Below are 63090 nucleotides of genomic sequence, written 5' to 3' on the forward strand. Positions count from 1 at the left end.
TTAAAAATAGCTTTCCTGAACGTTTAAAAGAGCTGCTTTTTACATTCTCAAGGAGTCAGGCCGTCTCGGTTGTTAATAAAACAGTGGAAATTTGAAATAGGTCCCTCACCAATACCCCTTCCCATGACGCCTTAGGTGCTTTTTGCATGCTTGTTTTACTTTATTTTAATCAGTTGTAAAACCCGCTAGGAATGACTCTCGAGACAAGCAATTCGTAAAACGTTCTGGTACTTGAAAGATACAGTAATTGCAGAAATGTTCTTTCGTTGTAAAGTTTTATTTATTACATACCGTATTTATTCGAAATAAGCACCCAAGCCCGATTTATCGCCCATGCACCCGGCTCGAATAAGCGCCCATCCTAATGGCAGAAAAGTTAATAAGCGCGTGATTTCCCGCTTGTTAATATCTCAAAAGAGTTAAGAGTGTTTACGATAAAATTGAATAAGTACTGATCACTAGCGATGGTGTTTTCTTCAGAGCATTTTACAGCAACCTTCCTTTGTTACATCTTCGCGTTTTGTTATTACCATTTATTGTTTTGTTGCAAAATAAACTGGACATACTACACTTGCTGAAAGTGGTGAAAATTTAACAAGCGCCCAACCTCGAATAAGCGCCCACCCTCAAGGTCCAAAAATTGGGCTTGGGATCGCAACAACAGCTATGTCTTCAAGAGCGGTCGCCTCGGCGATCACTGGCGTTGGAATCGTTGTAAGCGTGCCTCTCGGTGTCGTGGGTGCTGTGTGTGGCCTGGTTTCAACCGTTTTGTCGGCTGTCAACAAAAGGATTGAAAAGAAAGTGAACAAGCACAGCCGCCTCTCCGCTCTGGCCGCTGCAAAGCATGACACAATCCGCTCCTTTGTTTCCCAAGCCCTGGATGACAACAGGATTTCGGACGCGGAGTTCAAACACATCACACAAGAAATGAAAAGCTACAACCAAATGAAAGTGACTTTACGCGAAAAATACGTTAAAAAACAAGCCGCTTCGCCCACGCGGGATCTCGAAAAAAGTAAAAGAAGAGATTCGAGAAGAATTTCGGAAAAAAATTGCGGCGACCAGCGCCACTTTAAACTGAAATTTGAGGGAAACAGTGCTCGGTTTCATCTCAGTTTCTCAAAAAAATGAATTATTTTCCTCTTTTGCGGCTTTTTGGCACTCTTAACAGGCACAAAAGAAATAGTGAAATGGTGACAAGTGCTACAGTAGAGCGGAACATCATGTTCTATCGCATATTCTGGCGCCAATTCTTCAATGGCTTCTTCTTGGCGCTGCACTTCTATTTGAAAAGCTTCAAGCTCGTCTTCTTCCAAAGCTTCTTCTGCAAGAGCCTGAAAGAACTCAAAGAAACCGAGAAGATCCCGATGCACTACAACCCAAACGAGGGCCCTCTTCTCTCTTTTCTTTACGGCAATCACTTCCTTGAGGATCCTCTCTTGAACTAGGAGAGGCATGGACTGAAACAATTTGTCAAGCGGACAGTTCTCTTCCATGGAAGGCACAGGAGCTGTCATTGCTCGAGGGGCGCCTTCTTCTAAGAGGGGTGTTGCCCTGCCTCGGCTCTAGGATGGGAGGGGGAGGACGGTCCGGTCTGGTTTGAACCGGTTTACCCCTCGCCACCCCCTACCCCCACTGTACCCGTTGCGCCAGAACCCCCAGTTTACATGTGTGTATCTCCTATCTCTGGTAATAATCTTTTTACAAAGGAGGTAAGTAGTTTCTCTGAGCTACCACCGGAAGACAATCGACACCCAGGTTTTCAGCTTGTAAAGGTCAATCAAGATTTCTTGAGCTGCGTAAACTACTGTGTCTACACTTTAGAGAATCCAACTGTGACTTCATTCTCGTCTGCTCTGCTGTAGGAATAGTGCCCTTAACATTTTAAGAGATGAAAAGAAATATGCTGTTGACAACAGGAAATGTCAGCAGGGCCTCTCCAAGTTCAAGTGTTTCCATGTACCTCCGCAAATGTCATTTATTGTAAAACCTGTACGTTATACGATAAGTTATACATTGCCGAGATATGAAGTCGTCTTCCGCAACACAGATTCCGCAACACCTTCGCGATATTGAGTAGAATGACAAGGACGCATCTAAGCCAGTCGCTCGTCATTTTAATCTCCATAACCACTCCAAACAACACATGGCGATCTGCGGCCTTTTCCTAGATCACGCAAAGCCGCAAGAATCTAGAACAAAAATTCATCTTCCAAATCGGCACATTCAATAATCCCCACGGTATTAACGGACGCTTTTCATTCAATTAATGTATTTCTATGTTTCACGCGGTCGTGTTACCTCCAATGGCGTAGCTCCTTCTCCTCTATATAAACTACACACAACCCATAATTCCTCGATTCTCTATGACGAAGGGCTTACGCTCGAAACGTCAGCTTTTAGAATCCCTTTACGGTGGATAATTTAAATTATCAACTCCGTTGATAAAACCAAATCTTTCCAAGTTCGCATTTCCACGGATGTACATTTTTGCGGGTGTTTGTACTTTTTCGACACCATTTGGACACGTACCATTAACCTTTGCACTAATTCTGCTCTGTGCTTACAAAAATCAAGTTGTTACTGAAGTAGACGATAAAAATTGAAATGCCTGGGGGACTGCAACAGTTTTGCCGCACAACAGCACTTGGGAAAAGTATAGTGTTATACCAATTGCGACTAAACGCCAGTTATCAATCCCAGGAGAGTTGGCAGTAAGATATGAAAGTAGAAATGTATGAAATATTGAACCACTAAAGAGACTGATATAAATACATAAAGACCCTCACGATGATGTGTGAGCAGGTGTAAAAGAAATGCCAGGAGGAAATTCAAAGATGAAAGCCAGTTTTGCCTTCGTGAGAACAAATATCGAATATCACACACCATCCGCGTTTTCATGATACTAACCTTATTAAGATCTGTAGGGTGGAAACTTATAATTCCTAGACAGAGCTGGCATTTAAGGGGATTTGACAAAAAGCTAAACAAAGGAGAAATAACAGACCTTGATTTTAAAAACCGCAAAAAGATTTCTTCGAAAAGTAGAATATGCTAACCAAGATACCAACTGTAAAGCCTGCAATGTTTTGTGTCACATTTACTTTTCTTTACTACTCGCATTTTGTTGTGAAGCATCTCTTGCGAAGCATATGTTGATTTATTTGTTACAATAGCTAGTTTACAAACTGTTTATGATGAAGTTCAATACTAGTTAATCGCTCTTTTTTCATTATTTCTAGTAGTCTTATGAATGACTACGGTTATTATAAGCAAGTTTCAGTGGTCATTAGTTCTCGGTCCATGAACTCGTTTGCGTGTTTTGTTTTCAGCACATCGTAAAAACCACTGCTCGCCTCGAATAGCTGTAGCTAACTGCGAGCAGTACTTATCTTACTTTGTATGTTTTTAAGTCTTAAATAAACTTAAAAGTTGAACTTGAATCATGACTATGGACATCTTACAACTCCTAGTTAGAGGTTTGTGGAACTGGACGAAAAAATGGATTTACATTGGTAACAAATCTATAGCAATGCTGACTCAAATACCACATTTGCACATATCTGCCTCCGTTTGCCAACGAGCACAGATCGATTTTACACCACATTTGTTACCCATAGCAATGGTGGTAAATGCCACATCTGTTTAAGATTTTCGCTCTATGTGCAAAAGAATTGTGCAGCTATGAATTTTCTTCGCATTTGTACACAGAGCAAATGCGGATGCAAATGTTCTCAGGTTCTGATTATTCCTATTAGAACAGACTCAAGCAATGTAAAGCAGAACTTTACTGATAAGGAACTCCTCCCATCACGCAGAATGCCGCCACTCATCCGGGAGTTTAGATATGCCGACGGTAAATGAAAGCTCCTCCGAGAAAAGTGGGCAGAACAATAAAGAAAATGATTACTCCCAAAACCATTTGTTAACATTTTGCAGAAGAGGGATCAAGAAAAGAAAATACACCAAAATTTGTTTTTTAAGGTTTCTATAACTGTTATAAAATATGCTTTGCAAAATGAGTGGCAATTAATTTTATTTCTTGCGAATAGTTTAAGCCAAGTTCAAAATTTGACTCAAAACCATGTGGTCCCCCCTTTGGGTTTTGGTCAAAATTTCAACTTTGCTAAAATCGTGCACACAGCTCAAATAAGAATAGAAATCAAGTTGTCGGAGTTCTTGGAAGCATTTGCACATGATTTCTAGACTCCTTTTTCAAATAGGCAGAGTTTAAGCCAAATTCAAAATTTGACTCAAAACCATGTGGTCCCCCCTTTGGGTTTTGGTCAAAATTTCAACTTTGCTAAAATCGTGCACACAGCTCAAATAAGAATAGAAATCAAGTTGTCGGAGTTCTTGGAAGCATTTGCACATGATTTCTAGACTCCTTTTTCAAATAGGCAGAGTTTAAGCCAAATTCAAAATTTGACTCAAAACCATGTGGTCCCCCCTTTGGGTTTTGGTCAAAATTTCAACTTTGCTAAAATCGTGCAGACAGCTGAAATAAGAATAGAAATCAAGTTGTCGGAGTTCTTGGAAGCATTTGCACATGATTTCTAGACTCCGTTTTCAAATAGGCAGAGTTTAAGCCAAGTTCAAAATTTGACTCAAAACCATGTGGTCCCCCCTTTGGGTTTTGGTCAAAATTTCAACTTTGCTAAAATCGTGCACACAGCTCAAATAAGAAGAGAAATCAAGTTGTCGGAGTTCTTGGAAGCATTTGCACATGATTTCTAGACTCCTTTTTCAAATAGGCAGAGTTTAAGCCAAATTCAAAATTTGACTCAAAACCATGTGGTCCCCCCTTTGGGTTTTGGTCAAAATTTCAACTTTGCTAAAATCGTGCACACAGCTCAAATAAGAATAGAAATCAAGTTGTCGGAGTTCTTGGAAGCATTTGCACATGATTTCTAGACTCCTTTTTCAAATAGGCAGAGTTTAAGCCAAATTCAAAATTTGACTCAAAACCATGTGGTCCCCCCTTTGGGTTTTGGTCAAAATTTCAACTTTGCTAAAATCGTGCACACAGCTCAAATAAGAAGAGAAATCAAGTTGTCGGAGTTCTTGGAAGCATTTGCACATGATTTCTAGACTCCTTTTTCAAATAGGCAGAGTTTAAGCCAAATTCAAAATTTGACTCAAAACCATGTGGTCCCCCCTTTGGGTTTTGGTCAAAATTTCAACTTTGCTAAAATCGTGCACACAGCTCAAATAAGAAGAGAAATCAAGTTGTCGGAGTTCTTGGAAGCATTTGCACATGATTTCTAGACTCCTTTTTCAAATAGGCAGAGTTTAAGCCAAATTCAAAATTTGACTCAAAACCATGTGGTCCCCCCTTTGGGTTTTGGTCAAAATTTCAACTTTGCTAAAATCGTGCACACAGCTCAAATAAGAATAGAAATCAAGTTGTCGGAGTTCTTGGAAGCATTTGCACATGATTTCTAGACTCCTTTTTCAAATAGGCAGAGTTTAAGCCAAATTCAAAATTTGACTCAAAACCATGTGGTCCCCCCTTTGGGTTTTGGTCAAAATTTCAACTTTGCTAAAATCGTGCACACAGCTCAAATAAGAACAGAAATCAAGTTGTCGGAGTTCTTGGAAGCATTTGCACATGATTTCTAGACTCCTTTTTCAAATAGGCAGAGTTTAAGCCAAATTCAAAATTTGACTCAAAACCATGTGGTCCCCCCTTTGGGTTTTGGTCAAAATTTCAACTTTGCTAAAATCGTGCACACAGCTCAAATAAGAAGAGAAATCAAGTTGTCGGAGTTCTTGGAAGCATTTGCACATGATTTCTAGACTCCGTTTTCAAATAGGCAGAGTTTAAGCCAAGTTCAAAATTTGACTCAAAACCATGTGGTCCCCCCTTTGGGTTTTGGTCAAAATTTCAACTTTGCTAAAATCGTGCAGACAGCTGAAATAAGAATAGAAACCAAGTTGTCGGAGTTCTTGGAAGCATTTGCACATGATTTCTAGACTCCTTTTTCAAATAGGCAGAGTTTAAGCCAAATTCAAAATTTGACTCAAAACCATGTGGTCCCCCCTTTGGGTTTTGGTCAAAATTTCAACTTTGCTAAAATCGTGCACACAGCTCAAATAAGAAGAGAAATCAAGTTGTCGGAGTTCTTGGAAGCATTTGCACATGATTTCTAGACTCCTTTTTCAAATAGGCAGAGTTTAAGCCAAATTCAAAATTTGACTCAAAACCATGTGGTCCCCCCTTTGGGTTTTGGTCAAAATTTCAACTTTGCTAAAATCGTGCACACAGCTCAAATAAGAAGAGAAATCAAGTTGTCGGAGTTCTTGGAAGCATTTGCACATGATTTCTAGACTCCTTTTTCAAATAGGCAGAGTTTAAGCCAAATTCAAAATTTGACTCAAAACCATGTGGTCCCCCCTTTGGGTTTTGGTCAAAATTTCAACTTTGCTAAAATCGTGCACACAGCTCAAATAAGAATAGAAATCAAGTTGTCGGAGTTCTTGGAAGCATTTGCACATGATTTCTAGACTCCTTTTTCAAATAGGCAGAGTTTAAGCCAAATTCAAAATTTGACTCAAAACCATGTGGTCCCCCCTTTGGGTTTTGGTCAAAATTTCAACTTTGCTAAAATCGTGCACACAGCTCAAATAAGAACAGAAATCAAGTTGTCGGAGTTCTTGGAAGCATTTGCACATGATTTCTAGACTCCTTTTTCAAATAGGCAGAGTTTAAGCCAAATTCAAAATTTGACTCAAAACCATGTGGTCCCCCCTTTGGGTTTTGGTCAAAATTTCAACTTTGCTAAAATCGTGCACACAGCTCAAATAAGAAGAGAAATCAAGTTGTCGGAGTTCTTGGAAGCATTTGCACATGATTTCTAGACTCCGTTTTCAAATAGGCAGAGTTTAAGCCAAGTTCAAAATTTGACTCAAAACCATGTGGTCCCCCCTTTGGGTTTTGGTCAAAATTTCAACTTTGCTAAAATCGTGCACACAGCTCAAATAACAAGACAAATCAAGTTGTCGGAGTTCTTGGAAGCATTTGCACATGATTTCTAGACTCCTTTTTCAAATAGGCAGAGTTTAAGCCAAATTCAAAATTTGACTCAAAACCATTCAATCTAATCTTTTCATTTTTATCATCCAATCCAATGCCTTGAGTTTTTATTCAATGCAAACCTTGAAATTTTTATGTAAACCTGTTTCCGATTTTATTCAATATTCCTGGGCCGAGCACGGCCGGGAGAGTAACCACGTGATAATGTTTTACCGGCTTGACGCCATTTTGTTGAAGTCAAGGAGAGGGAGGAAGATAAAATTAAACATGTTGCTCAAATGTTGGAATATGCCTCAAATATTCTTCGGGGAACAGCATCGATGGAAAATTGCCAGATGCAACAGGCTGCAGTCAGAGAGGTAGCAAGCTACTGCTCGAGCATTGATGTTTTCTTTTGACACACTTAAACGAATTCGAAGTCATTTGCTCGTATGATGGGAAGTCTTGCCTACAGATTCTTTGACAGCATTTCTGACAGACACTTCATCATCTTCCTCGTCCAACATTATTATACCATTGGCAATGACTGATTCCCATTTTAAGTGATGCTCTTCGATGAGATCTTCATCACTCGAATCACACCGAAGCACTTTAATAAAGCAAATCCTAGTGCCTTCTTCTTTCTAGCAACTGGTTTTGCCTGAGTCTAAATACGATTGTTAAACGGGACAGTAGCTCACTGCAGCCTCTCTGACCGATTCAGACGACGATAGGTCCCACTAACTGTGCTGTTTCTCATAATGTTTCTTGCATGGTCTAGTGCTCTCCATACATTGGAACTTGAAACCTGAGTAGTATTGGAACCTGAAGCCTGTCGCATCTGGCAATTTTCCATCGATGCTGTTCCCCGAAGAATATTAGAGGCACATTCCAACATCTGAGCAACACGTTTAATTTTATTCGAATAGAGAACCTTTCGGGAAAATGTTGACTCTAATAGATTTTGCCTTTAAAAAAATTATTGTTGTTATTGGAGAAGCATTTGTCAAATAATAATTATAATTAAGAATTTTTTCCAGTAGAATTTTTTCCAGTAGTTTTTACATTTTTTTAACAGTATTTTAAAAATTGTTATTATTATTATTATTATTATTATTATTAGCGTGAGATTAACAAACTGATAATAATGAGATAACGGTTTTCAGGAACACACGCTTTATTACTTTATTTAATTTTCATATCTCTTCTCTACCCATATATTAGCTTTTAACATGCATTGGCAATAACATTAGAACGGAGCATCTAATTCTGAGCACATGTTATGCAGTAGAACTAGGCCCAACGTTAATAAAGTTTGTGTGACGGTCGATTGTCTAGTATATTGTAGTAGTATATTGCAAACTGTTTGTGATTCAGAAGAAGAAAGGTTTTGTGATTTTAAACAGCGCATAAGACGCTATTGAATCCAGAAGTATTATAAATCCGATCTTCACGTATCGTCCAATGATATGGGCGATTGAACATCGCATCGCAGCCTTGACAGCGTCTGGCATGACTTCATCTCGAGGTGGGGTCACATTGTGTTCCCTCACAGTCCTCAAATTCACCATTCTCTCCATTTCAGCTAGTTTCCCTAAAATTTGTCCTTGTATTTCGGATTTCATTCTCGCAATTTCACATTGCCGGTCAGCTCTAGATTGAAACCGCTTCAAGTCTTCTTGCGTCTCCTCAAAGACATCTTTCGCACGGCGGAACTGTTCGTTAAATAGTTTCACTCGGTTCTGCAACTCTAGAAGGTGTTCCTGTAATCTTTGGGATGCAATATCCTTCTCGCAAACGTTTTCTCCTTCTACTCGGTGTTTGACAGTCATTGCCCTCGAACTCATTTTTTCACGTGTAACAATTTTTTTCCGGCTTTCAAAGCTACCAACGAGACCAAGTTAAAGATTTTTTAACAACTGTTGAAAGTTGACGTAATAATCGAGTATAAGCTCGTGCTCCTGTCCATAGATACAGACAGGCTGCGCGCGCATATGGTCCCCCAAAACCTATCCACTGTGCAAGGCTTTCGAGGCACCCCGCCCCACTAAGTTACGTGCGACAGTTGTTTTATATAACTGAGTCACTTTTATTGGCGAGATAAGAGCTGTTTTAGGGTGAAAATAAAAGAAGGCTGTAAACAGGTTTTCTCGTTTCGTAAGTTTATCCGCTAGCTGAGTCGAGCATATCCTGTAGATTTGGTTTACCACATAACTGTCCCAAGTATTACCCCCTCCTCCTTCCTTCGCAAACTGTGTGCTAATAAACTCCAAAAGCTACAAAACCATGCTGGTAGAGTCCTGACCTCTGCTGCTTTTGACACCAATACTGAATACCTTTTTCAAGTGTTGAACTGGAGAAAGCTTGAAGCTCAGCGCCAGATACGAAAAGCTTGCATGATGTATAAATCTCTAAATGGGCTCGCTCCTGATTATCCTCGACCTAGATTTGTCGAGCGTGGCACGATAACTGGCTATTCTCTTCGCAACACTGAAGATAAACTTGCCGTCCCTCTTCCCCGCATCAATTTTCTTAAGAACAGTTTCAGATATATATAGTGGTGCGGTGTTATGGAACAGCCTGTTCCATAGGTTTACCAACTCACTTGAGACAGGTAAGATCTCATGATCTAGTATCTTTCCATGCTGGCAGCAGCAGCTTCTTTTAATGTAATTGCTTGTTAAACACGGCTCTCATGTAAAGCAGTTTACCTAATTTATTGTAGTTTTAGATAGTTTATAATACGAATTTTGTGAGTAGTATTTTTATGGTAGTACCTGTAATGTAACTGATGAGAATACCGTGGATAAATTTTGATTTGATTTGATTTCATTTGTGCCAATGAGGGATGGACCATTACAAAAATGTGGGGGATCTTTTTTTGCAGGTGCATGACATTTTTTTTTCTTTGTACGATTTGTTTCTTGTCCTTTTACTTTGTATGAATTTTTTTTGGCGTCCCCTCCCTCACCTTTTTCTGATTTGTCCATTTCGATCCAATTTAGTTTTTTGAGGGTTTTCTCGTACAAAAACGGCCGGATGAGGCAGTTTGCCGTTAGGCGAGTGTTCCTGAACAAACGAAAAATGATCCATTTCTAGATCCACTTCTAGCCATTTCAGAAGACTTAAATTTCACATTTTCCCGGCGGAGTATGCCCCCGGACCCCCCGAGTTGGCTCAAACTTACGCGTTCGCATTAGTCTCCTTCCCCACCCCGACTCAAAAATCCGCTCCGCGGTCCCTGCTGGAGCTCCTGAGGTTGTCGTGTTATTTCGGAAAAAAAAAACAAACAAAAAGACAACTAAGTACTAACATTAGTTTTCACTTCCATATTCCTTCTCCCTAATAACCAACAAAACTTGCTTTAATTTAGTGTACAATGTTCTGAAGAAAGAAGACGAAGGAAATTGAAATGGAAAAAAGAAAACGAAGAAAAGAAAAGGATTGACAAATGTGCAAAGCATTGTGGGTTATCTTTTGGGGGTGTATTTGAATGCGGTGGCCACTGGCTGCGTATCGTGCTGGCTTTGTTTATAACTGCACATTGTACTCGCAAAGGTGCACCAAATTTGTCCTCAGCTGGAATTTTTAACCTTCACAGTACCAATGGGTATGTAAGCTTTGAAATCGAAGTCAGACATTATTTTTAACATCGCTATAACACATCTTGCTCATAAGTCAAGCGAGATGTACATTTTGAATCTTCTCTTTTATCAAATAAGTCTTATCTTTAAATTTTTCAGATTGGGAAACGGCGAATCGCTGCGTTCGATGTAAGAACGTTTGCAGTGGGGAAACTCTACGATTCAACGACAAGCTTTTTCACGCAAACTGCCTGGTTTGCTTAGGTATGTGGGCGACAAATGTAGTCATATTTTCTCATCGTTGACTCGCGTCCGCCGCCATCAACTTGCGTGCCATTCGTTCACGGTTATTCGGCACAGAAATTCACATGTTTGAGATACATGACATTTTTGTCTGCAATTGATACGCCACTGTCCGCGAAAATCCATTTACGGGATGTGGGTATTTTGTGGCATTAAGTTATCGTATTTAAATTCCTTGTATGAATTTTGGAAATTAATCCAATCTGCTATAAGCTTATTCAAGCTTCAAAAGGTTAAGCTTATATTTTACTTTTTTTGGCGGTCACAAGTGCCCTTGCACGTCATGTCGTTAAAAGTCTCGCCAAACGATATTTTAATAAATAGAGCACCGAGAAAATGGTGAAGGACAAACACTTGTTTATCTCAATACAAACAAGGACTGGTTAGCCTTTTTTGTGGATGTAACATGGGCTAGATAAGCGTTCTTTTTGTTAAATTTCCATTTGAGAAAAGTTCAAACACGACTGAATTAATTTATAAGCTGCCTTTTCAGTCTTTATTTGTACTACGCTTGAAAGCTTAACCAAGCTTGTCATAGTTACATTATAATTAAATAGTTGTGCAAGCAAGTTATTGTTTATATTTTACAGACATAAAGGTGTTAAAATATGCTTTGCCATTTAATGTTGTTAAAGTGAAAATGGCTATATGCTATTCCGAGTTGAAGATGTGAGGCTGACTTCACTCCTTCGATCCTGTTTAACATTTTGTGAATCCGATGACCAGTAACCAACACTTGGCATATCTTGAGCATGAAGCCATTTTTTTCCCCATAATTAGACTTTAGAATTAGTGCGTTTATTGTTGGACGTCATGATGGATTAGGATAAATGCGAAAGACTTTGATCTCAGCAGGTAGCAGTTTTATGCATATTTATTTATTATTTTTTTTATTATATCTTTGATACATGTTTAGGTCCAAATATTTTTGTACAGTTTTTAAAACATTGTTTCAGGTTATGAAAAAAAATAGGAAATGTGCATATATTTTTTAGAGGGAAAACTTGTATGTGTTACAGGGTAATTTGTGTAAATTTAGTATTTTAGAAACATTTTTATGTAGAATTTTGTCCCTTTTTAACATGGAGAAGCATTTGTTAAGTAGAAAAATGTTTGTTTTTATCACTCGAACTGGTTACATTTAGTATCTTTTTTTACCTCGCGTTCAATTTTTACCTTGAATTTTGCACTTTTGTATATCTCCTGTTCATTCTTTTTGAAATCATTAATAAAGTCTATTACATAAAATAAATAATAACAATAATTTAATACTTATAGCGCGCAAACTACATGTACCTATGATCATATGCGCATAATAGGATATAAAAATTACAACTAATACTAAATTAAAACCCATATTTAAATATACAAGAACTCTTAAAACCCTATCTAATTGTAAAAATTATTAAACCCATAAAACGGAAGAATCAAAAGTACGATCACGAAAACGGCCGAATGAAATAAAGCAAATTTCATCCGAATACTACAGAAGATTAATGAAAGATATAAAGACGAGGGGGAACTTGCTTTTGATATAACAGAACAGATACCAAGAAAATAGTTGTTTTGAAGAGGCCTGTTATCAAGACTTAATCAAGTGTAAAATGAAACACGTGTCACACTTCTCTTCTCGAGCTTTCAATGATGTTTCCTAACAAAGGAATCAAAACCATATATCCCCTTGTTCTTGTGGTTTATAATTCATTTTCCGAGTTCAGTGGCTCATAACCACTTTGATTCATATTATTGTGGCCAATAATGAGAGCTGCACTACAAACTAAGCACGGTTTAACTTAGTTTAACGCCTACATGATTACGAAGGTTCCCCGTATGGTCACTGAGGAGACGCAGCCATTTTTAATGGTGAACACTGAACATGAGTTCTTTTCACACCAACACAAACTCAATTTCCTGCACCTAAAAACTTTAATCCTTTCCTGGGTCAGCATTATCCATCACTGTGGTACGTGATTGCGAAGATCCCTAAGCAGGTTAGTCGCCTTCGCAGCTGTCTTTCGGGATGTCACGCAACGCTCCTCTTTTCGGGGGAGCGTTGCGTGACATCCCGAAAGACGGCTGCGAAGGAGACTATAAGCAGGTGCACTTACTATTGTTATGACCATTACTTAGTAAGAGTTCACGTACTTTTGCAAGCATTGGACGAAATCTCTGGCAATGATTTCTTCAAACGAATCTTCTTTTGTCTTCGCACTGTTATGGTTTTTTTCTGGTTTTGTTCAATTGATTCACTGAAAATAAAACCTGAAGACGAGAGTAACAATGAAAAGCACATACACATGTAACACTATAATATCTGCATAAAAGCTGCTTATAAAGCTGAAAACACTTTATGGTCAGCTACCCCGAACACACAAAAGCTCCGATCCGATTTAGCCCACACTAATTAAGCAGGGACGTGTAGTCGTGAGTTGGCTGTTTCCAGATGGCTAGAAATGTTGAAAGCTGCTCCGAGTGCCATTATGGCGAAATTCAGTGCTGGTGAGCTGAAAAATAGAAAGACAAAACTATTTTTGAGTCTCCCGGAAAGTTGGAACACCCTCCCGATTTTTTCAGTGACATTCTTGTAAAAGTATCAAACTTCGCTTTTTCTTTTACTGCAGTATCCCAGAACTATTTCATATTTCCCAGAAAAAAATGTCTCCGGATTCCCAACAAAATCTCTAGATTTACAGAAGAACTTGTTTTTCTCCCGAAACAGGCCTTGTTAGAGTTGTCACCCCTCGGGACAATGGCTTGGAAACTACAGGGTTCCCTGTTGCAATGCCTGTTACAATGGCAATGATAACAAAACAAGTGAGGGAGTGACTATATGTAAAAATGGACTCCTTTTGCGCTTTTTGAAGCTGACTTAACCTGGCACAGATTTGACATCGGAGCTTGATGTTGTATTGGAGCCCACATGAACAGGAAACGCCCAAGGTAGAGGCCTGCAAGTAGATGGGTCAGACTGACAGGTAGATGAAGCAGGTTTACAGGCTACAGAAGCGTCTCCCGCTGAAAAAGGTGTCAAAGTGGCTTTTCCATCACCCTGATTAACATTCTTGTATTCGTAGTCTTGAAAACGCAACTCCTAGAAGAAGTGCAACAGCAATATCAACAAGCTGTACTCGACGACAGAAAGTCATGAGTATGACAAACATAAAATAAGCTAATTTCAAATTCATCAAAAATACACATAAGAAGAGCACAATGGAAAAGAAGAGTTAGAGAATTAAACCTACAACAGTAAAACAAAAGCTATCCAATGATATGTTGTTTTTGTTCTCACGACATTTTGACGTCATCTGTGATCTTTTACTGAACAGACGCACGGCAACATGGAATCTGTTTGTTAAACAAGAGGTATAAGCGATCTATTGTCCTCTTACAAGGGCACCCCTCTTCTGAGCTCTAACATAGGTTTCCTTCGAGACACCGCGGCGCTACTCTGGGGCAACAGGCTCTGACTTCCGTGCCACTCAAGCTTTGCTAGTTTTTATTGCGTTGACCCAGCACAGATGAGGGTCTCGGTTCAATTCAAGCATGGAAGATACGTTTTCTTGAGATCAAGTGTTCCAAAGCGTCATTTTTCGAATTGAAACACTTTAGCAAAAGGCTAATATGTCGGTACTTTGTTCGTCCGTTGACGTTTTCGGAGAGCTATTGAAGCGATGAGGGGATATATCGATTCGCGAATAAAAGGTTTGGCATTTGGTACGTTAAGCTTGTTTTTTGCTGATATAATTCCTTCTTTGCGAAAAGTTCGTCTCATCGATCGCTTCAAGGCATGTGTTGGAAGCTAATTACATTTGCAGGGTGGCCGAGGAGAGAGACAAGACAAGACAACTGAAGACAACTTTATTATAGTTTTGAACGGAATAAAGTAAAGCCAGCTAATCGAGGCGGGCCAGGAAAAATAAATATAAATGAAATCTGCTAGCCTTTGTTTAAAGGAAAAAGAAACGTATTACAGAAAAGGCAAAAGAAGAACTACTGCGAGTTCAGTAAGATGTTTCCGTCTCAACAGATGGTGTGGGAAACAGAGCAGACATGTTTAATGAAACTACTGTAAAGTAAATATGACAGCAGCACGAAGGAAAGCCATTACTAGAAGCGCAATACATAGTGCACAGGAACTCACGTAGAAACCTGTGACATGAAACTAAAGAATGGCGGCGCACAGCCACACCCACCAATCAATCAGGTACAAATGTCTATCGTTTTAATACCCTTGGGGAAAGGTTTGAAACGATACATGTCTGGGAAAATTCACGTGGGCGGAAGAAGGGTATCACTTTCTAGCGCACGGCTTAATAAAATCGAGAACATATTGCATATACAATTCGAGAAGACTCAGTCCACTGTTTCCTTTGAAAGGAAAGACGGGTGGCTGATCACTCATAAACACTTGGACCCAGACCATTTTTAGAGGGGACTCCAAGACAGGGACCTTATTTAAAAACGTAGCAACTGAAGCGATTTCAGTCTCATGGGCAGGCTTGTTTATGGATTGAAAAAAGATCAACTGTTAAAATCTTAAAAATAATGATAAAAATAAAGAACTCCTAGCTCGAGTCCTGGCCCGAATCTCAGCTCGAATTCTAGCTCGAATCCCGACTTGAGTCCAGACTCGGATTTAATTTAGGTACTCTCCAACAATAATAGCTTGTATAAGCCTTCATTTTCTTTTACTTCATTGGCGTCCCCAGGCTAAAATGAACAAGACAACCGAAGTCTTGACCTGTTCTTATGTGAACGCTGGACTAAGTGATGCGTCGGTGGCGACAAATAATTGGAAAGAAGGTCAGTCACTTACATCAATACTTTTGTCAGCATAAATTCCCATTACAGTTATAGTCTGATGTCTTCCTTCAATAGTGCAATTTATTCCATTTTTTACCATGCTCTCTTCCTCTGTTGTAACCTGCATTGTAACAGAGGAAAATATTCGCATTAGATCCGGAACAAATAAAGCGTACGTCAAAGTAACATGGATTTAAAACATAGTTTTTATTTTTTATTTCTTTGAGTATCTTCTTCGGAAAGGCAAAAACATCTGATAAGTTGGGGAAGGGGGGGGAGGGGGGGAAGGCCCTAACCACTCCAAAAAAACCCTTGTAAACTGCCACCTTTCCCTTCCACCCCTGTACCTCTCAAAATGGCCACCTATCTACGGCGGCCACTTTCCTCTGTCCCCAAGATGGCCGTTATGGAGAGGTTCGACTGTATTAAGAAAATAAGTGGAAATTATCACCCAAGATAATGTTCCATGTCCAAGCAAATTCTCCCAAGTAGTACCATTGTCACAATACTAAATTATACATAGCACTATGGCGGAAATGCTTTACTGTTAATTTTCAGCATAAAAGAGTTAAACATGCACAGCATATTGATAGAAAATTATATGATCGCAAATGACCGAAGAAAAACAAAAAAATCATTTGTCATACTGCAGTAACTTAAGCTTTGGGTTTTTTCACGCACATTCTCGTGACTTTTTAAGACGATTGTTAATACCGTAAGTCTTTGCAATGCGCTGGATTACCGTCGGATGAACAGGAGACGCAAAAAAACAGGAACAAACGGAATACCATTGAAATAATTGGCTAGTAAAAGCAAGCCTGAGACTGAACCACCAAGGTTTGGGAGGGGTAGGGGGGCATGATAGCCTAGGGAGCAGACGGAGCAGTATAGGGAGGAATTATGGGGGAGTGGCTATTCAGCACAAAACTGCACGCGCAAGAATGGAATCACGCAAACGCAACTGAAGAGCACGACTAAGGATAAAATGGGAAAAAAAATAAAGTAATGACCTTCGGTGGAATATGAATGGGAGCTAGTCAATACCCAAGTAATAATTTATTTTGAATGGAGAAAGATCAAATTCCCTACACAACAAGAAGGGGATAAAAACAGAGATGGTGATGTACGAGCAGAGTTAGTTGAAGTCCCAGTAATAATTGGCAATCAATATAATTATTTACTTGTCTAAACTGGAAGTTCCTTCTTTCTGGCCCTATCCTCTGCCAGACGCAATTATGGTCTTTTCGCCAATGTCAACCGCCGCTGACGATCCGCAGTTCTCTAGTACTGTATGCTGATTACACCTGTACAGTTCACTACTCTCTTCCGATTGCTTTCTCATCTACTGCACGGGGAAATGTGACCGTAACTGCGCGCACGAATTTCCCAGTTACTCAAGAATCGCATTTTCCGCCGAAGATGAAAATGACGACTTTACCCGCAATATGATTCTAATTTTATTTTATGATGCGGTTACGTTTTCTTAAATAAGTCTACGAAGTCTGGTGAGTTACTTATTACACAAGCATTTTATGAAAACTGACTTGAAATGGTGTGGGAGTTCCCATGGATTTGACAGTAATGGGCTGATAACCTGAAAAGAATTAAAACAAACATAACAATTTACATGTAGTTGGAAGCTAATTTTTACGACAACATCGTGCGCATGAGCAAAAAATTATCAACCACTCCTCTAAGCTTGGATAGACAATTGCTGGGCTTCATTGTTTGACCACAGAAGTCGTTGAGAACGTTTGTAGAAGTAGGGAAGAAAACTCTTAATCAGAAATTACGCAAATTAGCTTGTCAAGTCGGATTTGTAGTACCAGAAAATTTGGTTTTATCGAGGAGCTGATAATATAAATTGGCCACCGTTCGGGGATTCTAAAAGCTGACGTTTCCGGCGAGCGTTAGCCCTAGCTTCGTATCCGTTGATAAGACCAAACAGATTCTTGTACAAAACTCCCCCACCGACGCAGCAAAGGTATTAAACTACAGCAGAAGAGCACACACAACTTACAGGGACACTGTCACATCATTTGGATACCTCACTGATTTTTTTACTATAATTATATTATTATAACCCAGGGTTTCAAGAGACTTTGGGAGGATGGTGTTACTTGGTCACTTAATACACATACCTTTCCCCCTTACATGTATACATGTACTTAATGAAACAAACTTTTCCATTTTGGAGCTATTTAGGTGTGACTATTCAAAATGCACTATAATTCAACATTGAAATGTCAACATGCAGTACATGTTCATTGAGACAAATAGGAGATGTTAAATGTTGAGCATATTAAAAAAAGTGAAAGATGCAAAATTTTATTTTCTAAGCTGTCACACATATACTGCAAAAACACCCAAGTCCTCTTGTCACAAAGTTGAACATAGAGTGTACAAGATTCCAATAACAGGTTCAGATACTCCACAGTATTCAGTGTACTGTATGAGTGAGCTACAGGTGTAGGGGAAGTTTACAAGAATTAGACCATTAAATTACAGTGTAACTTCATGTGACAAACAACACACATACTGACTTGGGATCTGAATGTCAGTATGCAACATATTTACATGCACCAAGAAAACACATGAGTGAGCTACAGTTGTACCAGAGGTTTACAAGAACTAGACCATTAAACTACAGTGTAACTTCATGTGAAAAACAACACACATACTGACTTGAGATCTGAATGTCAGTATGTGGCATATTTACATGCACCAAGAAAACACATGTATGACTGTCGCAGTTAAAAATTAAATTCAGGTAAACATTTTTTAACCTGGGTTGAAAATCAATTTCCTTTGTCTCCTGAGTTAGGCTTAGGAGATTTGAGAATAATTATTAATTATTATTTAAATATTTTTTTTACCTGCAACATACATGTATAGGTGTAATCAAATGGCAGACCTTTTTAGCCTGTGGATTTTGTATTCCCAATGTAGACCATGTGATCTTCCCAAGGGAATTTGCTTTTTGTCTTTTCATAAATTATGCGTACATATACATGTGAATATGGCAAAATTTCAAAGAAACAGTTCTCTGAGGTAACATCACGTGGTCTACAATGGGAAAACAAAATCTACAAGCTAAAAAGGTCTATTAGGAACTAATTTCACGCATGTTTTTTCCAAATTCTAATAATTTCATGAGCCTTTAGGAAAGGGAAATTGTTAGAATTTGGACAAAATGCAAGTGAAATTATTCCCTGATTTCATTAGTATACCATTTGATTATGTTTTCATGATATCATGGGTGACAAATTACGCTCACAATCGTGGGTTTTTGACGTGTTTATTATATCGAGAACTCCACGCATTGAAATGTTTAACCCATTGATTCCCATGCTGGCCAAAACCGGCCGAAAAAGACTCCCATGCTTCAAAACGTTGCAACTTTACAATATTGGCTCAACTGTCAGTTGTTAGCATGAAATGGGATGCCCTTTAAATTTGGATATCCAATAAACGCAAGAAACGTAGCACTTTTGACCAAATATGACCTTTTGAGTTTGGACAATTTTGACCATTTTTAGCGTTAAACAGAAACGACGAAAATGCCCCTTTTTACTGTTATGTTTCTCAAAGAAATTATCGTCGAAAAACAAAACTTCGACCATCATAGTAAAATTCAATCCTTGTTCTAGCTTAGAAATGACTTTTTTTGTTCATATTCTTTTCCTGAGCGTAGAGACAGCCTTTTGTTCCAGTGCAATCCAGCCTTCCCGCTATTTTCAATATCTCGACCGCATTACATGCTGGGAAATAACGAGAATTTTTGACAGCACACGTCCCTTCCCCCAATTTTTTCACATAGAAGTCTACAGCCACTCCGACCTACCGCCAAAAATTGGTGCTTGTGGGGATTTTCAGTGCTTGCAAATTCCAAAATATGCGGCGGTAGGTCGAGAAATTCATCCAAAGTCGAGTCCCAAAGGTACTAAGTGTCTGACGATCCGAATTCCCAGTTTGTGGAGAAACAAGCCAAATTTGACAACAAAGTACATCACCTTGCTTGCTTCTTTGAGAAAGTGGACTCTTAGCAACCATCACGCTTAATGATGCTCATCAGGCTGCCACTAAAGATGAAAAATGGCTGCAAACTTAGCAAAATTCGCAAACAAACCGAACTTGGGCTGTTCTTGAGTTCCACGATTGAAAAATAGCTGCGTCACAATGACATTTTCAGAAACCTTGAGCCTTCCGTACTTTAGGGCAGCACCACTTTCCGTGGTAGTTTCAAATATATATAGTCATGAAATGCTATGGATCGTTTTTGCTGGAAAATCACTCCGAAAGGTAGTCAATGGGTTAAAGCATACTTTTGGCTAAAGTTCACAATGTTTTAATTTTTCGACAAAAAGCCCTTTGAAATCCTTCTTGCTGTTTACAAAATGTTTCAAAGTTGAGTCAACATGATTTGCTATGATTCGTTATGGATGAACTGAAAACGGTGCCCATGTAAAATGCGCCTAAAATCCAATAGCGGCCATTTGTGCATTTGTCTTTGTGTTAACCCGTTTTGAAGTATAAATTGTCACTAAAAGTTTATCATATGGCCAAAGCAAACTGCTGTATGAAATTCAAGCGAAAATGTGCAGAGTTAAAACTGTAACAGCTCATAAGCACATCCATAACATCTTTGAACCTCATCAGCGCCATCTTGGCACAAAATGTTGCCATAGCAATTTTGTAATTTCACAGATGAAATTATAAATTAACTCTGAAATTTCACACCAAAATTAAGGAGTAATTTGTCACTCATGATATTAGTATATAAACATAATGTAATTTACATATCATGTCATGCCATGAAAATTACACTGTAACTCAGTATTGAAACATCAAAGTACGTACGACCAAGTCCTATATGGAACAAATGAAGAGGTCGGAGCATAACCATTCTATGTCGAAGTTTTGTCGGGTTTTTATTTTTTTCGTCCAAATGAGCTGAATGTTTCCATGTTGTCTCTAATTTAATAGAAAACTACATCCCTGCTCCTTCTTCCGCTGGTTTGCGCTTCGTTTTCGATTTAACACTATATAGAAAAAACCTGGCGGCGCTTTTTGAGATCTTGTGCTCAACGAGAAACAAAAGATTTCTTTTGTTTCTTGATGAACGCAAGATCTCAAAAAGCACCGCCGAGTTTTTTCCATCCATTTTTACTCTAATACAAAGCGCAAACCAACAGAAAAAAGTGCAGGGCTGTAGTTTTCAATTAAATTAGAGACCACATGGAAACATTCAGCTCATTTGGATGAAAAAAAAAAAAAAGAACAAAATTCGACATAGAATGGTTATGCCCCAACGCCTTCAAATGATATACACTGTAGCCCTTTGATCCAAAACAGCTCTGGTCATAACTGCATGCCTTGACAAAAGCTTGATGTTATTAGCTATAATAGCATGTACCAGGGCCACCCAATCATTAATCAATAAATCACTGGTCACATTCACAACAAAGGAATCTGAATTATTTCGATAGTTCATTGGCCAGTCCAAAATGATAACATCTCTAAAATTCAAAGGGATGATGACCCTGGTTGAGTTGTAAATAATAGAAATTCTGGCATTGAACTTTCTGCATACCAATCTTTTGTTTATTACTTCCTCATTCCTGATGCCCAAATCGTTGCTATTAGACCTCAGTGAACAAAACATATCCGCCAAAGACATAACTTATGTACATGTATGTGTACTGAGTAAGATAACCACAAGTTTAAGCCAACCTATTCCAAGCCTATTATGGACCACATGTAAACCAGCTGCTGGCAATATGAACCTACAATATGCAACATTATTACAGTGTATAAAATGTCAGATAAAAGACTTGAATTATTATACAGTGTACATAATTACACAAACCAAACTAACCGAAACAAAAAGATACTATTTAGTAAACTGCTTGATGTTTTCTCACTTGTCTTTTTGTAAACACAGCCGCAGGCTATGTATACCTACATGTAATAATAACAGGAAATTTAAAAGAAAAGGCTTATCCAGCTTGGGTTGATAATACAATACATACATACATTGTAATTGCCAGGGGTTGCATTAGAATCTGGCAACCGGCGAAAACTGCCGCCCACTTTGTCAGACTTTACTTTTCACTGCTGCCTAGTCGTTGTCAAAAATTTTCAGTCAAATGATTAAAAAAAAATCATCAGGTTGCTACCCACTTTTGTTGGCTCAGACAGCTACTTCAAGAATGAATGAAAACCCTGAATTAAGAACACGAAAATGATGGAAACAAAAACAAGCATGAATCAATTTGAATTTTAACAAACTGTCTGTATTCAGTGAGTACTTCCATGACGAAACAGCAGTGATGCACAAGAATTCAGAAAATTTAATATAAAGTTTTTTAACTCCACAGCCTGTTAACTCCACAAGTTTCATGGGCGACTAACACTTAATACACACAATATACACATTACCTTGCAAATTCCAATAACCTTCCAAGAGTATTTTGAAATATAGTTTACATATAGTAGTGTCACATGAGCACTTATAATACAGTTTGTTGTCACTGTGGTACCTTTATGTATTTCGGAAACATTTCCGCACAGCCCCATAGACATTAATTACACATGCGTCACTGTCATACTAACCCTGTTCCAGAAACAAGTAGAGTTTGAGTCACAAAATGCATGTACAGGGTGTATAATTAATGTATGGGGCTGTGTGGAAATCTTGCCCATATTTTTAACCCTTAGGTCATTTCAGACAACCAGAGCCATAGACACTACAATAAAATACATATATATATTTATTATAAATTACATAGTTATGAAAATTATGTTGATTGATAAGTAATGTCATTGTTTGTGGAAACACAAAATATGAACAACATTGCAGGGTGACTCAAGGAAAATGAAAAATGCCTAAATATAACTATTTTGAATATAACAATATCACTTAACTTCCTTCATGATGTATTGTGTAAATTTCTTTACTCTATGTTGCATACAAGCTGAAACTTTGACACTAAGTTTTTAAACTACAGTCATGAAAGCCACAAGAAGTTTTATCTACGGTATATTTATAAACTATCAATTCTGAGATCAATTTTTTGGTTTTTTCCTGCAAATGAAGGAAAACTAGCTAAAAAAAGGTCTGAGGGCAAAGTGTAACTCAATAGGAGATCACACTACAAATCGTCGCAACGTTCTGTTGTACCTGCCACATGGATATGTATTGCAAAAGCTGGTAAAACATTACAAATGACTTCCACATTAGCACTTAACCTGCAATTGAGGAAGCCGCTCTTAAATCGGAAGGGAATATAGTCAAGGACACACCGGGATTCGAAATGAAGAGAAACAATTTAATTAACAGCTTTGCTACCAAATACATGAATGTCTGATTTACCGTAGGTCTCCATTCCAGTTAGCTTTTTAGGCTTGATGATAAAGGAACAATCTCAGATCAGTTGAGGCGATCCAGTGATCAAAGTGATCAAAGCTTAATGGCTTAATGGCTGAAGGAAACTTTAGACCAGACTTTCGGAAGAATTCATTAATTAATTCTAATGGTCTGGCTGCGGAAGTTGTCCAAAATATTTGCAGCTCTCGCATGAATTGTAGTTTGCGTCCGTTTTATCAAACAACTTGAGCACACTGCTACCAAGGAGCATAAAATCTTACTCTATTAAGCTTGTAGAAATCAAGAGATTTCCTTCATGATCATAAGGGAAACGTGTTTTGACTCCAACTACTGAAAAACAGTTTTGCGGTTAGCAACGACGCCAAGAGACCGTCGAGCGAGAAGAATTGTGACGATTTCGAGGACGTTTAGCAGGTATAATCGAGGGAACGTACTGGCCAAATACACACATTATTACCTCAAATTAGGTTGCACCAAAACGGCTAAAAGCGAGGTTAAGAAGTGAGTAAAAGCGTGTTTTTCTCTGACAAGCCGTCTTGTCAATCGAGCTTTCATTCCGATACATAAGTTATTACATTTTCGTTCCTTGCTCATTTCATGCTGATGTACTCACCGAGCGAAGATTACGCAATTTGCTCTCTGGTGGCGACTTCAGAAGGTAGCCTGACATGATTACTTCTCCGCTTTCAATCCACACAAAACTTTGCTTCGTGCCGCAAGTCGAATCTCTCTTAAGCCTTCGTAACACGAAGTCTGTATTGCTTAGACGAGACGCTCTCATTGGGCAGTTGCAATCACGTGGTCCCTGATTACGGAGAAACGTTGCCTTCAGTGGAGGAATGGACTCAATCGGGATTGCATCAAGTCGTAATCCCGAAGGGTCAAAACAAAACTCGTGTTTCCTTTTCCCTTTTCCTAAATTGGACGAGGGATCGTATTATTAGTTAGGCCTCGTAATTCGCAAGACTTTTGTGAATTGAAGGCGTTTTTAAGTAGATCAGTAAATCACTGTTGTGTCACAAGTTACATCCTTAATTTGGAATTTCACAATTTTCTTCGTGGGCGTTACGAAAAGCATTTATATTAAGACAGGTCCCAGGCAGGCTGGTTTGCGTCATTGAAAAATGTGAAACACACATTGCATTGTCTGATTTGTCAGGGGGATACTGAGACCCTGTAAACTGAGATGTTAAAACATGGACTGTATTTACGGAGCACGAAACCTGGCTCAGTTTATTCTGTTCATCCAGGTTTCTGGAAATCCTCAGATAGAAACGAAAGAATCAACTCAACATTTGTCGATAAGGTTCGTTTGAAACGAGAGGACAAAAATATTTCACTTTCAAGCTTACTGCTGCTAATACGTGTATCGTCGGAGTTAGTGTCACTCGTCCGGCGCAGCGCACAATTTCGCAGAACGCTGCCACTTCAGTGGTATTACTTCTATTTATATGATCTGCTTCATTTTCCTGTTTATAACAGCAGAGACGGTCTTTACTTCACTTTCTAATTGTTTACTTCCGAAAATAAAGTAAAAGCACATTCACAAAATATATTTAACTATTAAACAAAGTACCCAAAGAATCAAAATCCCTAAAATGTTCAAAGAGAACCTTTCGTGCGTCGGGCATGTCGGGGCATGCCATTTGACAGACGCTACAGTGATTCTTCAAAACGAACCGCAAAAACCAATGTTTTTACCACAATGATCTTGCTACCTTGCGCTTATCACTCCTTATACTGAGGATTCTTCGTCTTACCGAATTTCTCACTAACGTTTGGCATACTAAGTTCATGGATTCTGTTTTAATTTTTCTTACTTTTAAACTGAATGTTAGTACGTATGCTCATGCCGTTTGACGATTCCTTTTCTTCGACATAATTTCCGGAAGAAGGGTCCTGACCTCTGCCTCGTTGTTTTTGTTGCATTTCGGTCAGGTCACGCTTCATGGAATAAATTTCTAAAATTCGCTTTCCGGACAAGCTGAATCCCCGCTGAAAGTCTCGCGGTGTAACTATAAGTGCTTGATAATATCATCGCTGTATCAGTCGCTAGACTAAAAACGAACAATTTGCCAAACAGTAAGCGATATTCAATATTATTGACGTTAAACGTCGTCAATGTCCTGACTTCTAGCATGGTCGAACAGTGAAGCCGATGAAAGCTGCAACCAACAAGCAGAACGTGCGCGCAACCTCAGCCTTTGATGGGTTACTATATTTTCATAGGATTGAGAAACATTTGTCGTCTTTAGTCAGTTAACTGGAACAACTTTCTTTTTGTCCTCTGTAATATTCAATGCGATGCGTGCAAGTTTACATTGATTTTATGACTTTTATGACATCCGAGAAAATTGTTTTACCTTTCGTATTTGTGTTTTTATAGGGCCGTCAATGTAAATGTGCTTCCTGTTTACCCTGATGGATTGTCAAAACAGCAATAGATCGAGGACTCGGTGAAAGGGGAACTGTTTCCTAATCAGAAAAAAGCAAAAGTCGTCATGCATTACTTCACAAGTCTTTTATAAGTCTTTTGACGGTTACCAGGGGTAACACAATTCTCGTCCCCAAAGCCTCCGACATTATGCTTTAGATTGATGTTATGAGTTCTTCTCAGAAGGGAACAGAGTTGGTTGTGAACAGTCTTTTAAAGACTTCAAGGCCAGGAAACTTCTCTTCTGTAATTACCTGAGAATGAGAAGCTGCGTGTCCATTCTCCATTGTCGCATTATGTGTGGGCTTATGTCGACAAAACGTCTACTATTAGACAGTAAGCTGGTACATCAAAACTTCATATTTCATATGGTAAACCTAACAAGGCTGTTTCCTCGTTAACTATTTCGGGATGGCAGAAAGATGTCTTGTCCATGGCAGGCATTGATACGAGTATATTTAAAGGTCATAGTTTCAGGGCATCTATCAGGGCGTTTCCTTAGCTGATATTTTAAAGACAGGAGATTGGCAGAATGCTGACAGCTTTGCTAGATTTTATAGAAGTTCTTCCGAAAGCTCTTTTGCCAGGGCTGTTCTTTCCGCTGTAGTTGTAACCGGATTTAAATTTACACAGGCAGCTACTACCGTATTTCTTGTGCGATTAAAGTATTCAGTGCACAAACATTTCATGGTGTCATATCTGTTATCGCGCTCAGGTGTCTGCTTTGATTTATGTAATCTGATCCCGCAGGGCGGAGCAGTATACGAAGGAGAATATAAAATTAGACAAAGGTTGCTTACCTGCAGGATAATTGTGATTCTCCTAGTACACTCTTTTTTTTTTAATAAGAACCAGTAAAATTTAGCTCAGGCTCGATGTTCTTATTTTTTCGGCCATTTCAGCCTCAAAATGTTCTTATTTTGTTCTTAAAATTCTGTGTTCTCTAATGGCCCCAAATGTGGTTATACTGTACTTTACAGTACTTCACTGTGGGGACCCTGACCTACAGGGTGCCTAAACCATAGATAAACATTAAACAGTTGGATTTAATAATTGTAAAGAAAATCATTAGCACTACACTGTCGTCGCGGACTGATGTTTGTTTGTTGAAAAAAAATTTCAGCCTCAGATTGTTCTTAAATTGTTCTTATTTTTTTAGCGATTTCAGCCTCAATGTTCTCATTAAGTTTGTTCTTATTAAAAAAAAGAGTGTATAATGCGCAGCACCAGGGATTCAGATCCCTCCCATTTTGGTTGTATGTTTTACTCTCGTATCGACCCTCCCTTTATAATCTTTCGTGCCGGGTCCTGATGCAGACGTTGCCCGCTCAAAAAGACAACAGGCAAAGGGCACATGGAGATCTTATACAGTACTTTATTTGCATAACAAAGATCTTTGCACCGTGGTGACCTGGTGGCAAGCCGTGGAAAAATGCAATTTGAATCCCCCAGGGCGGATCATAGACCTTTTCGCCGTAAAATCCGCCATTTTGAAAATGGGGCAAACAGCGCGCATAATGAAGTGTTTGTATGGGGATTGCGATGTGAAATAACTTTGTAATATTGAGTATCTGTAGAAACTTTGAATGGTGAAGGCAAATTAGAGGGCTAAACATTACTCCTTTTAAAGCTGAGGGATACAGCTGAGCTAGAAAGCGAAGTGAAACGGGTTTTTAATTTTCCATACATTTGCCTGTAAAATTTTCCCGCCTGTCTTCGCCTGTCTTCAGTCGAATTTCCCGCACTTTCACTGTTAGTCAACAGTGACGTCACGAGATTAATCCTCCGACAACTTTCCGACAACTTTGCCGAGGGCTTCACGATCATTAAGGCCCAAAGAGTGCAGTTTTTAACGTTCAATATCTCAGCAAGACTATGCTCGATTACTCTGAAACTTCAGAGAATGTCTGTTTAGCCTTTAATCAACACATCGGACTGAAAGACAAAAAATTCGAAAATTTGGTTCATTTGACCTTTAAATGGCGCAATACTGTCACGTATGTAAATCACAAACAACGTCTGGGCCGCCTGTGATTTAAGAATGGAAAGTAGCACTTTTGGTAGGTCGAATGAAATAGCATTTTTTTAATCTTCTTTTCTTCAGATCTCCCCAACCCAAAATATCGTGCTGATATACAGGAAAGTTCGCAAAAGCAGTTTTTCGTGTTTCGGCGAGAACTCGTGCCCAGTAGATATTGTGTTGAATAAAATTGAACGTGGTCGGTTGAAGAGGCGATGTTTGTCGTGATGTTTTGAAGCCATCGAGCCCACATTTTATTGGCAACAGATAGAGGTCCTTTGGCGAATAAATTACACTGATTATCGTCTGAATCCTAAAACTAAGATATCCGAGGGTACAACGGAAACAACTTGACATACTTTAGTTCCCGTGAATAAACGGATTATCGAGCAAACTAGCAACGCGGACTACGCGTTCAACCCGTACCTGTAATTTGTGCGAGTTGTGAGTTGTGCCTCGACGGGAAGCTTCAGAGCCATCAGGGAATTTTTTTTCCACTTCGCATACACAGCCTTGAATTGATCGTGGCCTTAAACTCGCAATGAGGGTTCACAGTATTCAATTTACACATAAAATGTAGCTGCCAATGTTAGATGATTAAAAATGTCAAAATCATTTTGTCGTATTGAAACTCTCCAGTAAAGCCTGGTTCACACGTGCGACGCAAATGCATATGGGGCGCCGTTTGTAAAAAAAATTATTTAGCTTAATTTAGTCAATTTTTTCGTTATTTACTAAATAACGTTTTGTGGTATGATATCATTCGTTAATGATTTGATATAATAAATCCTGATTTCAAATCATGCGTTTATGATTTGATATAATAAATTATTATTTCAAATCATGCGTTTGTGATTTGATATAATAAATTATTATTTCAAATCATGCGTTTGTGATTTGATATAATAAATCCTGATTTCAAATCATGCGTTTGTGATTTGATATAATAAATTATTATTTCAAATCATGCGTTTGTGATTTGATATAATAAATTATTATTTCAAATCATGTGTTGGTGATTTGATATAATAAATCCTGATTTCAAATCATACTGTTTATGATTTGATATAATAAATCCTGATTTCAAATCATACTGTTTTTATTTCAAATCACGGACTTACTGATTTCAAATAATAAATCTGTATTTGATATCAGTAAAACCATGATTTAATTTAATAAGTAATAAGTAACCGCAGCGCGTCCATGTGACCTGACACGTGGATTTACTAGCGTGGGAATAATCGCAAAGATGGAGACGCAACCAGATCAGCTGTCGAGGTCAATCGCTTCTGCGGTGTCTAGAGCCGTCGAGAGGCAGTAACTGCAGTTACAGAGCGCAGCGAAACGATGACAAACACACAGCCGTAATTAAAGCGGATTTTAGCGCTCAATTTCACGTGTTGCATAGCTCTCTAAGAAGCTACAACGCTGAAGAAAGGATAAAGAGACGAATAGTCGCAAAAGAAACACAACGTCTTTCTACAATACCAAATAACCGGGCCCGGTAATGTACAAACACTGCAAGATAAAGATGATCATATTACGCGGCTCAAAATTCCTATCCTTGATAACAAGAGAGAGGCTGTTCTGTCACTGAACGCACTGAAACGAGCCAAACCAAAGCTAGACAAAATGCTTCAGATGGCATATAAAGGACCGCAGTCGCTAAACAGAAAAAAACAAGAGTCAAAACAAACGAACGATAAATGCAGAATATAATCCCAGAAATGACCTTTGGTATCAAAATACATAACATGCGACATTTAAACACATGGCTGTTTCAATCACCATCACCATCATGCTATCCTCTAAACCACCGTGTTGCCCCACTTAAAACAAGCAAGAAGCTAAATCGGTCAATAGAACCGAGATAGAAGCGGTAAACACGCGAACAGGAATCGTGTAGGCCTTCCAACCCCATTTCACCTCGACAGCTGATCTGGTTGCGTCTCCATCTTTGCGATTATTCCCACGCTAGTAAACCCACGTGTCAGGTCACATGGACGCGCTGCGGTTACTTATTACTTATTAAATTAAATCATGGTTTTACTGATATCAAATACAGATTTATTATTTGAAATCAGTAAGTCCGTGATTTGAAATAAAAACAGTATGATTTGAAATCAGGATTTATTATATCAAATCATAAACAGTATGATTTGAAATCAGGATTTATTATATCAAATCACCAACACATGATTTGAAATAATAATTTATTATATCAAATCACAAACGCATGATTTGAAATAATAATTTATTATATCAAATCACAAACGCATGATTTGAAATCAGGATTTATTATATCAAATCACAAACGCATGATTTGAAATAATAATTTATTATATCAAATCACAAACGCATGATTTGAAATAATAATTTATTATATCAAATCATAAACGCATGATTTGAAATCAGGATTTATTATATCAAATCATTAACGAATGATATCATATCACAAAACGTTATTTAGTAAATAACGAAAAAATTGACTAAATTAAGCTAAATAATTTTTTTTACAAACGGCGCCCCATAAATGCAAACACAAGGAAATATACGTGTGAACTACCGTAACACAAATGCAAATGCAAGCGCAAGCGCCAACGCAAGGAATAGACAATTCTTCATTTTCTTGCACATTCATTTGCGCTCGCGTTTGCACTTCACACGTGTGAACCGGGGCAAGGCAAACGCAAACGCAAGGTATATACGTCAGCCTTGTTCGCCATCTTGAATTAAGACTGCACTTGCGTATCTTACCTTGCGCTTGCATTTGCGTCGCACGTGTAAACCAGGCTTAAAATGTCCGTTATTCGTAAAGGCTTCCGCAAACTTAACATTACATTCCGGCCGGCAGGCAGCAAGAGTAAAAAACCTTTTCAGAAAGCTTTGTATTGTGATGGCTTCACAATAATAAAACAATTACTCGAGAGATTCAAGGGTCCCGTTTACAAAAAAGTATATAAAGGAGTCTCATTTTTTTGTAAATGGCAATCCTATATTTCTTTACCGACCAACTAGACGCTAGGGAAACTTAAATATTTAAATATTTTTTGGGCGGTAATTTCAACCTGAATTTCACTTTGATCTACGGAATAAATATTCTGGCGCGCTGATTGTATGAGGGAAAAACGTCAGTGTATGCTGAAACATAATTGGCTAAGGTCTTAACAAAAGAGAAACATATAAATGCTAACTATGACTACAATGGAAGAGATTGTTCCTGTTTGGGCCTGACCTACCGGCGTGAGAACGTTCGATCAAGTCCTGACGCCCATGAAACGCATAATTTAGTAAAGTTCCTTCATAGCTCGGTAAAAGTCAAGCTATTCTGCTCCTGGCCAACGTATGTAATCGGAACTTAATATAGACTTTACCAGTGCAAGTTGCTGTCTTTTTTCCGACTAACGGAATCTCATTTTTAACTTCGTTAAGTTATATATTTAACCTCTAATCATCCAATCCCTAATTGCATAAATGGGTGTGGTTAGCTGTGGCCAACATGCATTTCCCGGAACTTCCGGTCAACGACCTCAGTTTTGGAGAACTGAAATTGAAAACAGGAAGCGTTCAGTGACAACTAGATTTCACTTTTCGTTTTATTTTAGCAATGTGGCTGATCCACTTCCACGATATTATAACCACCGATATTAAAACAACACCAGTTTTCAGGACTGAAATGGATTGCAACTTGAAAAAAATTGGGCCAACTTTTTCAAGTTCTCCTCTTGTGCTGTGGAAAAAGTCGCTAAATACAGATTATAGTTTGCTTCCCCTTTGAGAAAATAGCTTGATACGTCATTCTTTTGGTTTTGGTTATGAGTAATGGTACTTGGGAGTACTTGGTTGTAATTTGACCATCATCGATCATGACATAGCCACAGTAACGAATGTCTTTACGGTTCCTACTGCGTTGGGATAGAAATACAGCGAGTTAAAACGAAGTCTTTGTCTGAATTACTACCTCATTCACCTTTGATGTACACACACCCATGCATAGGCTTCTAGCAAACACTATTTAATCACGCAGAGCGACTTTCTTTCTTCCTTACCTGTCACATAACGTATCGTAACACGTCACAGCGCCGTCACGCAACACAGCCATGACAAGACAAGGTGTCTTTGAGAGCTGCCCAGCCTGGAAAACAAACGCTCGTAGTTAACCAAAGCTTCCAATATTTGAATAAAGTAGAACGTTTAACTCATGTATTTGACTTCTGACTATCGTCCAGCTATGTTTACCCCAATATCAAATCAAACACGACGAATTGACTAAATTCATCGGGCAAGAAACAAAAATTATTAACAACTAACGAACGATGATGTCAATATTTATAATCCTGCTTTCCATGAATGCCGTGAATTATGAGCATTATTGCTCGTACTTTAGAAGAAAACACTGCAGAGAAATGGCGCTCGGCGCATGCGCAGCTCAACAGCTGGACTCTTCTCAGCGGCAGACTACTACAAACTGATCAGCCAAACCTCGAAAACTGAAACTAGCAGTTGAACAAAAAAAATTAAAATTAAATTAAAAAAAAAACAGAGAAAAATGCAGCGAATAATATTTCCAACAGACCACCAAGGTTTTCTCAACTTTTCTGACACTCCAAATACTTTAAAATCCATGTATATCGACACCTTAACGAAAACAAAATTATTAATTTTGATCTATATCTTGCACCGCGTCCTAACCAAATATGGCTAAGTGTTTCGCTTCCGGCATGGCGACAGGCCAATTCTACGGCGGTAGGAGACCAAAGAATATCTTTACCACAAATTTGATGGTTCATTCCTACTGGGGCAGTCGAACGAGAACAACTCTTAAAAGCGCACGAAAATCGCCGGCCTTCTGCACGGAAATGCTCGGAATCTACGATATCTTTAAGCCGCGGCTACACGAGCGATTATTTGCTTGCGATGGTGATGCCATTTGTTTGAAAACTGTCGCGTCATCGGCGCGCGGTGATGCCGGGCTACACGAGTCACTAAAGGTCCTGGCAAACGAGGACACATTGATGCAGACACCTTGTTGCCGACGCAAGTGTTTCCCCGTTTGCCCGCGCGCGCAACATTTGTTGCAGACACAATGTTGTGTCCGGGACACAAAAAATGTTTCTGATTTTGTCCAGAAACATGTTGTGGCCGCAACAAATGTTTCCCAGTTTCCGCACCCAAGAAACAATGTGTCCGCAACAACGTGCCTGCAACAATCCCCGTTTGCTTCGGCCTTAAGTTCGTGATTTTGTCGCAAAAATTCATCGCGATTTCTTTCTGCGATTTTTTAGCTGTCGCCATCGCATCACTTGCGCGAGGATGGCCAGACATGCGATTGTCACCGTGCGTTGGCGACGCGACAAAAAAAAACCGCATCACCAACAAAAACAAAAAGCGCTCGTGTAGCCGCGGGTTAATGGAGAAAGGGAAATTTCAAATCTGCCTGGTTCTAAAACGAGAAATGATACGCTAAAATTGAACTATGTTTATGTTAATATATTTGGGGGACAGACTTTCGTGGTTGACGTCGAAATAGTGTTAGGAATGACACGAGAAAAGGATTGGAAGGGGTGTTAAGTAAATGATAAAGACGAAACCCGCTGAGAAGCATTTTTAATCTCGCATCGTGATACGTTTAATTCAAAATGGAAATAAAAAACGGACACACAAAAAATTGTTTTTTAAAGATGCGTACCCTTTGTGAGAATTCCCCCAAAAAGACGAATAAGCAAAGACTAACAATTACCGTAAAAACAACGCTTAACAATTGAGGAATATTTAAGATCATGTACCAACAATGAAGGATTTAAGATTCTTTTAAGAATTAACTCTGAGAAGGTGCAAGAAAAAAACAGATAAAGAACCGCTACGCCACGACATAAACAAGAGATTCATTTCAACTAAACCGCTCAAACAAGATCAAGCACTAATTGGGTATTGCTGGTTTTCACGAGATGTCATCAAAATTAACGTAAACTAAAGGCAACACTAGGTTCCTCTTACAATATTTTAAAATAACCCATGATAAAATATCACAGAAAAAGAATATAACAGGCCAAGTGACTAAAATCATGATCCGCAATACCAAAGACACTAGTTTTCCGTGTACTCAAACACAGCCAGTATTTGCTGACGTTATTGTCAAAGTAGTTTTCTTATGAATTCTACAGACACCGAATATCGATCAACTCACTTCAAACTGAGATGGCAGAACAAATTTTGCATTAACATACAGCCAGGGTTTTATATTGGTTTGATCTGGGGATCGAAAAACACTCTATTTTGTTACCTTTGCAGGAGTTCCGAACGGTCTTCAAGCAGCAATACCCTGCTTCAATCAGTTGAACAGTCAAACCAATTACCATGCGACGAAAGAAGAAACGAACTAACAAACCGGGGTGGGGGGTTACTTCCAGAAAAATCGGGTGGCGGTGTGCGGCACGCTTCCTGAAACCCTTACCCTATTTCAGATCAAAATCTGTGATTTTCCCTAACCTATTTCAGGCATGATCAAAAATTTGATATCCAATTTCAGACTTGCCCTATAATCAGTTCCCTGGGTCAGACCAATGTTTATACATTTTTCATTTCATTTTCCCGAGACAAGTTCTACAAATTCTTTTCTAAATTATGTTTGCTTCATGATATCACCAGAAAAGAAACATCATAGATTCATTACATGACATTTATTTCAGAAAACCTGTTACCATGGCAACCATATGACGCATTCAGTTGAGCCCCTAAAATTGAAATCTTTTATCTTATTTAAAAAACAGGTCGGTGAAATCTTCTCAAACTTCTATATTATATGTTACCAGGAATGATCTTCAAAATATTTCAGTTTAAAAAAATTCTGTGGCGCAGATTAAGAATAAAACTACTTTTTAATTATTGCTTTCTTAATTTTTTCCTTCCTACAGAATTTTTTAAAAGTCAGACTATAGACGCAGCCAATTGATCTTAGTTTTTACAGAAAAAATGAAAAAAATCTACCGAGCGAAAGCAGAAATATAAGCGACTAAAGTTACGAAACTTCAAAAATTTTGAGTCGACAAGATTAGCATTTGAGCATGCGCGACACACGCATGCTCTGACTTTTTATAGATACGGCGCGTGTTGTTTACGCGCGCGTGCGCTCCGCTAAAAACCCTTTCGAGCCTACTTAAAATTTCACACGATAAAGCAGAGTGCACAAACCACACCCTACTTCAGACCAAAATGGTCAAAATTGATACCCTATTTCAGACGAAAACGGCTATAAACCACACATACCTATATAGCCCATATAAGGGAGTACCCCTCCGGGTAACAAACTAAACGATCTTCGGAGAAAGAGATATAACTAGAGCAAAAAACGACGGACTAAAATTTTTCAAATAAACCCCATCTTAATAGTCAAAGGGGCAGGCCGAAAATCACACAAGTAAGCGAAGAACCAAACCAAGCTAACTCAGAAAAGAAATGCCAATCTTTCCCTTTAGATTATTCAGTCTCTCTCTCATTAACAAATCGAATGTGGTTTAGCGTTGTCTGTACTCTTATATCGTTGTCCATAAGAGTATAGACAACGCTAAGCCACATTCTTTTTTTTTTTACCACAATATCGGCGTCAAAGAAATGTTTATTTCAGAGCGCGAGAGAAGAAGAAGGCATTGCGTGACAAGTTGACGCAAGCAACACCGCTCGCGTCAACTTGTCACGCAACGCCACAACATTTTGACCACTGTGACGACGAATAGTGCTGTCGATAAGAGTACAGAAAACGCTAAACCACATTCGATTTGTTAAATCGACAACGGCAGATTAGCCAATCAGATTGCGAGGTTACTAGCAATTGTGGTAAAATCTATTTTGTATGAGCCCCATCCCCACCCCTTCAATACTGAAACCAGCCAGGAGCCCGCACCAGCACTGAATTCAAATACAAAAGATAACTATGTTTGGTTACAATTCCCAAAAGTTGTCTTCTCTCACTTAAACGTCAACTCTCTGATAACCTTCAGATAGTCACATTCCTTTTTTCAGTCAGTATCATTTCAGGGAATGTTTTAGATATCACCATACATCCGTATTAAAACAAATAAGATACCCGAATGATACAAAATCAACTGAGCTGTCTTACCAAGAGGTGCGGCTTCCAATCCGCTGGCAAACAACCGCTGTAAAGCTTAGCACAGTCTGCAGCTTCAGCTACTCCAAGGAGCAGCATTCTCAAACCAATGAAGTGAAATCCCGCGGTGAGCAGTGCCTCTATGACCTCAGCATAGCTGATACTGGTTCGTCTGCCCTGCTGTGGTCTATAAGCCAAAAGGTGAGGAAGCAACAGCAAGCAGTTGATCTCAAGTAGAGAGCTTGGTAGCAGAGTCATTCCAGGAGGGGTATCTACTTGGGCTTGTTCCTGTGTTGTGAGTTCCACAAGGGTCCTGTTGGTTGTAACACTAAAGATATCGTCCAGCGCGAGACATGGAATCTATCGGACGAAAACTTGTAATTTTACCATGCCACTGGTATATCTATGGAAATTTCCATGTACAAGGCTGGAACAAACAGACTTATACGGTAATCTTCTATTTAATATCAAAACTTTTTATAACCTTGTAATTTTACCATGCCACTGATAAATCCTTGGAAATTTCCATGTACAAGGCTGGAGCAAACCTACTTATAATCTTATATTTTTACCATGTCACTGGTAAATCCATGGAAATTTCCATGTTCAAGGCTGGAACAAACCTCCTTATAATCGTCTATTTTTACCATGCCACTGGTAAGTCCATGGAAATTTCCATGTGCAAGGCTGGAGCAACCTACTTATAATCTTCTATTTTTACCATGCCATTGGTAAATCCATGGAAATTTCCATGTACACAACTGGATAAAAACTACTTATAATCTTCTATTTTTACCATGCCATTGGTAAATCCATGGAAATTTCCATGTACAAGGCTGGAACAACCTACTTGTAAATCTTCTTTTTTTAGCCATGCCACTGGTAAATCCATGGAAATTTCCATGTACAAGGCTGGGCCAAAACTGTTTGTATTCTGGTAATTTTCCCATGCCAATAGTAAATCCATTGAAATTTCTATGTACAAGGCTGGACCAAAACTATTTGTATTCTTCTATTTTTCCCATGCCACTGGTAAATCCATGGAAATTTCCATGTACAAGGCTGGACCAAAACTATTTGTATTCTTCTATTTTTCCCATGCCACTGGTAAATCCATGGAAATTTCCATGTACAAGGCTGGACCAAAACTAGTCGTATTCTTCTATTTTTCCCATGCCACTGGTAAATCCATGAAAATTTTCATGTACAAGGCTGGACCAAAACTAGTCGTATTCTCATAATTTTACCATGCCACTGGTAAATCCATGGAAATTTCCATGTACAAGGCTGGACCAAAACTATTTGTACTCATAATTTTACCATGCCACTGGTAAATCCATGGAAATTTCCATGTACAAGGCTGGAGCAAAACTATTTGTATTCTCATAATTTTACCATGCCACTGGTAAATCCATGGAAATTTTCATGTACAAGGCTGGAGCAAAACTATTGTTATTCTTCTATTTTTCACATGCCACTAGTAAATCCATGGAAATTTCCATGTACAAGGCTGGACCAAAACTATTTGTATTCTCATAATTTTAACATGCCACTGGTAAATCCATGGAAATTTCCATGTACAAGGCTGGAGCAAAACTAGTCGTATTCTCATAATTTTAACATGCCACTGGTAAATCCATGGAAATTTCCATGTACAAGGCTGGAGCAAAACTATTGTTATTCTTCTATTTTTCACATGCCACTAGTAAATCCATGGAAATTTCCATGTACAAGGCTAGAGCAAAACTATTTGTATTCTTCTATTTTTCCCATGCTACTGGTAAATCCATGGAAATTTCCATGTACAAGGCTGGACCAAAACTAGTCGTATTCTTCTATCAGGGTGTCAAGCACTTTAGGGGTCCAAAAATATAGGAATATAGGACTCAACAACCTGAAAATATAGGACAAAACCCACCAAAACTGCAAAAATATAGGACTAATCTGACAGTCACTTTTAGGCCCAACGTAAGGTTCTTTAGTTTTAAGACAATTTAATATCATTATTTATATGTTGCCAATTGAAAGTCAATAAAAGAAAGACACTTTTTCGGTTTCAAAACTCTCTTTAGTTTTTTTTTTCTGGAATCATTACCTCATCTTACTGACAATACGTTCTTCGGCTTGTGAGATCAATAAGAAGGGCAATCTGACATCCCTTTCAGTTCAACAATGGTTGACAATATAAACTGGTTCGAGTTCAAAACTCAGTACTGACACTTTTGTGAATGCAAGTAACAAGCAAGGAAATTTATATGCTACAAAGCCAAATAACTCAACACAAGTCACAGTTCTGGATGAACTTTCAGATAAGCTGAAGCATTCGGAAATTCTTCTATAAACAAGGCCTTCACCACTGCTTTTAGGTCGCTTTGGTTGTCTTAACATTGGATTTCTTTTTGCTCTTCTTCTTTGATGCTTGCTTTGGTACCGAGGCACACACCCTGGCCTTCTTCATAGGAACTTCTCCTAAGCTTTTTTCAATTAGCTTCCGCTTTTGACACTCGATATTTCTCTGCTTCTCTCTTATCTCAGATATCTCTGCATTAAGCTTCTGTGATAACCCTGAAGCAGTTTCTATCATTACTTCCGCTGCATTTATACCAGCTCTATCACTGCTTTTGACTGAACTCTTCAGCTTGCTGTTTCCGTCGATAAGGAGTTGGCCAACTCCTTCCAGCTTTTCTCTTAGCTCCTTCTCTCTTTCGTTAAGGGCTGTTTCCTTTTCAAGGAGTGATGCATTCTTGGCCTTCAAAACATCCATTTCTTTCTGTCGCCTAGCAATTTCTGCCTCTTCTTTCTCTTTTTCCTTCCTTCTCCTTTCATTCTCTTCTTTTTCTTTTTCACATTTCTGTCTGTAGGCCGCATGTGCAGATCTAACAGAGCTCAGCAACTTCTTAGTAACAGGGACTCTTTGATGTGCTACGAGTATGATTTTGTGCAAATTAACTTGCCTTGTGTTTGAGGGTCCGGTTTAGGAGGCCGTGTTTCCATAAATTCTTCTTGGGCTGCAAGGAGACAATAAATTAAAGGCCTGCTACACACACTCCAAGTCAAACTGCATACAACAGTCCACCGTAATCTTCTAATGAAGCTGCAACTGACTTAGCAAGCCGACTGTGGGTAATTTATTGCTCGAATTCTTACAAGGAAACAACACCGCACTTATTTAAACCAGAAAACCACAACGGAAAATATCGAAAACAGCTGCAAGTACAGTTTAAAGACATGTAATTGACAACAAATAAATAAGAGTAAAAAAACTCGTACATGTGGCAAAATGTCATCCTACGACTGGTCTACAGAGCAAATTGGTAGGTAGGTAGGTAGGTAGGTAGGTAGGTAACTTTATTTAAACTCTGTTATCGGGTTGGTGGAGGTGGTTAGGCCCCTGGCAGTATTAGCTAATATGCCGAGAAGACTACTGTACGAACAACCATTAATGGAGAACAGCGGGGGATAACTACGTTGACTAATCACATTCAAGTTTAAAACCTACACACCGCCATTTAGCTGGGCATAAAGACCGCAATGTGCGTTAAACAGAAAGGTGCCGCCACTGACAGACTGCAGGACTGAATCGCATAATTTAGTACACAAAGCTCAAAAAAACTTGCCATGCTCGGGCACACTGGAACGTGGTGGGACTGCAATGAACATGCGCTACCACGCTGATACCACTGACTGTGGCACAAGCACCAGGTGCTTAAACCCTAAGATCAAAATTTAAATTCTCATTTGCTGCCCCTACACAGTTTCTATAGATGTGGTGGGAGGAAGTTGGTTAAATATCAAGCACATTTATCCAGTGTGATCCTGTCCTTAACTTTTGTCACCACTCTGTTTTATAAAGCCCTGATATTACACGGATATACTCTTACGGTTTAAAGGTTTAAGTTGTATTCAGTTTTTAAGCATGACAAAAATAACAGTTCTTTTCAACACTTTGCCTAAAGCCACTGTTACACGTTGAAACGTTAAGCTAAAACTTGTGTGCAACGGCACCGCGAAACAAGTCATTCAGCAGGCGATGCACCGTGTAACATGGTCGGTTTCCTGAAACTTTTTCGAATTTCCGTTGCGAGACAAGTTTCACGAAAAGTAGAACCGCTTTCTACTTCTGCAACGGTCGCAGTGATGATAAAAACAAGAGTTTTACCGTGTAACACCACTTCCTGAAATTGGTCTCGCTCGGTCTTGTTACGCTACGCTGCGTAAGCCAATAAAAAACCTAAACAACCACATTATGTGACCAGTTTCAACGTTCCCAAACAAGTTTCGACGTTTTATGTTACACGGTGCAACGCCCGCTGAAACTTTTTTTCTCAGCGCCGTTGCACACAAGTTTCAGCTAAAAGTTTCAACGTGTAACAGCGGCTTAACTTGCAGCAATTTCATGGCAATTTTCAAAATTCAAGTACTATGGGAACCACAGCAACAAAGTCATTAAAAGTAAAACTTGCAAAAAACAAACCAGAGAAGAAATTTCAGAACCCCAATGGTTTCAGTTGCTGAGAAGATCAGTCACAGACAAAGTACAGTATTGCATACCTTTTAAAGCCTTGTCTGTTTCTTCAGCCATCATCTTTTTCTGCCTCTTCAATGCTTCATAAGCTTCCCTCTTCAGTTGCTTTTCCTGCTGTTTTAGTCTTTTTCTAAGTTTCCTTTCCTGCTGTTCTCTTTCTGCTTGTAGAGCTTTTTGCTCTGTAACATAAAACATTGCGTTTTGGTACACGTTTGTAATGTTACATAAAATGACAGAAGTTGCTAAAACGTGTTTGGGTAGCACAAAAATAAAACGGGTTTGGTATTTCAGTGGTAGGTTATCCCATTTAGCCTGAAGCGTATCTGTTCCCTTCAGGTTTTTGGCAACAGCTGATCATGTGGTAAATGTCTGTAACACCTGTAGTTATAATATATATATATTATAATAATAATAATAATAATAATAATAATAATAATAATAATAATAAATGAAAGATTACCCTCGGCAGTTTATTTAGCACAAAGGCTAGTGGGGCCGAGCAAATACATGAAACAAATAATTCAAATAAACGTAACAGGATAAGAATCCCAACTGGCGGGAGGCAGACCAGTTGGCTATTTACAAGGATGACCGAGGAGTTGAACCGGGCACTTACCCAGAACAACACCAGCTAGTGGTCAGAGCGGGATTTGAACGCGGGTCACCGCATTGAAATCCAGCGCCCTTAACCACTCGGCCATCCTGCCTCCCAGCTTAAAACTACATGGTTTCCAGAAATGGAACGGGTATGTTTATTAGTTAGCAAGAACACCAATCTTCATGCAGGCCACTATGTACAATGGTGACATTTTATAAAGGTTTGAATAGATGAGAAAAAAAGCTTGTTCCTCAGTGAGAAGGCCTTGCCAAACTGTTGCAAAAGCCTATTACTGTCCTTTTAATATAACCAACCCATTCAGCAATTTGTCAATCCAACAGGGGGTTCAATACAGCAGGCCCTTAGCAGGGGGAGAGGTGGGACAGAATTTTTGGAAGTTAAGAAAACAATTTTACCATAAAATAAATGCTGATGGTAGCAAAACCATCATGTATAAAGTGTATTTGCATTCACTGCATCACGCTAAATTGTAAGCTAATTCTCTTGTAGTCAAATTAAGGACTGGTTCAAGTTTAAAAAGAAAAAAAAAATGTTGTCTGGTGTTTGTGTCCTCCATAAAACGTGAAATTATGAGGAAATGTACCAAAATTAAAGTGTCATGAATGTGCAGAGTAGATGTTTTGTTTAGTAAACCTACTGCTTTGATGTTCTCGTTGCTGTCACTGTCGTGCCACCTTAAACTCCTCTATATCTATGACAGAGTTGGAGGGGGGAGGGGGGAGGGAGGAGGGGGGAGGGGAGGGAGAGAGCTTCATTTGGCCAATTTGCTGAGCCCTCCCCTCCCCCGTTCTGTTTGCCTTGCAATGGGCCTGTATAGTCAACAGAAAAGATAATTTTTCTTGCAAATAAGTATGCCAAAGTGTCACTTCAGCAATAAATCCACCTCAGTTCAAGCAGCCCCTTGTAATGCAACATGGATTACAAGACAAAATAACCAGCTAAAATTGAAAGAAAAATGATGACAATTTATCCAAAGTTTCTCTTTGTATCATATTAGCAGTTCTCGTCATTTTGCAGCCCATCATATCTAAAGCTATTTCAGTTAACTTCAGTCGGATTTTAAAGCCTCAAGCTTATGCACACATTAAATTAACATCATTTTTTAATTTTGGGGGGCTAAAGATGATGGTTCTAAATGTCAGAGCATGGGAAATTGTGTTCGTCAATTCTGTTCAAATAGTTGTTCTCTGAACTTCCATAATGCAGCTTCCATATTTTATTGATGGAGATATCAAGATCACCCAAAGTAATGCAGTAAGTCATTTTATATTTTTTTTTATCACCGTATTTGTTTTCAGGCCAATTTCCTATATGCTCTATAGTCCCCCAATACCCTCTTTTGCTCGAAAGAGGTTTTCTCTATGAGTTAATGACAAAGATCTGTAAGGGCAATTGACTCTTCCCCCCCCCCAAGGAGACCCTTCCCCAGGGGACCCTCCCACTCAACTATTTTCCCTTCTCCACTTATAGGGTGAGAAGGGAGGGGAGGGTGCTCCTCCCACCCAACCGTCTGCGCCTCTTCTCTGACCCTAAGAGACCACTTCAGTGTATACCATAATAATTCACTTGACAATTCTCATTTTAATGAGCACCCTTCTTTAATTCCATGGTCACCGCGGTAATCCCATTGTAACTTAAACTTTGCAGATTTTGCGTCACATTGCAAGACAGCACAACTTGTGTAAGAGTGAAATTGCAATTGATAGGGCTGATTTCATTTTGTTTTAGTTTTGAGTCTTTGAGTAATGGAAAATTAACTGTCCTCTCTTATAATGATACACATCTGTTTAGATGGTTCTACTGCAGAAGAGCAACTGAAAGTGGACATTGCAGAAAATCAGGTCTTTTTTGCTCCCTTTTCTTGGTCCTTTTCTTTCCTAATGGAATATTATACCTACCATATAGGATCACCTGACTTTCAACTTGCAGGTGCTTACCTTGGACTAAGCTCAAAGAAATACACGATTGTATGAATACTCAAGAAATAATAAGAATTTTTGTACAGAACTTTAGAGAATGGGCAGTTTGTTACTTTGGCCCTGTCGTGCCTCACTGAACGAGTATGAAATTCAAACTCCTGAGTCTTGTTAGACAAGGGCATGTGGACCTTGGCACTTCGGCAAATTAACTCGCTTTATCTGGTGGGTGCTTAGTAACAATTAGCTTTGCGGAGATGCGGAACTTCGCCGTGATAGCACATTCCCGCTTTGGTTTATACCTCGTAAGCTTTCAAAGAAATGGTTTTAAGTTTCGTATGTGTTTCATCCTACTCGTTTGTTTTGTTCTGAAAGGTTTTATTATTTTGTTTTGTTTATCACTCAGAATCACGGTTAAGTAAATCAGAGCTCAAATGATTGTATTGTCGGTATCTGGATGTTGCTGAAAGATCCTTAAATTTAGAGATGTCTAGAGGGATGTGGAACTGGTTGTATGTACAGTGTAGGCAATGCACGCATCACGCATTAACTTAGCGGAAGGATTAGCTCACAGTAATAAATGACTCATTATCCTAGGTGTAGAACAGCATATTTTATGTAATGATTCATTTTTTATATGGAACTCACCTTCATGTTTATTTTTATGCACCTTACAGCTTATGGATCTCCGTAACAAGTTCGTTGAACTTTGTTATAACCCAAACTTCGTAAGTGACCACCAACTGTGTTAGCGAATACTTTATAAAAATAAAATGAGAAGACGGTACGTTGTGAGGCCTTATTAATGCTTGGGATCTTGAGGGAATTTACGCCCTTGAAAGCTCTTTTTTTACATTTCAAACATCACTTCGTCTAAAACTTCGTCGAAATTCCTCTCTCGTAGGAGAAGCTAAAGCCAGACTACATCAAGGAGATTAACAACACCTTTAGTTTGCTGTCCCATTCTGAAGAGGCACTGATTTGTACATCCGATATTGCACCGGTTTCCATGCCGAGAGCATTGTAGCATTCTGAATATGTTGGTGATAAACACGATTAACAACAATCTGTGCTTGCAGAGCATAATGGCATTCTAAACATATTGTCGAAAAACACGATTAACAACAATCTGTGTTTGCAGAGCTAATAGCGTTCTAAATATTTTAGTGAAATAAACTATTAATGACATTCTGCCCTGAGCCGATCCGATGTAGAAGGATCTAGAGCACACTTGGTGCTGTTTACACATTTACCGATAAAGTAAAACGCTTTTCTCTTAAGATAAAATTAGGCTTCTTCTTTCCAGTTGCTCAAATTGGAAAATTTACTGCGATGATCACTCTTCACTTGCATCTACAACCGCAGTACAAAATATGAATTATTTCATATATACTTCACATCACTTCACTGTGCGGGAAAATATGAACTCCATAAATTGACCTCGCTCCCAATGTGTGGCTTCATAGCTCAGTTGGTAGAGCATCGCACCGGTATCGCGGAGGTCACGGGTTCGAATCCCGTTGAAGCCCTGATTTTTTCAGGCTTCTTCTTTCCAGTTGCTCAAATTGGAAAATTTACTGCGATGATCACTCTTCACTTGCATTTACAACCGCAGTACAAAATATGAATTATTTCATATATACTTCACATCACTTCACTGTGCGGGAAAATATGAACTCCATAAATTGACCTCGCTCCCAATGTGTGGCTTCATAGCTCAGTTGGTAGAGCATCGCACCGGTATCGCGGAGGTCACGGGTTCGAATCCCGTTGAAGCCCTGATTTTTTCAGGCTTCTTCTTTCCAGTTGCTGAAATTGGAAAATTTACTGCGATGATCACTCTTCACTTGTATATTTTTCTTAAGAAAAACTCAAGGGATGAAGTAATTTAAAAAGTAGATATAAACAATTAACTTTGGAAAATCCATATTTTCTTAAAAGGAACCTCCACTCTTACGAAAAATTGACGCTAAATTGTTGGAAAGGATTACCAGATTCCAAAATTTATCTATTCAGTGTACAAAGAACTGGGGATTTTGTTATACATATCTCCATTTTTTTAATTTCACGGGCGCAGCCATTTTAGATTTTACGACGGCTATTGTACGTCGTTGTTTCTGAATTTTTGGGAAGCAGAAAATATTTGGCTGGTGATAAGGTAGGTTTTACCGATGGGGTTGTTTTTTGTGGCCTTGTTGATTGACAGCGAGTTTCTCTTTCCTTTTCCCCTCCCCGACATTTCCCAGCCTGTCAAACTTTGTACGGATCTCAGTATTTTTAACCTCGGAAAGGTGCTTAGTGCTGTTGGTGAACTGTAAAATCCTACAAAAGTTGTAGCAGTGTTCGATGGTTTTTCGCCCCTTTTAAGTTTACTGGGAGTAAAGAAAGCTCAACTAATTATTGTTTTATTGGGTCAGAAAAGTTGTCTGAAGCTAAACGATGATACATTATAAGGCTCCTTCATGGCAACGAAAGCCAGATTCGTACGGAGCTTTCACCAAGTCATTGCGTCCTGGTTATTTCAACATTCCCCTTCTTCCTCCTCCCCCCTCTCCCCACCCCCCTCCCCACCCTCTTACACCTAATTCTTCCCCTGCCCGCATGTGGTGGTCTCAGTCAACATATTTTTTTATGTTTAACAGATCTCGTTTGTAGACTTCGTATTCTTTGAGCTCTCGGATCAACATCGCATCTTTGAGGCATCCTTGTTTGAAGCTCATCCAAACATTAAGGTATGTAACTTAGGTTGAGTTTGGTTTGTTTTCTGGTGGGAGCAAAACGTGTGTCCTCTTCAATACAACTGCACCGGTCAATTAAAGCCCTGTAAACCGTCAAATCTGGAAGGAGATCGAGGACTTGCCTTTATTAAGGGCTAGTTGGGTCCATCATAGAATAGCCCTACCTATCGTGGTAGCATTTTTGAGCAAATAACGTCCAACCCCGCTTCCGTGCTTTAATAGTAACTAGGGAGCTTAAGCAACGACGACGACAGCGGCACCGAGAACGCCACAAAACAATACGCTTAATGAGCAAAAACAATACTCTGCACGTGCGTTTTACATTTGGTACATTTCCTTGCCGTCCTTTGCAAAACAACAACGTGAAATGACCAAATTTTGGGTTTTCTCCAGAACGTGACCGCACGACGGTAAGTTTTTCTTTCTTTTTCTTTGCCTTAACACCGTTCACAACAACTTAGACCCTGGACAGTCCGCCAGCATTTTTCACGTTTAACAAATTGGAATAATTGCGAAAAAGTTACAAAAACGAGAAGTTATGTTTTGGAATGACGTTTTCGTTGCCGTCGCCGTCGTCGTTGCTTAAGTTCCCTATTAGGGAGCTTTAGCAGCGACGACGGCGACGGCAACGAAAACGTCATTTCAAAATATTACTCCTCGATTTTCTAACTCTTTCGCGATTATCTCAATTTGTTTAACATGGAAAATGTTGAGGAACTGTCTAGGGTCTGAATTTCTATGAACGACATTAAAGTAAGAAAAAAAGGAACAGAAATTTACCGTCATGTGCTGACGTTCTCGAGAAAATCTAAAATTTGGTCATTTGACGTTGTTGTTTTGTAGAGGACAGTAACGAAATGTACAAAACTGTAAAACGCACGTGCACGCGTGCAAAGCGCACAGCGTTCCCGTTGCCGTTGCCGCCCTCTTTGCTAAAGCTCCCTATTGTTTTGCTCGCAAATTTCAATTTCAGGTGTGTTGCCTTATACTTTTAAGTATTGGTTTATACTTTCTTTCATAATGACTCCGAGTAAACGACATTCTGTTTATTCCGTTCATTCAGAAAACAAAATAGGCCTCGAAGGAACTTGGACACCTGCTATTTCGTGTCTTCCTGCTGCGGAATCTTTCCAAAAGATGGAGCCCTGAATAAGATTTAGACGTGAAAATTTCGAAAACGTCAACCTGAATTATCGATTCTTTGCCGTGTTTCTAAGAAACTAACGCTGGTTCCCTTTCACTCTTTAGGAATTCCTTACCAGGTTTGAGGTAAACAAATGTTCCTTTTGTTTTTTTTTTTTGTACTTCTTTCTAAACCTGGTTCTTTTTAGTTCGTAATGACACTTCGCTTTTAGTCGTTAGTATTTTTTCACTTACTTTTCTTCACCTCACATCGTCGTCTTTTTCTCGACAACACACCAGGACGCCCCGTTTGTGGTTGCGCATCAGCACGAGGATTCCACCTCCTTGTATCACGGATATTGCATCGACTTGCTGAATGAGCTGGCAAGAAATCTTCAGTTCACATACGAGATTTACACCTCCCCGGACGGGAAATACGGCGCTGAAACTGCAAATGGAACCTGGAATGGTATGATTGGAGAGCTGTTAAATAAGGTTGGATTTCATATTTTATTAAAAACCAGACCATTTAATAATGTAATTCTAGAGTTTTGATTGCCTTAGTCGTCATGGTATATGAGCCATTATTTCGTAACCACCATGACGTAAGGGTACCGTTTCCCAGTGAGCTCAGATCATAAGAGAAATGGATTATTAAGCAGACGTTCTTGGGTCCTGGCAAAACCTCAACCAGGCCCGACCAATAAGAGGTGAGTTTATAGTGGCTGCGCATGTGTTCAACATCTCCCTCAGTTCAGAAGGACCACGTTACTAAGTTGGCCACTTGTCTCCTTTATCCTCACACGTAAATTTTCAGGACCTTAACCAATACACAGATCGCAATGGTAGTAGTCGGTGCTGTAGACGCCTTACATATCTATAGAATCACGAGCTAACCAGCTGTTTAATTACTGCTAAAAGCTTCCGAAGTTAGCTAACAAAACCAACAATGAAAACTAGCTGCATGGTACTATTTTCCAACAAGAAGTGGGGGAAAAACTTAAGAGGAGTTCGTAAGGACGGTTGGAGATAAATGCGACTTTAATATTGATAATTCATGTGTTGAGGTTAAGATTCTATCCACATCACACTCAAATAAATTACGTTTAACGTATTACTAGGAATCACCCACTCTCCACGCCACGACTAAAAAGAAAATTCCTCTTTATATCTAAGCGTGCTGACATTGCTGTTGCTGCCTTGACTGTCACCGAACGTCGTGAAGAAGTTGTGGACTTCACTATCCCTTACATGTTTAAGTCTAAAGAGATGCTGCTCAAGAAGGAATCCTCCAGTGCATCAGTGGACCTCCTACAATTTACGAACCCCTTTCACAGAAACGTTTGGTTGGCTACACTCGCCGGCCTGGTGATCATCTCTGTCACCATGTTCGTAATGAACTATTTCAGCCCGTATGGATACAAAGGCGAGAATGGAAAAGGGACGGCGGACAATTTCAGCTTTTTCAACAGCCTGTGGTTTGTTGTAGCTTGTATGCTGCAACAGGGTGGTGAAAACATACCCAGGAGTTTGTCAGGTGAAGGTTTTTTTTTATCCTGTTTAGGAGACTTTGAACCGACCTGAGAGAAGCTATAATTCTACCGAAACCCAAACCAGTCGTTCAAACTTGGGCGATGACATCATAAATCTCAAAGAAAGTTAAGCCACCAACCTGAAAATCCCCATTTCCCCATAGCAAATATGTTGTTTAACGCAAATAGTAGGGCAATTCAATTTACGATGCATGGCAAATTTACCCTATCAACTTTGTTAAAAATACCTGGAAAAATGTTTAAAGATTTGATCCTATTCTCAGTATTTTCCACCCTAGTGGAGCCATAGGACCAGCGGCCATCTGATTGCTGGTTTCGTAAACAACTTACGCTTTTACAAAGACAAATGGTCAGCCCATCGCTCAGTCGCCACCAAACCCGTAAATATATGCTAGGACGGACAATAGCACTGGAAACTGTATTCTCTACTCTTTGCAATTAGCGTATACGGGGATTGTTTTATGTCCTCTTCTAGCGTTACGTTGGAGAGGAAGGAAAATAATAGGATTTTTAACTCTAATGCGCCTTTATTTTAGGTCGTGTTCTTACAGGATGTTACTGGTTCTGTATTCTTATCTGGGTCTCATCATACACTGCAAACCTGGCAGCTTTCTTCACTGTGAAAAATACCGAGTATCCAATAAATAATATTGAAGACATCTTAAAATCATCTTATAAAGTGGCAATCATAAAATCCGGAAGCACTTATGAGTTCTTCAAGTTTAGTCAGTATGGGAATCACCAAAAGATTTGGCATAGAATTCAAACCTCTGATGGCTTGGTCAAAAACACAGCTGAAGGCATCCAAAGAGTCCGACAAAATGACGAGATGGTGTTCATTAGTGATGGGCCAGTTCTCCAGCATGTTGCTGGCAAGTTACCGTGTGACCTAACCACAGGTAAATTATGAAGTCAGCAGCTAATGAAGAAATGTTCCACTGGAAGTTCAGTATTATTAGAGACGGTTACATCGATAAAACACTGATAAAAGTAGGCAGTAGTTGCCATAGTTACATACACTGGACGAAAAAACGGATTTACGAATGTTTGCAAGTTGAGCAAATGTGTTGTAAATTTGGGGCTCTAAATTTGGATTAAATTTGCACCGACAGGTAAAGTGAGCAAACTTGCATATTTGTTTTACAGGAATTTGTGCACAAATGTCAAGTAAATGTAAGATTTTATGCAAATTTTCTTCAAATTTTCCACAGGTGCAAATCTCCAACACTTCTACAAATTTGCTCAGATTTACTTTCTTTGCAAAGATAGCAGTTTGAGTGTGACAGCAAATGCAGACAAAAAGTGTTGCAAAAACGTTAATTTTCAGCGGTTTGCTTTTGTTTTGGAAGGATACCAAAAAAGCACATCTGCATATAATTTACTTATATTTGCCTTAAGAGTGAAAACAATAAATTGCTATAAATTTGACTGCATCCTAAATTTGCATATTTGCATAACATAAAATTCAAATTTGCTATGGAGCAAATATAGCGACTTACATAACCTTTGCCTTACGGTTGAAAGTGTTGTGCGTTTGATATTTGCTATAGTTTTGATTCGTTTTGCTTCTGTGATTAATTTACAATCTCGGCTGTTAAATGTACAGTTATCAGGTGGTTCAGTTTAAATGATAACTATAGGTAACTGGAAACTACAATTAACTATCACTGAAGAGAAATGGTGTCATAATAATAAAAATAATATTAGGCAAATACATATGATATAATCGGGGAAAAAAGATGGAAAACTCATTTTGGTTAAGTATGTTCTTTAAGAAGCTTAAGTGAGTATCAAATAGAGATTTGTTAGGTTGTTTATGCCATTTTGGAAGTTTTATTTCACTGTTGATTACAACTCAAATCGGGAAATTTCCGTGACCCATGACCCATCTCCAGGAGGGCACCCTACTTCAGTCACTATTTGCCACAACGAAAACAAGCAAACTAAGTTTCATTGTATCAATTTATGTGAACTTCCTTAAAACATGGTTGGGATAAGCCTCCTGCTCACCCATCATTTGTGTCAGTCCTATTCTCCCTCCCAATTCGAGAAAGAAATTTTTAGTCATCAACAACCGTTTAGATGTTGTAGTTTTTACTGACCACCTAAAGATGACCACATCCTGATGGTGGGTTCCCTAAAAATGACCACATTTGAAAACCCAACAGTGAATACCACAACAAATTGAGGAAATGCTTACAAATTCCTGAGTGAATAAATTTTTCCTGTTCCTTCTTTGCAAGCCTGGTTTTAATTGTTGCTGTTAACAACACAAACAGAAAAGGAGTCTGATCTAATAATGTAACAGACGAGAACTTATTACTAAAAAAATCACAAACAGGGCTAATTAACCTGAAACCTTGGTGTTCAGCCTTATTTTAGAGGCTGTCAGTCGCTGTAGAAACAGGGGCAAGGGTTGTAGAAGTTTTAGGGTAAAATGCTTGCTTTGAGGATTGTTTGCATTCAATATTGAAGTTCAAATTGTTCTGCAAATTACTAAGAGAATATTAGAGGTATTACAGAAAGGGTCCTAGTCCCAATTCTGAGTCAGAACCTATAGTTGTAAAATACCCAGAGTAAAACAAAGGGGACATTAGCTGGGCACATCTTCTATTACTTGATATTTGTATTAAAGCCAATGATCACACAATGGGCCGGGATGCTTAAGTACTAAAACTAGAAGTTTCAAAGGAGAAATTTGACTAAAGTTAAAGTGAGCAGACCTAAGCAATTCTACTGGACAAAGGTCCAGTAGTCAGATCAATGACTGTATTTTCATCCATATTAAATTCACACCAACAGTTTGCACATTTCTTATCCTGGCCTTAAACTATACATAATAACCTGCATACTAGCATGGATAACTGTCCAATAACTTTGTTTCCATCTACAGTATAATTTTTTGCTGACAAGTTGGTTTAGGATGCCTTACTTCACCCACTTTGTTGATGATAAATAAAGTTGTAAAATGATACATATATCCTGTAGATTTCACAAAATCAGGGTTGCAATACATTGTATAATGATTATCAAAACAAGAATCTTCTGGACATGACTGTCAATTTTCAGTTGTTGTAGTTTTCACTGCCCACCTAAAGATGACCACATCTTGATGTTGGGCTTCCGAAAAATGACCACATTTTGAAAACCCAACAGTGAATGCTACAACAACTGAAGAATCTGCATTGTTTTTGTTAAATTTGAACATGGACACTCCACAAACTAATGAATGAATATTTTTTTGTTGCTCTTTACAACCCTGATTTTGTTTTTTATTTTAACAACTTGACCAACAGGAGACTTTTACTAGCCAACCACAAAAAAGAAACTCAATTGCAACAGTGTGTTTGTTCACTTCAAGCCTAGCTGTTCTGACTTTTACATTTCATGTTAGAACTGGTCCCTCAACAACCCCCAACCTTTATACTTTACCCATAATAATTTTTTTACCTTGGTTTTGGATAGAAACTTTTAATTATTGATTCAGTTGAAGAATTCGTGCATAGATAATCTTTTCATAGGTTTTCCTTTCTAAACAGAAATTTGATAATATTATTCTTTGATCATAAAAGAGTTGATAGCTACTGTTGGTAAAGTTACACACTTGTTTTCAGCTGTGAGAGAAGGTATGAAACAGTACACCTTAACTTTGGATCTCATTGCAAGCATTTTCTTTGTCCTTCCTGAAAAATAACTTTCCATTTTGACTTTGCCACTGACATCTGCCATGACTATCCCAAATGAAAACATGCCCAAAGAAAAAGATGGTGGCTGGCCAATAACTATTTCTGGGCTATATGACAGTCTTTCCTTCTGTACTCTCCTTGCTTGTGAGCAGTCAAGGATTTCTTTTTTGAAGGAGCGTCAGACAGCCGAATAGCCTTTCCAAAATCGATGAGCATTGGATGGTACATATTGTTTACCACTGTCAGAAGAATGTTGGCACCCTTTATATCTCTATGGGGAAGCCTTTTTGACTCTAAAATAATGTTCCAAAGCTTTACACAGTTTTAGTACAATCTTTCCTGCAGAGGACTTTGAAAGAGACATGGATTTACTGTGAAGGGCACAGTACAAAGTGTAAGGAGAATTGCCAAGACCATAAAATAGGACACAAGAAAGATCAGTTTTGTAGTGAAATTTACACCAAACATGTGAGGTATTGATACATCAGAGCATTGTGCCATAGTGGTGGCTTCATTTCTGACATCCTGAGATGCCAGCCTCTGGAATGCCCTTGTAATACTTTTTTACACACTGACCAAATACCACTTGTCCAAGTTGAACCTCTATTCCATGGCCCTCTTTATGTTTTGGAGACATCAAGTGATGCCACTCAATTTCAGAAAGATTAGAGGAAACTCCTGTGCCAGCCAAGGAAAACAACTGAAACAAAGGGAGAAGAGTACATGTCAGTGAACAACCAGCAATGCTTTATTGATAATATTGTGGAACTACGTGGACCCATTGCTGCTGAAAGTATTGGGAACATTAAAATGTAGCCATTGTAGCAGCCATTATACATACAGACTTTTTTAAGACTTTGTTCAGTTTTGATGTTTGCCTACAAAATGCAACAATCGCCAAAATAGACTTTATTTGCTTGTACAGTTTTTCAAAATAATCCCAAAAGGTCATGTTGAAAAAACTGAGGTGGCAGAAGTTTAAATGTGCCTCTGAATAACCCTCAACTATCGTTGCCATGGTAACAACGGCTGACGAAATAATGTTTATGTTTTTGTTTGGATTTACTGTCTATGAGCCTCATATGATGGAATGCGAATGTTATTGGTTACGTACCGCTTACCTGCCCTTTGAGGCATTTTAAACTCTATTCCCAACGCTTCACATCCAAAAGATTAATTCCATGTAAATAGTTTTGAAATGTTACACTTTGTGACGTCTTACTTGAACAAAACGAAAACGTAAACAAATTCTTTAGAGTACGCACCACGGACTGAACATCACCTTTACCTTTGTCCGCGTCCCAAATCGAGAGGCAGATAGTAGTTGTTTACTTTTCTTTAGAAGTAATAAGGCTTTGTTTACCTTCCATTTTAAATATAGCTATGGTACTTCCGTCCAACGAAAAGCAGTCACTGTTTTTGCTTCGTTTCTTTCCGCAATCGTTCAGCGAGACCCTCCATGACTGCATTCGCTTTGAGCTCATACTCGTCATTGCCTTCCTCTTCTTTCTTTTATTTCTCACACGACGACGCTCGCTAGCGGTATTCTCTCTCCATTTAATAAAAAGGGCTTCCGTCTGTTTGATTGCCTTCCATGAAATGATACAAGTAAGGAACGAGCTATGACCAAGACACTCAACTCTTTCCCGCCGAAACAAAGTAAAGTGCGCCAAAATTAAGGTGGGTCGTCGTGTATGGGGTCATAATGTACCCGCATGTATGTCGACCGCTGGTTAACGACGTCAGACTGTTTCAGCCAATGATTGTTCTGGAGTTTATTCACAGTCTTGTAAACTGGTTCCACGCGGGATAATGCATAATGATAACTAATGCTTAAATCTAATGACCTTGTGTTTCACTGAATCTTTTAAGTATCTTTAGTTGTTGGATTCACAGTGATAATGAAGGGTGAATTCGAAACCTGTGTACGTATCAATTGACTGCCAGTCAGCGGTGATCCATTGACGGGCCAGGCCTGCGCGAGCGCGACTCTCACGTGGAAAACGCTTTGACCTTGCATTGGCTCAAGCTGAAGGTAGTCACTTGAAGGGATAGACCAGAGGGCCCTTCCTCGATCCTGAGACTGGGACCGAGTTATACGATCGCCGACAATTTTTCCGAATGGATCTTCGTACGTGAACAATTAAATCATAAGCTCTTTTGATATACCGTATGTGTGCAGAAGCTACAGTTATCTCTTCCCTCGAGTTGAATTAAGGTGAGTTTAAAACGTTGCTTGGTCGTTTGCAGTTCTACTGAATTCGTAGAAAATTCGATTCATAGTAACTGCTGATCAAGCTTTGCAATTAATTGACAATGGGCCCTGTGATCTATGTTCACGTCACATAGATGAAAGGTACCTCCAGTTTCAACGTTTAAATATGATAGTTCAATAATAAAAAAGACACCAAGCAGTTGTTGCAGGATAAGAGCTTGTTACGAGAATTCCTATTCAGAGATCACAAGGCCCATACAATGGATTATAATACTTAATTATTATTATTTTTAAGCTTATTCTTATTTATTTTTGCCAGTGTTGGCCGGGACTCCTCTTCTTTGACAACATTACCTGTTATTTCACCATACTAAGTGACTACCAAGAGAATGTGCAAATTCTGTATTGCAATGTACAATCCCAGTTTGAAATGGACTATTGCATAATTGATATCAGCACTCCCCCTTGGTTAAGAAAGTGAGCAAAGATCAATGGAGTTCTCTAGGGGTATGTTGTAATAGTTTTGGAAATCCTTGGGGAATAGTCTTAAGCATTGGAGTTATTCAGGGTAAACAAAGACTTCGTGGAATTTTATTTGGAAAAAAAAGTACTGTTCAATAAGTTCCTCAGGGGGTAAATTCATATCTTAAGGAAGTCTCCCAGGTGAATGCAGTCTGATAGAATTCCTCAGGAGTATGAAGGAAGTTTATTATATGTTGTTAACCGGGAAGAGGGTGTGGCTATTAAATGTGATAGCCCAATTTTTTTATGCCATTGAAGGAGGACAAAGCACACACAATGACCACACGCAACAGCATGCAAGGACTGGACAAAGCAAACATGATGTGATTTTATTAAGTTGGATAGTAAACCGTTTATTCAATGGTTTACATTGTAAAAGTATAATGGACATGGGTGTTTTGCTCATTGCTCGCCTATACGTGAAACCATCCAACACATGATTGATAGAATTCACATACAAAAGTTATTCAAAATAACTAAGAATCACGAATCACCAGTGCCACTAACAAAAGGAGGGATACAACAATCTGTTAGTATGCCAAGTTGCGATGGTTTCTTTTTGCATTACCTTGTATTAATTTTGTTGTGAATTCTGGCTTAACTGTTCATTAGTGACAGGCGTGTGACTCATTGTTTGTGATAATAAACAATTTTTTTCCTCTGAAAGGATTCATCAAAGAGAAGAGATTCTCCTAAGGCTTAAAATTCACATCCAATTTTTTCCTTAAATTGGCAATTTTTCCATCTCTAAGTTATTATTATTTTGGTAAAAGCTGAGAAATATAGTTCTGTCTCTGCTGTTTATTGAACTGATCAAACCAGAGAAAGAAGCTTTCAATGTAAGTTTTAAATTTACACAATATTTTTAGTACAGCCACAATAACCTAATGAATACTTTGTTAGAGGTGTTGTTATTATTTTATATTAATGTAATATAAGGTTTCTTGAAAGAATTGCTTTTTCTGCCATAAAAAGGGTAAAGGTTTTTGCTCACAACAGGAAGACTTGTTTTGATATCACATGAGTTTAAGTGTTTGTGTTTTTGTGGTTGCATTCAAAGCATGATGGAATGCAGATTCAGGGATATTAGCACAATCTGGATGGTACCACTCACAGCATCCACAACACTTGACATAAGCAGCGAACAAGCTCAACTGAATCATCAGTTGGTGGGAACTCGGTCATCCTTGAAGACTCCAGGCAATCAACAAGGTGCTGGCGCATGGCTCTCTGGTCATATCTCTCGGTGGTGGGGTCACCACCATGGCATAGAGTGGTGGCAAAGGCTATAGCGAAGAGTGCACAATCATTGTAGCCCTTCTGCTTTGCACTTTCTGATTCTTAATTTTAACTATGTTGCCTTTGTAGTGCAACATTCTGCATGCATGTTCTACTGTTTTCCTGGCAGGGCTTCCATACAGACTATCATACACTTTGACTTAAATGCAGCCAAAATCAAACACTGAAACAGGCTGATCTGGATTTGTCTTTTATTAAAGTGTGAAATATTAGAGCAATGAACTTTTTGACAATATTCTTCTAACTGGGTTGTCCATCTTCACCACCTGCATCTTTGAAATTAATTCATTGTGTAAAAATAATCCCATTTGCAAAAGCACAGACAAGACCCCTTGCAAAACCTAAAAAATCATGACCCCGCATTTATTGTTGAAAACATTTAGCTCCCCCCCTCCAGCATGTCTAAAACAGCCTTAACCCCCCCTCCCCCCCCCCCCCTATAAATAACAACCAGTCCAGCTGCTTAACTGAAAAAAGTGAAAATAACCTTGGAAGTATTCCTTTCTTTATCTGCTGCATGTCTGTCAGTGCCCTGATGGCAATCATATACTCACTTTCCTGTTATGATGAATGGAATTCCATCATATTTGATCCTTGATTGGGAGGTTACAGACTGAGGATCTTCAAAAAACACCCTCTTTCCCTTCATTTGCACATTTTCTGGAACAAAGCAAGCCCTAATCTTAATATAATATTGTACACCCCTATCATTTGCTGTATATATATATATATTTTTTTCTTGTTGTAATTATGGGGTGAAATAAAGTATTGTTGTTGTTGTTGTTATTTCACACTCTGACTGAACCAAACCATCGTATGTCGATTAGGAAAAGTCAAGCGATCCTGAAATGATTTTTTTTTTATTCGACAATTTTTAGAAAAATCTCGGACTGCCGGCCATTTAGTGTTTTTAACATCTTGGCCGGCAGTCGACCTGAAAAAAATTCTAAGTGTCACAAATTACGGTTCCTACGGTAAGCCCAGCAAAAAGCAAGCGCTGGACTTGAGATCTAAAAATCATTTCAGGATCGCTTGACTTTTCCTAATCGACATACGATGGTTTGGTTTAGCCAGGGTTCTTTGATTCGACAATTTTTAGAAAAATCTCGGACTGCCGGCCATTTAGTGTTTTTAACACCTTGGCCGGTTACCGGCCATATATAGCCACAGCGTTTTAAATACGCCCGCGAGTATTCATTCTGACTCCTTTACGCGCCTTTTTTTGGCCATTGCGATGCGGTGATTGATGCAGAAACGAAGATCCATTCGGAAAAATTGTCGGCGATTGTATAACTCGGTCCCAGTCTCAGGATCGAGGAAGGGCCCTCTGGTCTATCCCTTCCAGTGACTACCCAAGCTGAAAGTGTTGACAGAGAAACGGATAACTGTAGCTTTTGAATTCACGCGGCTGGCTAGTTCGTCCTTTCTCTCGTTCGCCTGGTTCTTCGAAAGCCCACTTTAGTTACGTGCGTTTAATACATCGAAAATGGTACGACTGGCTCCCAATAAGCCTAGTAAGCATCATATTAAAGCAGAATTCTAAATTTAATCGGACGTCCAGCGACCAATCAGGTAATAACCTTACAGAACGAGCTGTAGGCCGCTTTTATTCCTCGAATTTCTTGGCGGAGAGTGATCATGAAGAGCTGGAAATGGACAGAGTATCCACATCATCTACTGCTGGAACGCTACGCGAAAATCGCCGATTAACTAAAGCTACTCCTCCTCCTCTGTCGAATTCCACACCAGTCGCTGCGCTGCAAGAGCTCACAGTAAGTTAGTTTGTATTATTAATTGCAACTACCTTTTAATATTGTGCAGTTTAATATTTTTGTATCTGGCACACCCTGTGAAAGCTACCAAGTTTTGGTCTTATTAACATGGTTCCAATGTATAAACAACGTTGGTTTTGAATTATAGCGTGCAAAGCTAGAGGGACTGCAAAAGTATGTGTAACACTTCATAAAAAAATAATTTCGTTTATCTTGTGAGTGGTGACGCTTGCCTGATCTTCAAACTTTATGGACCGTGCTGAGTGACCACAACGTATAACATTGAACCAAATTGCAGGCAGTAGTTTTCAGAAAAATAATTCAACAGTTTTACTTGAACATTATTATTGTGAGATCTCAATTTGGGGCATATTGTGAGTGATGGCCTTTGCCCGATCTTTAAACTTTATGGACCATGCTGAGTGACCACAATTTATTATTGAACCAAATTGCAGGCAGTAGTTTACACGAAAATAATTCAGCAGTTTTACTTGAACTTTTAATCGTGAGATCTTAATTTTGGTGCATATTGTGAGTGATGGCCTTTGCCTGATCTTTAAACTTTATGGACCATGCTGAGTGACCACGATTGATAATTATTGTTGAACCAAATTGCAGGCAGTAGTTTTTGTGAAAATAATTCAGCAGTTTTACTTGGACATTTTAATTGTGAGATCTTAATTTGGTGCATATTGTTAGTGATGGCCTTTGCCCAATCTTTAAACTTTATGCATGAATAAGGGATTCAATGCAAATAGGCCATATTCGTATTCTCAGTATTGAACTGGATCTAGCATGAAGTGGAGGCTCTTGCGGGGGAATCTTTTCATGTGTAAATTTGTATTTTTATCTTGAGCAAAAAAAGGATGGGACCGTGCTAACTCAAACGTCCAGTCAACTTATTGTTCTCAAAGAGATTTCCACGGAAGTAGTTTCTGGGTGATTTACTGTTAGCTAAGATGGATTTCCACTAATTCGAACTGCTTTAAAGTTCTTTTTGGACTTTGAGTTAGCAAGCAGTACTGCATGGACATCAATCAACTATCTCCAAAATGACAATAATTTTACTACAAATGAAGAAACATTGATTGTGCTGTGGGTGTTCTGTTGTAAAGCAGTAGGGGAGGGAGGAGGTCAAGTGTTTCTCCTTATTTCGTGAGTGTTGTAGCTGCTTCCCAAGTGTTTTAGATCAGAACAGAGCACAGTTGAGGCTTCTTTATTAGTTGTTTATGATACAGAATAAGTTACTACCTGTCTCATTTGAGAACAGGTGAGTGGAATAAAGCCCTCAGTGACTTCTGATCAACTGCTAGATTCTCCTTCCAGTTTGTCTTGTATATGCTCATGTAACAATTTGGCTTCAGATCAGGAGTCTCTTAGGGCTTGATTCAGAATAATGTTTGGAGTAAGGCCCTACTAAGGTGACTCCCGATCTATAGCCAAATTCTCCCTTCATTACATGAGCATATACAATACAAACTGATCAGAAGTCACAAGATTTGTGGCTTTATTTCACTCACCCCTTCATTTACTACTATGCTCAAAATAAACGTTATTTCCAAAGCAACCAAAACTGTCATCAACATGCTGACTGAATAAATATTTATCAGTGTGTGTTAACAAACTTAATTATAAAATGCTTTAAACTCTCGTATTAGCTAATTTTGAGTGAATTTGACACTTAGTTTATGCTTGCTTGAATCATTGTTTCCCCAGAAAAAAATCAAAGATTAAAAGCACTGAGCACATCAACAAGCTTTACAGCTGAGCAAAGGGAACTTTATTCCCAACTAATGACAACAGATTACATGTCCTCAGAGCACTCCATGTCAGAGTCTGGCTCAGAGCATGAAGATGATGACGACTCTGACCCCCAGCAACCTCACAGGAAAGTGTTTGTTGTCTCAACTCTCCCATGGAGAAGCAATGAACTGGTACAGGTGATGCACCGTTTAGATAAAAAGGTCATGCGTAGGAATGGTGAAAAAAGCATCAACATGACAGTGCAGAGGAGAAGGGAAGGTGTTGTGTCAAGTCGCCCTGCTCCTGACGATGCACCTGTCTTTGCGCTGGCATAGTTGCATGCTTTTTTAAAGTTCTGATTTTAGACCAAAGACTGTCTAAAAGAAACAAAAACAAAGCCAACAAGCACGATAATACAAAAAAAAATAGTAGATAAAAGAAGACTTTGAGATTGCAGAGGAATATTTGACATCCATTTACAGCACTCCTCTACTCATGACTTTTAAAAACACATCTATTGTTTAAAGGATGAATAATACCCAGTGCTTCTAGGAGTGATTTCAAGTAATATTGGTAGACATGAAGGTTTCTAACATCAGAAATTTTCACATAACCTTAAAGTGAAAGTCTTAAGTTACTCTAAACCTCTTGAGAATGAATGAGAAATGACAAGTGTAGAGTACACTATTTCATTATTTTTATGTATAGGCCTACTACTGCATCCTGCTGAAAATCAATATTATTGATTTTTTCATTCCTTTTTTTTTAATTCTTTAAGACGTTACATTGAATTTCAAATAAGAGTCAGGGATTCTGTAAAATTAATTCCAACTCTGAATCTTCCTTGTTTTTGGTAGTCTGTAGCTTAAGTGCAAAGTTAGCTAAAATGATTTAATGGAAAGTATTTGAAACTGTTAGTAGTCCGAATAAACAATACACTATTGGTCTTGCTGTTATAAAAAGGAAGGGCATCATTAGAGTTAAGGTAAGGGATCAGCATGACAAAATTTTGTGTCACAAATGCAAAGGGATATTACATGACCACATGGAAATACATGTACATGTTATATCTTTAAACAGCAGATGCTCTTCTCTAAGCAATTATAACTGATGTTACAGGTCAAAATTGAATTCACGAGTTTAAAACATTTTTTAACCTAGGTTAATTGATTCTCAAATTCCTTTGTCTTCTAGCCCTGATTCATGAATAATTAGGTCTAAAGGACAAAGGAAATTGAAAATCAACCTAGGTTAAAAATTTTTAACCTGAGTTCAATTTTGACCTGTAAATAAACACCAATGAAATACCAAACTATTTTAGTTCATTTGCCAAAAGTTGAACTTGGTGGAAACTGCAGTTTCATGTGTGAAGACTCAAAAGCTCACTCAGGTATTTTATTGGTGTTCATATGAAATATTAAGATATAATATGATGCCTGTAATTTACAGCTTAATGTTAAGGGCTGGTTCACACTTTGACATAAGCACATAAGCAAAAACATAAGCATAAGAAAAATACATGTGTGAACCGGGGTGACATAAGTATAAACATAAGCATAAGCACAAGGAATGGAAGTTTTTCCATTCCTTGTGTTTATGCGTATGCTTATGCTTATGCTTATATAACCCCGGTTCACACATATATTTTTCTTATGCTTATGCCTATGCTTATGTTTATGCTTATGCTTATGTCAAAGTGTGAACCAGCCCTAAGAGATGAGTAAGAATATCCCACGATACTACATACTTAACCATTGGATAAGTTATTTATTATTCAACTACGTTGGAAAATAGAACAAACGTTTGCTAACTTTCTTAGTTGCTTACTCAAGTGACAAACTATCTTACGTGACTATTCAGTAGATCACTTTCTAAGTTTCACATGCTTTGATTTAGGTTGTTTTACTTAAGTTACACAATTTGAATACTTTTTTAATTAAAGAGAAGAAGTTATGAATTTCAAAGATGGTAAAAGGGAAAGTGTCATTAGACATCCAACATTTAAACAGTTATACACTGTATATGCAATTGCTTTTTTTTTCTTTGATAGAGAGTTTGATAGACTCCTTATTATTTTAATTAATGTCTCGAGCTTCAAAGCAGGTTAGCTAGTTATACCCTGAAGAACTCGATTAATCAAGTTAATTTACTCTTTTTCATCACAGATTATAGTATTTATTATTGTATTATGAGTAATTTCAATCATTAAATTAATGTAGTGTTGTTTCACTTGGAAATTATAGAGGAGTCATGCATCTTATGCTGGAAAATTAATAATTATTATAAGTGACTAACTGAAATAGTGTGTACATTATGTACTGTTGCATGCATGTAAACTACATTGAATATCATTGTTGCAAGACGTAATTATAATTATGATTGTTGTTTTAAAAGAGATACAAATAAATGCTTGGATGTCTGCTTTGAATATGTCGTATAGTATGTTTGATAAGGAAGGGGAGCCAATGTCCTTTTTGTGAAGCAATCCGCATTTTTTGTTGTTGTCAATGTTCTTCTGACAATTTAGAGTAATATTTGCTTTGGTTAAAAAAATCCAGTGCAAAGAAATGGCATTTGCTCTCGAGGTTAACACTAATAAGTTTATCAAATGTATCATACGCTTCACATTTCCTCACCATGAAATTTTCTTTGTGCGCAGCAAAGAAACATACTTTTAATATTTGCTTAACGTTAAAAGGTTTGCGAAGGAATTTCTACACTACAATTACTAGAAGGAGCAAACAAACAACACGGAAGGGCATTTGCTGCCTGCTTCGGCTTCAGCACGAACTTTACATTTGCTTTTAAGAGAAACCTGATCAAAGTCGAGCAAATGTGTTACATTCAAAGCTAATTTGCAAGATAGGGCAATTGCAAACGGAGTTAGATGCGGCAGTTTATACCAGCTTCACTTTGGTTGCACAATAAGCGTAAACATGAAATTCGCTTCTGAAAGAAGTCAAGCAAATAGTAAATTTACACCACATTTGAGAGACTTGGCAAATGGTGACAAACGGAGTCAAATGCGAACATTACCATTACTTTGCTTCGCCAGTATACAGATAGTAAACGTGACATTTGCTATGGAAAGAAACAAGAGCAAAGTCGAGGAAATGGTAAATTTACACCACATTTGCGGGACTGAGCAAATATGGAGTCAAATGCGATCATTACCATTACTTTGCTTTGCCAGTATACAAATAGTAAATTTGACATTTGCTGTGGAGACAAACAAGAGCAAAGTCGAGAAAGTGGTACGTTTGCACCACGTTTGCGAGACGAAGCAAATATGGAGTCAAATTCGACCTTTAACAGCTTTTGTTTTGCCAGTAAATAAAGAGTAAACTTGACATTTGCTTCAGAGACAAACGCAACCAATGTCGAGCAAATGTAGTAGATTTACACCACATTTAACAGATATGGCAAACGGATTTAAATGCGGCAATTACCAGCTTTGCGGTGTGACTAAACAAAAAGGAAACTTTACATTTGCATTTGAGACAAACTCGAGCAAAGTTGAGTAAATGTTGTATTTACACCGCATTTGCGCAATGTGGCAAACGGAGGCAATCACGACCTTTACCACACATTTACTTTCCTTGAAAAGCTGAGAAAATGCCATCTTTGCGATATATTTATTGCAGGCGAAAAGGGTTTCACAAATCTTTGTTTATGCCTTACATTTGCCAAACCGAACAAACGCTAAGAAAACGCGGCCATTACCGAC

General features: G+C 38.6%; 3 protein-coding genes, 2 long non-coding RNA genes and 2 other non-coding genes across 11 annotated transcripts; 5 read left to right on the forward strand and 2 right to left on the reverse strand.

The window, feature by feature from the left end:
• Positions 1-8192: 8192 nt before the first annotated feature.
• On the forward strand, positions 8193-25790 carry LOC137993666 (uncharacterized). Of its 2 annotated transcripts, none has more exons than XR_011121905.1 (3): positions 8193-10625; positions 10759-10863; positions 25482-25790. It is a non-coding gene; the product is annotated as an uncharacterized lncRNA (long non-coding RNA). The 2 variants fall into 2 exon arrangements; XR_011121904.1 differs by lacking the exon at positions 25482-25790 and adding an exon at positions 13622-13783.
• On the reverse strand, positions 12146-31684 carry LOC137993664 (nuclear pore complex protein Nup98-Nup96-like). Of its 4 annotated transcripts, none has more exons than XM_068839632.1 (6): positions 31599-31684; positions 25459-25570; positions 17250-17299; positions 15719-15826; positions 13777-13993; positions 13195-13406 (listed from the first exon to the last, which is right to left on the reverse strand). In XM_068839632.1, the coding sequence occupies exons 3-6, from the start codon at positions 17271-17273 to the stop codon at positions 13393-13395; spliced, it is 363 nt and encodes a 120-aa protein (XP_068695733.1). In that variant the 5' UTR covers positions 17274-17299; positions 25459-25570; positions 31599-31684; the 3' UTR covers positions 13195-13392. The 4 variants fall into 4 exon arrangements, with proteins under 4 accessions (XP_068695731.1, XP_068695733.1, XP_068695734.1 ...); XM_068839633.1 differs by lacking the exon at positions 31599-31684 and adding an exon at positions 25784-25911; XM_068839631.1 differs by lacking the exons at positions 25459-25570; positions 31599-31684 and adding an exon at positions 23709-23859.
• Positions 31685-38015: 6331 nt separating this feature from the next.
• LOC137991873 (uncharacterized) lies at positions 38016-40373 on the reverse strand. The gene is made up of 2 exons (XM_068836905.1): positions 40205-40373; positions 38016-38575 (listed from the first exon to the last, which is right to left on the reverse strand). The coding sequence occupies exons 1-2, from the start codon at positions 40371-40373 to the stop codon at positions 38016-38018; spliced, it is 729 nt and encodes a 242-aa protein (XP_068693006.1).
• Positions 40374-41997: 1624 nt separating this feature from the next.
• LOC137991874 (glutamate receptor 4-like) lies at positions 41998-49036 on the forward strand. Its single transcript, XM_068836906.1, has 6 exons — positions 41998-42051; positions 43391-43441; positions 45356-45445; positions 46874-47068; positions 47750-48110; positions 48663-49036. Exons 1-6 carry the CDS (start codon positions 41998-42000, stop codon positions 49034-49036), a joined length of 1125 nt encoding a protein of 374 aa, XP_068693007.1.
• Trnat-ggu (transfer RNA threonine (anticodon GGU)) lies at positions 44170-44242 on the forward strand. The gene has a single exon. It is a non-coding gene; the product is annotated as a tRNA-Thr (tRNA).
• Positions 44420-44492, forward strand: Trnat-ggu (transfer RNA threonine (anticodon GGU)). Its single transcript has one exon. It is a non-coding gene; the product is annotated as a tRNA-Thr (tRNA).
• A 4795-nt stretch (positions 49037-53831) lies between the features above and the next one.
• Positions 53832-56054, forward strand: LOC137991010 (uncharacterized). Its single transcript, XR_011121593.1, has 3 exons — positions 53832-54030; positions 54347-54534; positions 55610-56054. It is a non-coding gene; the product is annotated as an uncharacterized lncRNA (long non-coding RNA).
• The last annotated feature ends 7036 nt before the right edge of the window (positions 56055-63090 follow it).

Source organism: Montipora foliosa, chromosome 2 (assembly GCF_036669935.1).
Source record: "Montipora foliosa isolate CH-2021 chromosome 2, ASM3666993v2, whole genome shotgun sequence".
NCBI lineage: Eukaryota > Metazoa > Cnidaria > Anthozoa > Scleractinia > Acroporidae > Montipora > Montipora foliosa.

Excerpts from the sequence above, each read along its gene's own strand:
- LOC137991874 (XM_068836906.1), top strand. The coding sequence starts at position 41,998 with ATGCAGCTTCCATATTTTATTGATGGAGATATCAAGATCACCCAAAGT. Across the intron at positions 42,052-43,390 it reads AGATCACCCAAAGTAATGCA|CTTATGGATCTCCGTAACAA; the intron begins GTAAGTCATTTT and ends TGCACCTTACAG. Across the intron at positions 47,069-47,749 it reads TTGGAGAGCTGTTAAATAAG|CGTGCTGACATTGCTGTTGC; the intron begins GTTGGATTTCAT and ends TTTATATCTAAG.
- LOC137993664 (XM_068839630.1), bottom strand. The coding sequence starts at position 23,876 with ATGAGAGCGTCTCGTCTAAGCAATACAGACTTCGTGTTACGAAGGCTT. Across the intron at positions 15,827-23,708 it reads AATTGCGTAATCTTCGCTCG|GTTACAACAGAGGAAGAGAG; the intron begins GTGAGTACATCA and ends GTTACAATGCAG. Across the intron at positions 13,994-15,718 it reads ATGCTGACAAAAGTATTGAT|GAGTTGCGTTTTCAAGACTA; the intron begins GTAAGTGACTGA and ends CACTTCTTCTAG.
- LOC137991873 (XM_068836905.1), bottom strand. The coding sequence starts at position 40,373 with ATGTTTTATGTTACAGAGCAAAAAGCTCTACAAGCAGAAAGAGAACAG. Across the intron at positions 38,576-40,204 it reads AACAGACAAGGCTTTAAAAG|CACATCAAAGAGTCCCTGTT; the intron begins GTATGCAATACT and ends TCATACTCGTAG.